General features: G+C 40.7%; 3 protein-coding genes, 1 non-coding gene and 1 pseudogene across 9 annotated transcripts; 2 read left to right on the plus strand and 3 right to left on the minus strand.

The window, feature by feature from the left end:
• Positions 1-6228: 6228 nt before the first annotated feature.
• LOC105044186 (probable inactive histone-lysine N-methyltransferase SUVR2) lies at positions 6229-18343 on the minus strand. 3 transcript variants are annotated; one of them, XM_010921997.4, is made up of 10 exons: positions 17967-18338; positions 15580-15803; positions 15433-15486; positions 14702-15332; positions 11761-12926; positions 11298-11563; positions 9995-10061; positions 9836-9886; positions 7085-7181; positions 6229-6696 (listed from the first exon to the last, which is right to left on the minus strand). In XM_010921997.4, the coding sequence occupies exons 2-10, from the start codon at positions 15760-15762 to the stop codon at positions 6665-6667; spliced, it is 2547 nt and encodes an 848-aa protein (XP_010920299.2). In that variant the 5' UTR covers positions 15763-15803; positions 17967-18338; the 3' UTR covers positions 6229-6664. The 3 variants fall into 3 exon arrangements, with proteins under 3 accessions (XP_010920299.2, XP_073111474.1, XP_029120106.2); XM_073255373.1 differs by lacking the exons at positions 6229-6696; positions 7085-7181; positions 9836-9886; positions 9995-10061 and adding an exon at positions 11044-11095 and having other exon boundaries at positions 17967-18340; XM_029264273.2 differs by lacking the exons at positions 6229-6696; positions 7085-7181; positions 9836-9886; positions 9995-10061 and having other exon boundaries at positions 11426-11563; positions 11675-12926; positions 17967-18343.
• Positions 18344-28614: 10271 nt separating this feature from the next.
• On the minus strand, positions 28615-34999 carry LOC105044185 (uncharacterized). Of its 4 annotated transcripts, none has more exons than XM_073255376.1 (4): positions 32571-33042; positions 30554-32371; positions 29035-29197; positions 28615-28788 (listed from the first exon to the last, which is right to left on the minus strand). In XM_073255376.1, exons 1-3 carry the CDS (start codon positions 32631-32633, stop codon positions 29042-29044), a joined length of 2037 nt encoding a protein of 678 aa, XP_073111477.1. In that variant the 5' UTR covers positions 32634-33042; the 3' UTR covers positions 28615-28788; positions 29035-29041. The 4 variants fall into 4 exon arrangements, with proteins under 4 accessions (XP_073111477.1, XP_073111476.1, XP_029120103.2 ...); XM_073255375.1 differs by having other exon boundaries at positions 28615-28793; XM_029264270.2 differs by lacking the exons at positions 28615-28788; positions 32571-33042 and adding an exon at positions 33842-34999 and having other exon boundaries at positions 28864-29197.
• A 10882-nt stretch (positions 35000-45881) lies between these two features.
• Positions 45882-47515, plus strand: LOC114914094 (uncharacterized; annotated as a pseudogene).
• Positions 47516-58318: 10803 nt separating this feature from the next.
• On the minus strand, positions 58319-64286 carry LOC105044184 (uncharacterized). The gene is made up of 5 exons (XM_010921995.4): positions 64013-64286; positions 61484-62149; positions 59572-59760; positions 59336-59461; positions 58319-58447 (listed from the first exon to the last, which is right to left on the minus strand). The coding sequence occupies exons 1-5, from the start codon at positions 64055-64057 to the stop codon at positions 58343-58345; spliced, it is 1131 nt and encodes a 376-aa protein (XP_010920297.3). The 5' UTR covers positions 64058-64286; the 3' UTR covers positions 58319-58342.
• A 4799-nt stretch (positions 64287-69085) lies between these two features.
• On the plus strand, positions 69086-69159 carry TRNAI-AAU (transfer RNA isoleucine (anticodon AAU)). The gene has a single exon. It is a non-coding gene; the product is annotated as a tRNA-Ile (tRNA).
• The last annotated feature ends 2930 nt before the right edge of the window (positions 69160-72089 follow it).

Here is a 72089-nt window from a genome sequence, read left to right on the forward strand (position 1 = left end):
TGGGCCAGTAGTAACCCGACCGTAGGACCTTGTAGGCTAAGGATTTGCCCCCCAAGTATTTTCGTAGATCCCTTCATGCATCTCTCTGAGTGCGTAGTCCATGTCAGTCGGTCCCAGACACCTCAGTAAGGAAAGGAAGAAGACCTTTTATAGAGTCGGCCGTCCATCATCACATATTGGAGGCCGCCCATCGGAGTCGTTTGGCTTCCGCGGGGTCTTCAGGGCTGGTTCCATTGGTCAAATACTGAATGATCGGATCCATCCAGTTCGGCTTGATCGCCAGTTGCACACCTCCTCGGCCTGTCGATGCTCGGTTGCTCGAGACTTTCCACAATTGTCCGACCCAAAGTATCGTAGGCAGACGTCGCAAGCCTGGAGAGTGCATCAGTCCGAGCATTCTCCGACCTGAAAATGTGGGAGACCTCGAAATACTTAGATGTGCCACGAGATCTCTCACCTTCTGAAAATATTTTGCCATGGTCGGATCCCGTGCCTCAATTCACCTTTGACTTGTCCCATGATCAGCTGGGAGTCAGAGAAGACTCTGAGGCTGTCGATCCCGAGCTCCTTCACTACTTTCAAGCCAACGAGGAGCGCTTCATACTCGGCTAATTATTGGAGGCTTTGAAGTTGAATCGGAGGGCGTACTCGGTAACCACTCCCTCCGAGTTGGTGAGCAGGAACCCGGCCCTGCTCCCTCGAGCATTGGAAGGTCCGTCGATGTGCAATACCCAGATGGACCCGGGGTCACGTTCAGAGGTTGCAGCCTCTTTGGAGCTTCCGCCTTCCGATTCCTGGTCGGTTGTCAGGCACTCCGCAATAAAGTCGGCCAAAACCTGGGCTTTCAAAGTAGGTCACGGTCGGTATGAATGTCGAACTCACTCAGCTTCACTGCCCATTTCGTCAGTCATCCTGATGTATCGGGGCGACGCAAGATCGTCCTCAGGGGCTGGTCGGTGAGGACCACGATAGCGTGCACTTGAAAATACGGACGGAGTATTGTGCAGACACGATCAAGGCGAATATCATTTTCTTCGCCTTTGAATACCGAGCTTCAGCTTCATGGAGCACTTTGCTGGCGTAGTATATGGGCTGGTGAATTCGGCTCTCGTTCTCCTGGACAAGCACCGAGCTAACCACCTCTGGGAGGTTGCCAAGTAGAGGTATAGCGTTTCTCCACTTCTAGCTTTACAAGCAGTGGTGGGGAGGCCAGATATCTCTTCAGATCTCGAAGGCCTGCCGGCACTCGTTCGGCCAAGAGAAGTCCTTCGCCTGCCTCAGGGTTTTGAAGAACGGGAGGCATCTCTCAGCCGATCGAGAGATGAATCGGCTGAGCGCGATGATCCTTCCGTTAAGCTACTGTACCTCTTTTTTGATGTCCGGTGCCGCATGTCGATGATCGCCTTTATCTTTTCGGGGTTGGTCTCAATTCTCGTTGAGAAACGAGGAACCCGAGAACTTCTTCGAAGTCACCTCGAAGGCGCACTTAGTTGGATTCAGCCTCATCCGATGTTGTCGAAGAGTGCAAAAATTTTTTTCAAGATCTTGGACATGATCTGTAGTCTGTGCGCTCTTCACCAGCATGTCATCCACGTGTACCTCCATGTTGCACCCGATTTGATCTTTGAAAACCTTATTGACGAGTCACTGGTAGGTGGCTCCGATATTTTCAGTCTGAAGGGTATACTCTGTAGCAGTAAAGACCCTTGGCGGTCACGAAGGCTGTATGCTCCTCGTCTTCGGGTGCCATCCAGATCTAATTGTATCCGGCAAAGACATCCATGAAGCTGAGCATCGAAGGTCGGATCGTGTCTACCAACTGGTCGATTTTCAAAAGTGGAAAGCTATCCTTCGGGTAGGCACGATTCAGGTCGGTATAGTCAATGCAGATCCTTCACCTCCCGTTGGCTTTTTTCACCATGACAACATTGGCAAGCCAGTTGGGATACATGGTTTCTCTGATGAAGCCCGCCTCAAGTAGCTTGTCCACTTCCTCGTCGATGGCCTTCTGTCTTTCGGGAGCAAAAGACCGCTTCTTCTACCTCACCGACCTCATTCCAGGGTCAATGTTGAGTCGGTGAGTCATCGTCTCTTGGGGATGCCGGACATATCCACTGCCGACCAAGCGAATACGTCGGTATTGGCCTTCAACAGCTCTATTAGCTGTCATTGCTCAGGGTCGGATAATTGGGATCTGACCCAGATCACTCATTCGGGATTCTCCGCTATCGGACGGAAACTAGCTGTTCGATCGGTTCACCCCTTCTTCCTCTCCCCGTTGGTCCAACTTGTCGACCGTCAGAGAATCCTTCGCTTCATTGCTTCGAGCAGAGATTTGGAAGCATCGTCGAGTGAGCTGTTGATCCTCGCACATCTCCCGACTCCATTTTTAGTCAGGAATCGAACCAGCAGGTGGTAGGTCGAGACTATCGCTCTGAGGGCGTTTAGTCCGGATCTTCCAAGTATGGCGTTGTAGGCCGAAGGTACTTGGACGACTGTAAAGGTTAGGTGGACGGTGCTTTATCGTGGTTCGATTCCGGCTGTCATGGAAAGAATAATTTCTCCTTCCACCGTGACAGCATCTCCAGCGAAACCTACTAGAGGTGTAGAGACTCTCTCAAGCCGATCAGCCGACAGTCGCATTCGGAAGAAGGTCGAGTAAAACAAAATATTAGTCAAACTTCCATTATCAACAAGGATCCTTCTTACATCATAATTTGCTATTGTTGCCGAAACAAAAACAGCATCGTCATGGGGAGTTTGGATTCCCCGAGCATCTTCATCTGTAAAAGTAATTACATCATCTTGGCACAGCTTCTTCGTTGACTCCCCTCCAGCAGTCGTCCCCCGGTCCAGTCGTTTTGAGATCATGTTGATGACCCCGACGTGGGCTGATTATTTGCTGCTCTTCAGTCGGTTGGGGTCATCGGTCGGAGATGGATCGAGTCGGCGGGTTCCTTCAAAATTTTTTGAGATACCCTCGGTGTATGAGGGCCTCATTTCATCCTTGAGTTGGATGCACTGTTCAGTGTTGTGACCGTGGCCCCGATGAAATCGACAGTATTTTCGTCGGTCAGGCCCTTTGCCTTCAAAGGCAGAGGGCATCGCAGATATTCTCTCCTTCGATCTCCATCAAAATCTGCACACGAGGAGCAGAGAGAGGAGTATAGGAGTCATACCTGCGACGCATCTGTCTCGGACTCCACCGTCAGGGCGATCTCAGACTCTATCGTCAGGGTGAAACCTGTTTGTCAGTCGGGGGCCTGCTAGGCTCGCGGGAGCCCGACCTTTCCTTCGCTTCTCCTTCGGGCCCTTGTCTCAGTCAGGCGCCGGTCGGAAGCTCCTTCATCTGCGCGTATGTATTTGTACGCGTGCTCCAGCAGTTCGGCATATGTCCGGGGGAGGGTCTTGTCCAAGGAGTATGTAAATCGGGACCCCTTCAGCCCCCTCTTCATGGCTGAGATAGCCATGTCTTCGTTGAGATCCCGAACCTCAAGCGTGGCCGCATTGAATCGCGTCACGAAGTGTCGGAGCATCTCATTTTCTCCCTGCTTGAGGGAGAAAAGGCTGTCCGAGGTTTGTAGCGGCTTCTGGCTGGTGCTGAAACGGGCCACGAAAGCATGCTCGAGCTGCCCGAAGGAGTGGATGCTTCCTGAGCGGAGGTCGGAGTACCAGGCCCTGGCAGCTTTGCGAAGTGTGACGGAGAAGCCGATGCAGAGGAGGACATCGGTTGCCCCTTAGATCGTCCTAAGAGCCTTATAGCTCTCCAGATGGTCAACTGGATCGGTGGAGCCATCATACGGCTCCACATGAGGCATCTTGAACCGATTAGAAATTGGCTCGTCGAGGATGAGTCGGGAGAGAGGTTGGGCGGTCTGAAAATCGACGTCGTTCGAAGACTTCTGTCCGTCCACCTGGAGCTGGGCAAGTCGACAGTCGATTTCTTTGAACCTACGTTCATAGTCGTCGATCCATCGGTGTTGGAAGACCCCAGGGGTCGAGTCTCCGATGAATCTGAGAGGGAGGCAGACGGTGTCCTCGGTCGCTTCTCCTTCCTCGCTCGCTCCAGCTGGAAGGAGAGGGTCGCCGAGACCGGTGGGTGTCACGCCGTGGCCGCCTCTCCCTTTCTTGGTGGGAGTGCTGAGACGGCCGCTCCTGAGGAGGGGACGAAGACCGACGCAGGCGTCGGCGGCTGCTCCTGGACGGCATCGGGTGCGTCGCCGGTTGTCCCGCCAGTGAGTGCGGCAACCGGGTTGGTTGTTGTTGAAGGCTCTTGACTGCATCCGTCAGCACAGTCATCTGCCGCACGATCGCCGCGATCTGTGCCTCCGTGGTCACCACAGGATGCGGAGAGCTGGGTTCCGCCATGGAGGTTGGAGGAGAGGCCTCTTCCTGGTGGGAAGAGTGCCTCGTCGATCCAGTGGCTCTCGATCGCTGAGCCCTGATTCTTGTCATCTCGAAAGGATTTTTCAAGCTCTATGGAGGTCGTGAACCCCCCTACCTGGCGCGTCAAACCTATTGCGGCCAATCCCCTCGTCGCCTGGTCGTCGGGAACGAGCACCTGCAAGAGAAGTCCACACTGACCGGAGATGCCTCCGACGGAGACCCTCCGAAGGTCAAGTCAAAGAGGAGACTAGGCAACAGTAGAAAAGAATCAGGGGCTCAGCGGGAGAGAGCCAGAGCGAGAGAGAGAGAGCTCAGGGGCTTAGAAAAAATCTCCTCCAACACTGTTGCCTTTCCCGTTTTATAGTAGAGCGCGGCGTGGTCCCGCCATTAATGGCGCAGACAACTGAGGAGTTGTCAAATCGTCGGAGGCTGTCAGAGTCGCCGCGGACTGACAAGTCGTCGTGGGCTGTCAAATCACTGGGGCTGACCTATGTCCTTGGCAGGATGATGCCCCCAAGGCGGTCACGTCGCATGTCCTTGTCAGGACAGCAGCCCATAGCAGTTGTACGACGTTTGGGGGAGCTGACCGACCATACGTCGGCATTCGGCTGCGGGACGTCAGGTGAAGACCCGGAGACACCGTCGGCTGATCTGGCGCATTGCGGGAGTCGGACGTCGGCTACCACCCCCACCCGACAGTGAGTCGATAATCTGGGCTCCGTCGCTCGGCTAGTCGGAAATAGAATGGGTCTGCCCGACCGAAACACCTTCGGTCAGATAATGTCGGCGGCTATTGTCGGCAGTCGTCGGTCGGTGCGATCGGTAGAGTCGGACGTCAGTCGGACAGGCCCGAGGATGAGTCGGCGTAAAAAAATCGATCGGTATATCCCAATATTAGGTATACCAAAGAAGGGTGGAGGCATCGAGCACCGGGAGGAAGAAGAGCCATCTCAAAACACGCACATTTGATTTAATTAGTTTAAGAATCTGGCTGTGTACGCGCGTCCCATGCCGCATTGGGCCATCAAGTAGTCCAATGGATGAAGAAAAACGTAGTCCAATGAATAAAATGATCGTTGGACTCAACAGGAAACACATGATATTTATCGAGTCATTTCTTTTCTAACTTGAACATGGCACATATCATACACCTATTACTTTAAACAGATTAAACCGGCACAAACGATGCACATATGATACAGATTGTCTTTCGCACAAAAGAATGATTGATATATATATATATGAACCGTGCTTTACACTGCTTGCAAAGTAAGACATCTACTTTGTGATCTATACCAGCGGATGAAAGGGATACATTGGAGTATTTTCAAGCCGTGCAAAAATACAATCCACTTGTTCATGTCGTGAGAAAAGATCAACGCGAACCCAAACGCAGCTCCATATGCAGGATAACAATATTTTCATATAAAGATATTATTATTTTAAGAATAATACATATTAATTTATTTAGTCGATAATTTTCGTGCTCATAGAGGTTTAGTTCCAACGAATATAGAATTTTGGAAAAATGAAACCTCTGATTAAATAAGGTAAATTTTTATAGAGGCTATTTTAGTAGAATTCTTAAAAATATATAAATATGTATTTTTCCGGGTCAAAGTATGCAATCTTAAGATGCACCAAAGGATTCGAGCAGCAGCTTTCAGATTTCCACCCACACCTGTTTGGAGGCCAATCTAACAGCCATCACAGTTATCCAGTTTCAATCTGCCAGTTTGCATATGGAAGGACGTATGTTTAAAATCATAACATCGAACAAATCACAAGCTGATGATCAACATACACCAAAGCATCGACAAAGATTAATCATTCCACACAATCTGCCGCTTAACACTGACATATTGATTAACATTAAACAGTTCAAACAATCTTCTAACATACCACGATTCATGTCCACATAGAAGTGTCTTTCATTGTAAAAACTGGAGTCTGATGAAAGCTGATGTTGGTAATATAAATGGTTCTTTGAACTGTCATTGGTGACAACATCTGTCACCAAGAGCAAACGGTTGGCCACAAAAAAAAACTCCTCCAATAAACATTAACCCAAATATCTATGCAACCAAAATAACTACCACAATGAATGTTCCCCACATAGGTAATTCCAGCCACAAAGCAAAATTTACTCTTATATCCTGAAAGGCATGACAACTAAAACAAAACCAGCTTGTTTGCTCCACTTTACCTGTTCCCTTTTGACGATAAAACAGCGTCAGCAAACTCTACCTTGTGGATGCTTTGATGGATCTCCATTGGCTCATCGCAAAACTAATGCACTTGATCTGGTTTCTGAAACAGAAAAAGAATAGCTTAGCACGGCTTTCATTTTGAAATCCAGCAAAGTCCTTTTTTTTTTCAAAAAAAAAAAAGGAAATCCAATAAATTTCAAATGAGAGAAAACACATCATTAATTTCTAAAGTTTCCAATCATAATCATGATCATAACTATCAAGCCTCCTCCCACAAATTCAAGTTCAACGTTATGAATCCTGGTTCTCCGATTGTCCCTATTCTCCCAACTTCAGCTTAGATTTTCCTCCCCTTTTTCTAATCCTTCAACAAAAGATCATAACTATCAAGTACGATTTATGAACACTTTGACATACTTGGTTAGTACTATTTAACTGATATTTAAAACATTTTCCTTTCATATATTTAAAGCAAGAAGTGTACTTACTGAAAACATTTCTCATGTCTCGGCAAAATTTGCTTCCACAACGACATTTAAATGCCTTGACTGGGTGAGTGTGATCATCAAAATCAATTCCATAGTCCTGCAGTAAATATACTGTGTAAGAGAAAAAGCACATAGGGCAAGTGATTGTACATATTACTTTGAATATAGAAGGCAGAGAACTGCACAAAAACAAATTTAGAAACTGGCCAGAAGATGCATGCCTTCTGATACCAATCACCCGCTCAAAGCATTTATCTATATACCAAAAAAGTAAGACTAGTAAATTAATAGCTCAAATTGTAGGCTTGTAGCATCTGCCCCGAGATTCAAAGGTTGGGCTTGCTTATCGGAGTGGTTTAAAAAGGAGAGAATGATTCAAGGTTAAACTCAATTAGAAATTAAAATCAACACCCAACCCTGAAAATATTAAAGCTTAGAAGTTCTTCAGAATCAGGTGGTATAACAAGTAGAAAGAGTGATGCTTTATGAACTGCTGGATAGTGCAGCAGACCTTTTATTCCCAAATAAAAATTTGTAACAACTGTATGTAAGAGGAGTAGCCTACTTGACAAAGTATACCACTCCTTGCATGTTAAAATTTCGTAAGTTCCAAACCTTGCTTCTCCAGTTTCAGTACTTGTGCAGGCAAGTGATATGTTACATGCAAATCATAGGTAAGATATTTTGGGAGGGGCCATGATCTTAGAAGAATGAAGGCATTGGATATACAGTTGCATTTTGCTCAAGAAAAAAGAGCAGCTTTATCCTCAATGATAAAATGGAAAGGAAAAAGGTAAAGCAACAATGGAGGGAGTACTAATGAGAGTAAATGAAGATGAAATCGCATGGAAAAGCCAAACATAAATCAAGCACAAAGGGATGTGCCAGAAAAGTTAATCTTGAGCATGGCTGGCTCGAGGGACCTGGCTGACAAGCAAAACCCACTGCAATGTTGTCCCAGCTGTCCAAGTGACCAGCATGAACATTGGCAGTGGTACAGCACAGTCTAATGTAAATGATACTACTGCCCCAGTAAATCAGGAAGTTGCTTCCTCAAGAAATATCCTTCAAGTGAAAGGCAACAGCATTCACATATCCAACCTCATGGGCCATTTTCGTCATGAAAAACCCAAAAGATTCTGCTATAGTTTATCATAATAGGTCCCAATCAGCCAACACAGAGAGTCCGGCACACATCTAAAATTTGATTTCACCATCTCATACCAACTAGACCTTATCAACCACAAGGGTCCAGGAATGCAATATACTATCATAATCAAAAGGACCTTGGTGAGGACAATCTCTTGAGACCAGAGGAGTCTCCTTATCGCATATTGGTTAATTGGTTACCAAGTAGTTCCTCAACAAAATGCCCACACAAGAAACATGTCTCCATGAGATAAGATACTACAATAACTAACCGTCCATCCAACAAACCAGCCAATGGAGAAGCTTTCTCCAACCTATACAGGTTCAGCTTTATGAACAAAGGCAATTTCCATCAATGTATAAGATCATTTTTCCAATGGTTGTCCGTGGTCAGGGTGACATCAAATCTCAATTAGGCTGACAGACCAGCAGACATTCATAAGCAGCTTATATTTAGCTGGGAAAGGGCCAGATTTTTTAGATGAATTGAGTTTGAGAGTTGCTCAACTGGCTTGTGTTTGGCTTATGCAAGCTTGAATTATTAGTAAATAAATAGACGAAGAGCATATATTGTGTTAAAAAAAAAATTAAACAGTGTATTAAATACTAAAATATCTATAGTACATCATGAAAAGACAATTTTGAAACCCAAAAAATATTGACTCTTGATCCTGTTTGTCGACTATTCTGCTGAAAACGCCCTCTGAATTTTTTTTGTTTTGGTAGTAGTATTGACTCCACAATTTAAAAATACCCCATCCCCAATCTTGCCACGTTTCTATCCCAATTCAAATATGTATTAAAACAAGCAGTGGTCCAGATCCCCCCTCCCTTTGATATTTCCATACATTATCTCTAATTTGATAAACTTCCCTTTAAAAAATAGCTTTATAATTTGTATCCTTTCTCACATTTAAGTAAAAAGAAATAATAAAAAGGTCACATCAATTAAAAACAAGAGAGCTGATGCAAGATGAAAAAAGAAATTCATTTGGAAGGATGTTAGGTGTAAAAGGATATTTACATTAAGAGTGGGATATATTAGGACATATTAATCAATATTTTATCAAAATATCTGCTTTGATTTTTTAATATGCTTTTTACACCTAATATATTTACATAATATTGGTACCATACCGCCCCATACTGATACTACTGCATCGTACCAAACCGCGTATCGACACTCTAACAGGATTTTATCAATATGGGGTCCGGTACCAAAACGGCAAAACTTGATTAGGACTATTTATTAGTTTTGATCAATATGGTATGGATCAAGATTCAGGCTTTTGTTGGAACAATTACTGCTTGATACCAATGCACACCAATATCCCAGCTGGGATGAGCAACTTGCTAAATAATACTCATTTGAGTGTTCTGTCTTCCCTCAATACCATAATACAGCAGCTACACATTGTTCCCCTCGAATCACAATGATTATATTTATAATTATCCCTTCATGCCTTTAGCATAACTCAACCTAATATAATCCTTCCAAGATAGCTGATTCGTCCCAAACCAAATGAACCAGTTATACACATGGGATTATGACATTTCTGTACTCAAAAGCATAATATGTGACAAATATGTAATGCTACTTACCCAGGTTAATTCCTCAAGAACTTCTATTTTCCTGGTTGTGAAAAAAGCTAGCTGCAAAATATAATTGACAGATGAAATAAGTCCAACAAGTGCAAAATCAGGTGATATTGCAGAATCCATAAGCATCTTATCATGGCAAAAGTATTTCGCTATGCATACATGGTAATAATGGTGATCAGGAGTCTCCACTTCAACTGGTATTCCAATCAGGTTTGCATCAAAGCATCTACAATAAATACAAGAAAGCATCACAACAAGAACAAACAGATGAACACTGAGCATGGACCAAGCATGACTGAAAGTTGAAGACAATGGTAAAATGCTCTGGTTAGTCACTGAGAAGAAGAAGAAGAAGAAGAAACTATACTCTAGTTGCACAATGAAAGAGCAAAAAGCAACAGGTAAAGTAAACAACCATGACATAAAAAGACCTCTCAACATCCAAAAAATTTCAAAAATCAGCCCATGAAATAAAACTTGGACAAATGAAAAACTAACTTAGATCACTTTGTCTTACAAAATGAGAGCTAGATAGCAATGTACACTGACAAGGTCATATACTAGGCCTTGAACACCGCATACATCCCAACTTCAAAAGACAGAAGAGTAGCATAAAAAATGCTCTTCGAACTAATGAAAAGTTAACTGGCAAACAATTAGACCTTCCAAAGCCTTGTGCCTAAACTATCACACTTCGTCTAAGTGAGTACCATCCTCAGCCTACAAATTTTCTATCTTTAACCGCTTAGCTAGTACTTGATTTACATTCAACCCCAAGAATTTAAGAAAAAAATATTTTCCACATATGAAACCCAAATTATGATGGAAACAACCCTAATACCCTGAAAACCAAGCATATAAAAAAACATTCTCGTTCAGCTACAAACAAGCAGGCTTGAGATGAGCCCAAAATAAGGGTGAAAACAAAGAACCAGAGAAAGATACTTGACATCCTCAATCAAAATCATCATCTGCTATCACGTCCTATATTATGGCATAGTCAGTTTACTAGCAAACAGCATTATCCAAAATTATTTTCTCATGAACTACCCAAAATGCACCTCCAGCCAATAATTCCTATATCTCAAATCATGAAAGTTAATGTGCAATCAGTACATCAAGTTTAGTCACTAACTTGGGCCATTCTACATGAATTTCCATCAGCATGAGTAGTTATGCTGTGAAAAAGAAAAATAGATAGGTGGCTGACCTTAAAGGCATAGTCATTTCAAATCACTGAGATCTGCAGGTGACCAAAACCTAAAAAGCGCAAAACTTTCAGATCACATGCGCTTTTGAAAGGGCATTACACAATTAAAATTGTGAAGGTGGCATGCTGATCCATATAGAAGCAAATGAAGGAATTTATTGTACTCAAAGATTCAACAGAAAACTTGCACACAATATGTTTGCAAATAGCAGCACAGGGTATTAACAGAATTAGTTCTTTGACACAAGTTACCTGTGATTAATAAATCTTGCCACGTTTCCATAAAATGTGGCATCCAAACAAAGGGCTTCTTCATCCTTTAGAACTCCTTCAGTGCCCCAATCTGCATCCAGTAGCACTGGATATGTATGTTTCGCAGTACCAGTGGTCTGAATGGTTCGATCATACAACTCCATGTTTGTCAGTATTTCCCCAACATATTCACATACAAATGTGCCTCTAGGCAGTTCATCAAGTGTACGAAGTCCCCACCCCTTCCTTTGACCGGTAAAAAACACCTGAAGTAGGGGGAAATGTGTAGACTATAAGTAATAATGACTTGTAAGGTACATTATGCAGGCAACTTATGTTGTTAATCAAAAAAGCATATTGTCAAAATGGATTCAAACCTGGGATTGATGACACTTTACAGTGGCATCTCTAAAGAATGACAAAACCCAGCAACATGAAACTTCAACTGAGGGTGAAGACTAACCTGAAGATTGCATCTTATGCCTCGCTGAACTACTCGATTTCCACATTCTTTATTGCACCCACACTTACTCCAGCATTCCTTAATGAACTTTCTGAGTAAATGTCCCTTACATGGATCAGGACTGACCTCATTCTTTGACCTTTCTAGAGGGCAGTCTTTACAGTAAAAGTAATGATGTTTCTGGGGGGCACAATGCATTGCAATACATGCATCCAGAAAATCCTTTCTCAGTAGGCCATCCCTTGTATAGGCAAACTCACCTCCAGTTTCTCTTGCACACGGACAAGGGATTTTTGTTGCCAAACAATCACCAAAACAATCCGAACAACAATTTTCATCCCCAATTCGAGCAAGTGAAAGATTTATATATGCATTTTGATAAACAATATTATGTGGTATGTAGTAAAAAGATGGCGGATATTGCTCATTGTTGGCTTCATTCACTATGGAGATTCTAACTCTTTCTTCACCTTTGGTTACATCATTTACATCATGGGCTGGTCTTAAATCACCGAGTGCAATCTCTGGCTGTGGTACCAGGACCAAACTTCGTGAACTGATATTTGAGCACTCTCCAATTTTCTTCTTTGCCCATGCATTTTCATTATTCTCATGAACTTTCACATTTGATTGGTGACCATTTGAGCCCTCTGAAAAACATGCAGGCAGGCTCCCCAACATATGTCGGATACCAGATCTTTTTAGCGACTCAAGACTAGGAACTATGCGTATGATGTCTTCCTCTCCATCTTCTCTGGATTCAGAACCCAACTCCAGAAAACACTGGCACATTTCTTTCATGATATTCATAAGGGAGAAATTCAGATCAAGAATCTTGTAGGATCTTAAACATTTATCCTCTACCATCTTGCATAAAGCCTCTATGCTTGGCATATGGAAATCTGAGCGGCCAAGTGCGCCAGTGTCACATGTAAATGAAAGCTTGACTTCACCCATAACTGAGGAAGCTATCTCAACATTGGTGGAAGACTTCTCTTGAACACTTACAAGGTCGGAGGGGCTTATGCTGTTGCCTACAGCATCTGTGACAGCTCTCTTTCCCCTTCTATCTGCATGTTGTGTTGCGAGTGCCTTAGATGCCTTTGTTTGTGGAGCACAGCCATTTCGCTTTGAAGAACCATCCAAGCATAGATGCCCTCGATGATCTAAAGAAAACTAGGTTAATCCAACTACAATTGCAGACATCATAAAATCTCGATCAATATGGTAAACAGAGAGGCTTGTAAAACCTTACCATTTCTAATTTATAAGGTTGCGTTTGGTGCATCACCAAGCAATCTTAGAAGGTAATGTAGATTGTCTTCAGGATAGATTGCCATCATTAAATTACCAGTAATGTTCATTAATGTGTTTGGTACACACAGGTAATGTTGCAGTAAAATTACTGAAAATCTTGGTTGACATATTTGGTACAACAATCAGACTATCGATAATGTGAAATCAAATTTTTAAAATACTCCGAATAATTTTATCCCGGTGCTCTTCTTTTTCCAAAACGAGAAGTAACTGAAGTAATGTGGGTATGATGGTGGCATAGCGAAGTGGCGGGCTGAGGGGTGTGGGAAACCACAGGTACTGGGGGGTGGGGAGGGGGCAGATGCGTGTGGAGCCGTGGGGGTGGTGGGGATGAGCGTGGAGGAGCCACGGAGAGGTGGGGGGGATAAGGGCGAAGGAGCCGTGGGCAGGCAAAAGGAGATGGAGGAGCCACGGGCTGGGGGCACACGCAAAGGAGGTGAGGAAAGAGGGGAGGATTGGGCAACGGGTTTTGTATGATTTTTTTAAAGAATAATTTTATCCAAAACTTTTATTGCAACATTGCCAAAGAAGTGGTAATCTGGATAGCCATCCCTCCCCAAGGCAATACAGATTGCCTCCTATAAGGCAATCTGGATTACCATTTAAAAAACATACCAAACGCAGTAATCTAGATTACCACATTAAATTGCCAGCAATCTGGATAGATTGCCAGCTACCAAATGCAACCTAAGGTAAAAGGTTATAAACAATAAATGACCAAACAGGGCTGACATATTGCAGAACACACTGACAATCAGAGCTAAATTATTTTGAAAATGCACTTCTCGGTGATGCTATAAAGCTCAACCAGCAGCAAAAGAGTTGGAATCTGAAACTAGAGAACCCTCCCGAATCATAGGTGGAGGGTTCTATTACAATTTGTTTATTTTTTGCAACAGAACCAAATAAAAAAGGTAATATAAGATCACGAGGATTAAATGTCAGGATGTTGTCAAACTAATGTTGTGCATATCAAATAGCTATTAATCTGTCATTAGATACCACCCGACAAAAGTCATGGCATACAGTGGTTTGACATGTAAGGTAATGCCCATTCTGGTTTCCAAAACAGGCCTTGTGTGGCATCTCTAGGTTCAAAAAGAAACATGGTTCAGTTTGCAGGATTTAACAAACTACTGCATATCAAAAAATACACAATGAGTCTTGAATGGGCCCCACAAACCATGCCAGAATCACTCATATGCCAATGGGAATCACAAGGCATGAATGTGATTTGCAGGAGGGAAACTGGATCTCATCCACAGCATGATCATGGGGTCGTGCATTGTCTGGCAGATTACAAGGACCTGCAAGCTGAACTTCATCCTACATGGCCTGAAGATCCCCACACAATTCCGCATCTAATGTGGCAGCATGAAATGGGAAGTCCGCCCAGCAAAAGCCCAAAACTGCCTTGAACAACACGATATCCTCATGAATGTCAGGTGGGGGCTTAGTGGGGAACTGCATTGGGCTGCCTAGCAATATTCTCCAAGATTTGCATATGCAAGTACAGAGGGATAGTACCAGAGACAAGACTGGATATATATTGTATAGCATCATCCAAAATTTATAATTCAACTGCAAGCAAAAGAACATGTAAAGCCTAGGTAGATAAATTCACCTTTATCTATGGCAGGAACTGAGTCAGGAGGGCATATCATTGCAAGAGGAACCTCAAATTCCGCAGACTGACCACAAGTTGGCTCGCCTATCTGTCTAGCTGCGGCAGAATGATAGTCATGAGTTCCATGTGCTGGCAAGATCTCTGTGCCAGATTTGACCCTAGGTTCTTTATAACAGACCAAGTCTTCCATTCTCTTATTCACTGGGTGCTTATCTCTCTGATAGGTCAGAAGTGAACTGGACACTGCATTTCTCTGGCCAGGACTGTTATGTGCAAGCGTCAAAGCCCTTGACACTCCAGAGATTTCCTGAGATGATGCTTGCCCAGGCCTTTTGGATCTCATAGGATGTGGAGGTGGCGCAACGTCAGTCCTCTCTGCAGAAGAAGGCTCGGATGATGGAAGCTTGGTGGCTCTTTGATTTGTCCGATGTGAAACTGGCTTCACCTGTTGCTGAACAGTACGTAAATCAGGTGAAATATCTTCTCTTTTTTGCCTCTTGTAAGCATGTATTTCAGAATTATGGACTAAAGTTGAAGGGCCTTGCTCCTCCTGCATCGTTCTAAGCTTTTTCCTATAATTCTCAGGCTCATCACTTGATGTAGATACTTTTCTCTTACTGCCAACATCCTGACCAATTTGGCAAAAGGTTTAGCACAAATTAGCATAAAATTAAAAGGGCATGGGAACTAAAATAGCCAAATTGGGAAGAATAAATGGGTTTCCATACAATATCATTTTGCAACTCCGGTGGATCACTTTCCTTATTAACTGTATCATTATCCTGAAAATAATTTGACAAGCCAAATCAAAATGCTAATTTGAAAAAGAAAAGACAAAAACCAACTAAATAATGGCCGAGTAATTTAGGCTGTACCTTGGACTCCTGCAAGTCAAGAATAGCATCTGCAAGAACCCTGTAGTTCTCAGCTTCGATATACTCCCAATTGTTCTCATACACTTGCAAAAGCTTCTTCAACACTCGTTTCGTTGTATGCACAGGAATGCCAATGTCCTTCATCGCATCCAGAGCTTTAGTTATTTGTGGTTTCGGTGCCATTCTGAGCTTAATACTAGCAAAAGCCGTCTAAGCACACCAAGCTGGCACAGGTAGATGCATCAAAACATAGAAAAAAAATAAAAAATTCGACTAAAAAATGCAGAATAGTACTCTAGCATCAAGAGAGATAATCATCTATCAGTACCTCTATTTTATTTGATATAAGGCTCATGTCTTTCTTTCTGTGAAAGAATGGAATGTTAAGATACCACCACCGTTATTACATACATTCTTTTTTTTTAAAAAAAATCCTCTACATGGGCAAAGAATTTTTGTTCAATTTTTCTTTTACTCTATAAATAAGAACCGTCCACCCATGTTGACTAAATGTTTAAGTACTCAAAGCCTCTCATAAGTCTGGATGCAAAGTATCTTCAGTCCATTCCACAACTTTTAAATTGATTTCCTATCAGCCTATCTATTCAATCTAATTCTAGACAGGGTCAGTAGACACTATTTTAGTATTTAGTATAGGTAGTTAAGATAATTAGAAGTCTTGACAGTCTTTCGTATAGCAAAAATAGGCTCCTTTAGGAATCTTTGGATACTAAGAGTTCCAGGCTATTATCTTCTTAGGTCTAAATCTCATAATTGACTCTCACTACTTATTTGACTCAATTGATATTATAATCAAATAAATATCCGAAACAATCATTAATACATAAGCGTTACTTCATACTTATTGATACTAGCTTGGACGAGTAACCCAAACCCAGATATTGAGGGGAAAAAAATATTTTTTTTATAGAATTATGGATTCTAAAAGTCAAGTATTGCCTCTGCTTCTCACGGAGCAAGAATTCGTTGAGTTAGATTGGCAGAATTAGAATTTTCAAGTCTTTTGTTGATCAGGTAACACCCGGATTTGAACTAAGGATAAAGGATTGGCAATCCCCCATCTTACCACTTGGCCATGCTGCCAAATCTGATTCAAAATGGATAATATTTTTATCTATCCATATTTTATTACTTTTTTTTTTTACCTTGAATCCCATTGTACTTATCCCTTCTCAAAAAATAATCCTTTTTTTTATTAGATCCAGTTTAGGTTATTTTCTTTGGTTGATTGTACTCAAAGGACACATTGCCTAAAAACTTCCCTTCCCCTTCTAAAAATAGACTTCCAATCACAGAACAAAAAATTCAGGGCAAATTGGAATCATGAAGTATTTTTACTTTACAAATAGTGAATGGTTCTTAAATTTGTATCTCAAATTGTATTTCCTTAATGGTATAACACAATCAAATTTATTTATAACTGATCAATATCAATTATTTTCAATAATAAATCCTTTTCAATTTCAATTATAACAAAATATATTTGTATATGTAAATCCCATAATAGAAATTGTTACATCGATACCAAATTGTTATTTCTCTTATGTGCATATCCCTATAGAGTATTATCATGCTTAAATTTTTCACTGAATATTTGGAATAGAAAATAGAAATTATGAAATAGTGTGACCTATGTTGCCACAAGTAAAATTATGATAAAAGATGCAGTACGTGGATGGGCATAGTGGCACGTATTCAATAAATACTACTACTATTACTATCACAATTCGATCATATTCTATATATAAATTCTACCACCACCAAAAAAAAAAAAACCCGCGAAGTTTTTTTGAACATTAAAGTGTGCTAGAAAAAGGAAATTCTATACTGCTCCTGATTCAAGTTGAGATAGAAATCATGTTAAAGGAAAAAAAAATAAACAATCAACTGAATGCACTCTGGGGAAACTAAAACCTTCAACAAGTACATGATTAATCCTCATGAATACTTGCATCAGCACATGGGAAAAAAAAACTCCATGAAGGAATGGCAAACAGCACCATGATAGTTAAGACACAACCAAGTAATTAACACAAAATATTTAACTACATACATTTCTTAGATAGAGAGAGATCTTTACCTGAAACATTATCCAGTATCAGAGCGAAGTACATAGGAGAAAGTTCCTCCAGATTTTTTTTTTTTTTTCAAGAAGCTCTATAGATTCTTTTTTTGGAAAAAAAAAAAGGTTGTTAAGTTCTAATCGTATGAGAACTGGAGCGAGAAGAGATACAAGAAAAACAAAAGTGACATGACCATCATCAAAAGCAAAAACCTTTGATCGAAACAGATAAACAAGGGCTAAAATGAACAAAGAAACGGTCCAAAAAAGGAAAAAGGTTGCCCTAGAGAGGTAGAAAACATACCTTTGGAAACCGCGTCTTAGACAAACATCAAAACCCTAGTTTCCCTAGCTGTTTTCTACCACTCAGCAGCGACAACACGAACAAGAAGAAAGACGCCGATAGCTTGAAAGATCTCTCGCCGAAAACCCTAGGAAGAGCTGGCCGTCGCCTCCCCTACGTCGATCAAATGGCTACCTGCCTGCGTCAGGGATCGATTTCGCTAGAAACCCAAGGATTAGGGTTTTGGAGAGAGAGGTAAAGAAGCCCTTCCCCACGGTGAGCTCTTTATCCCTCCCTCTCTCTCTTCCTCTCTCACTCTCTCTCTCTCTGTAAATGTTTCCCAACTAGGAATGCAAGAACTGAGAAGAGAAGAAGAAGGGACGTGACATTGTGACGGGAAAACCGTCATTATCTGCTACTCCCGCGGACTGTATTTAACTAACTTGCTGCTCCAACCCTTACCTCCATGGGTAAAAATTTTATGGAAACTATATTTTATAAATAAATATTTTTTAGATATTATTGAGATAGAAAAATAATTTATTTATATCTTTATATATAAAAAAATAACTTCAAAATTTTTTATTATATTATTATTTTTAAATAAATTATTAAAATTTATTCATTTTTTTAAAATATTATTTTATATTTTTTATTATGTTTGAAAAAAAATGAATAATTGAGTTATTGAATATTGAATAATATAGATATTGAAAATAAAAATTAAATATATTAGAGATAAAATTAAATATTTATTTTAATGAAAAAATAATTTATAATTTTTTATTTAATAAATAAATATTATTTATGAGAAAATATTTTATTTATTAAAAAAAATATGACGATATAGATGAGTTTGACCAACTTCCTCGCGTACTTACCCATCAAAGAATGGGCTATGGCCACGATAAGGTAGTCTGTTCTGGCGGAGTATAGCAACGAATCGGCCGGGCAGGGAACAACGCGATTCTTTAAACCGTGCTCATAGAATTCTATGCGGAAACGGGGATGGATTTTGGGCGGATAGGATTTGCCCGAGTGGATAAAGCAGACGGCAGATACACCATCCGCATATAATCCACAGTGAGCAACCAAAGGATGTCGGAATTGTGCTAACTGGAGAGCACTGTGTGGTCAGCTCAACGGCAGGGGGTCCACCACATTAACGGTCGTTCTATGGTCAGACCTCGACCATACCGTCCGATCAAGATCGGATCATGATGAAGTCAAGATGTGGGCATGTCCGCAGCATAGAAAATGGATACTTTTAATTGGACGGTTCAGATCCCTAGTTACGGGGTATTCTGGGCGTTGGATCATCAAATAAGAGAACTTTCTATGTACTTTATATACCAGAGCCTCCACGTTGGCAGGCAAATAGCAGAGTTGGTAGGTGGACTTCTGTCAAACAGGTGGGAGGGCAAATCTTAGTGATTCGGTGTATCTACCGACGAACAAAAAAATCGGTACGAAGTTTGGGTGGATAAGAACAGATAAATACGGAATGAATGCAATCTTCTCCTCGATGTCAGATGCGAGAATGAGAAGAAGATCCGATGTCTTAAAATAAATAAAACTGTGTTATGAATTACTTAAGGAAAGATTAGCGTCAAAGAAGTCATTACCATCCAATATATATTTTAAATTATCATCCGATATTTTTCTGTTCCACAACAATTTTAAGCATGTCTTTATTTTATTTTGGAGTGAATTAAAAGATTTATTGATATTTAAGCTAACATACATTTGATATTTATAATATAACAAAATACATCTATTTATTTAAACTGCATGTTTTTTCTTAGTAAATTAAACTGCATGTTTTAAAGTGACAAAATTTGATATGATGGAAGCTAATGCTTGCATGGTTGAAACCATGGACGTGGAATTGTGGCAAGTTTTTTCCATAGTGCTGCAAGAGTCTCGCACCAACATGCCTAAGACCAAAACCAAAATACTTTTTCTCGCGTGAAACATGGAATTAAATGTGTGGGAGATCAAGTGATAGAAATGCGAGCACACAATGATCTTCTTATGCCTCTCAAGGATCATATCAAATGCTCTTGCATGCTTCAGCGATGGACATAGGAATTAGCAAATGCATTCCCATTTCATGAGATGCATGATATTATTTTTCTCTCTAACAAATACTGTCTTAAGAGTTAGTTAAATCGGCGCCATTTAAAATTAAAATTTTCTAATATTTTAATAAAAGACTTGTGTTGTATCTTTCATACGAAAAAATATTTGATCTCCATTCGCAATGTCAACTGTCGGATCATGCTTTACACATTTTTTTAAGCACGATATGAGTTTCATGATTTATACTATGAATGGATGGAAGAGGTTCCTCATATTTTGAAATATGTGCAAAATACGATCTAATGGTTAAGATAGCGAGAGAAAATCAATCATTCTTTTGCATGAACAATACAACTCAAATTTTTTGCCAGGGCATTACAATCACAATTGTCGAAGTTATAGCCTTTCCAGCTTTAGAGATGATAGATGCATTGTTCCTAATACTAATTCATTATAAATAAGGAAAAAAATGGAAACATTAAATTTCTTGACGTATTTAAGATCTCACAAACACAAATCTTATATTTAATTGTTTCAATCAAAGCATCACTAATGGACACAACATGATAGCTCAACAATGTAACTTTCGCTGAAAAATGACTAACTTATCTTTATCTTTATACAGTAGTCCTAAAATAAGTAGTCAGGTCATTACATTGAATTTACTAAAATATACTGGACTTATAAAATAAATGTTAAATTTATGATTTTTAATAGTCATGTATATCATCTTTTTTCCATGAATGATTATTGATTGTCAATGATGAAGATTAATTTAAAATTATAGTCGTTATTGAAAATTTGTAGTCATAATACTATTTTTAGTAGTATTTAATCCTCGTTTGAGCTTATTTGCTTTCGGATACCATCTTTTATCATTTTGTTCCTATCCATCAAACGTTGTATATGGAGTTCACCGGTTGTGACTACAAGTGGTTGGCATTGCCATATAAAATAAATCATGGAATTCTCTAGCTAAAAGCATATCTAATCTTGTTAGGTCATCCTACGGTGAAATATCCAAGTTGCATCCATACATCTTGACTAATAAATTTTCCATTGATCCATAAGTTATATTTTTCTTTCTTCCCTTAATTAGCAAGGATAATGAGTTAAACTTCTGCCATTATATCTCAGCTTTAATCAAAAGTAACATAATGATTTTTTTAATTTTTATTTACAAAGTCAACATCTTATTAACACTATTAAACTCAACTAAATTATAATGATAGAACTTTTAAGAAGCTTTTTTCCTGGAGAGCATGCATCACACTCCTTTTCTGGAGAATCTCAGCAATTAAATGCACATTTATTTGATCTAATTAACTTTGTACTAAATTGAACCACAATTAAATATGCATTTATTTATTTTCTTAAACTATTTTAACCTATCTCTATTTCTGTTTTATACATCTATTAAATGTATACTAAAAATATATATACTAAAACAGAGGCTATCTCTGGGAAGAGCTCTACCCATATTAATAATGTAATTAATAGAACTTTTCATTAGTACTATTAAATTTTGTGTATGAATTAATGACATCACTAATAACTATATTTGTTTGATATATACTAATATTAATGAAAATATTTTTCATTAACGCTTATCTGTCATTAGATATTAATATTAATGAAAAATATTAATAACCATATCTCTTGTCATTATATTACACTAATATGTTATTAATTTCTATTACATTTTTATGACCATAATGATACTTAAAAGTGAAAGTAGAACCAATGATGACTCCACTATATTGCATTTAAATATTTGCTAAATATAATATTTTTCTATTTCTTATTATATGCAAGTTGGATTATGATCTTATTATTTTATAACAATAAATTATTTTATTATTGATAGAGAGATATACATACTATTAGAATTTTATATAATGATAATATATCATGATATTAATATCAAAAATTTATTGTGAATAGCATGAAGCAAGATCTAAGTTGAATGTGCAACAATTTAATAATTTGAATATTGACATTATTGGTAAAAATATTTGTTAATATGAAAGAAAAAACCATATTAAATTATCATATTGTGTCTATATTAAGATATAGATTTTGTGTTATACTTGATGAGATTAATGCGCAATCAATATGAATACATCGATAACATTTAATATTCAATGAGGCTCAGTTTCTAAATAATAGGTAGGACTCTTATTTTTAACAATTCTTTATTTTTCAAAATAATATGTTTTTCTAATGGTCGTTACAATGTCGTAATATCATCATGGTGGTTTCGAGGGACTTACATAATATTTGAAATATAATTTGCTACACCACTATGTTGCATTTCAATAACAGTTTAAAAAGAAGATTTAAAAAAAAAAAATCAGGTGAATTGCATAGGCTATTATGCTACTTCTCTAGAATTTCTAGTCATTTCATTTCTTGATCTTGCCATCCCATGAGCCAACTTATGCCTTCTACCTTCATACTACATCTTCGATGCAACATGGTATTCATGTTGAGCTTTTTTTGGAGACAAATCAAATTTATTGAATCAAGATCTCTAACTTGTCTCAGATTATTCTTGACTAGGGTCGCTCATGACTTCTTACCCTCTCCCTTTCATATGAGCAAAGCCCCCTTTCAAGTTTTCACCATCCGACATTGATGACAAAATACAGGACTATAATAATTATCACAGAGTGTACTTCTACAAACTACTAGTCGAAGGCCCATGTGTTGTATAGGATCGATGTAGAAAAATAAAATATATTGATTATATTGTATTAAATAGTTGCACTGAAGAGGTATTCTTTCAACTCATTTGAGAAGCTAAGTTGGTAACACTTCAATACTCTAATTCATATCTAACTCATTTTCAACCCTATGGCCATACAACCCATAAGTACATCACAACCCCTTAAATGACAAATCAAATATATCTAAACACATCCCATAACTATGCGAGCTAACGTATTATTTTTTAAATTTTAAAAATAATAATATATTATTTAATTTTTTAAAATAATATTTTTATTACTTTTTTAAATAATATATTTCAAGATCTGAATCGATCCATCGGATCAAATTAAACTTGATAAATTATCCACAAATAGAGCATGGTACTCTATCGATTTGAAAGCCAAATCTCTTCATTTAATAGCCTTCAAGGGGGCGGGCTTGATTCTGCCTTCCTCCCATTGCTCACCCATGATGCCTCTGCCACAATCCTACCCTTCGGGCAGGAGGAGATAGAAAAATTCATGAATCCTCTGCTTACACATTATCCTTTTTATATATTATTATTAATAAAATAATAATATTTTATTATTATTATTAAAATAATTTTTTTATTAATAAATAATGATATTTTATTAATAATCAATAATAATATTTTATTATTAATAAAATAGTATTTATTATTATTAATAATTTATTATTATTCAAATTATTATTAATAATAAATTGATATTTTAAAATAATATTTTTATTATTATTTTAAAAATATTTTTTTAAGATAATATTTTATTATTAATTTTTTTAAATAAACTTTTTAAAAATAATATGTTATCATACAAATAGTATTTTAAATTAATAATAAAAATATTATTTTTTTAAAATAATATTTTAAAAAATAATATTTTTATTAATATTTTAAAATTAATATTATTTAAATAATATTTTTTTAAAAAAATATTATCTTATTAATTTTTTGAAATAATTTTTTTTAAAATAATATGTTATTATATAAAAATATTTTTAAATTAATAATAAAAATATTATTTTTTAAATTATATTTTTAAAAAATATTATTATTATTATTATTTTTAAATTAATAATATTTTAAAAATAATAATATTTAAATCATTAATAATAATAAAATAATAATATTTTTTTTCTCCCTCTCTCAATATTTTTTTTCTTTTTTTTCCCTTCCCATCCCTTCCTCCCGCCGCCTCCCCCCCACCCCCTGCCCCCCGCCACATGAGGCACAGGGTGGGCCGTCCGCACATGCCCCTGCTGTAGGCCTATCCCACCACCGTTGCTGCACCCACAATTCGAGCCGCACTCAGTTCCGTGCAACCACCAAACCCCCTCCCCTCCCCTCCCCTAGCTTCGACACCACTAACTCCCCTCACCTCACTTGGGAGCTTTCTAGCACTGACGTCTGCTTTGGTGATGATGGTCCCATCTCTTCCTCTCGCCATCTCACCCCCACCTCCACCCTCGTCGTGTGAGGCCCAGGCCGCAGCTGTCCACACCAACCCCGCTGCAGCCCTGCCCCACCACCATCCGCATCGCACCCGACTCCGCATGATCATCAAACCCCCTCCCTTGCCTCCAGCGCCACCAACCCTCCTCTCCTCTCCTGACTTCGTACTACTAACCCCCCTGGCCTCACTTGGGAGTTTTTCGGCATTGGCTCTGTGCGTGACCTGATGTAATTAATTTGTGTGAGAGTTCTTGGATCCCGAAGTAAAGAACCACCATCGAAGCCAGTGATGGATCAAGAGAAGACGGATGCTGGAGGGGAAGAAGGGAGGGCAGTCGTTGGAGATAACCGACGGTGGCATCGTCGCAGTCTTTATAGAGGATGTGGGGGAAGGAGGAAGAGCTTCTTAACCCAATCGGGTGGAAGGCTTGAGCAATCGAATAGAGAAGCTTAGACGATGCGTGGGTTTTGTAACTACACATGACTCGATCCTTCTTTAAAATCCTCCATGCAATCCATTCTTTTTAACGTATCCATGGCACAACCAAACTCATCTGAGAAGCCGAGTTGGCAACATCATAATATCCCTCTATAGAGTATCGTTACATATATATATATATATATATATATATATATATATATATATATATATATATATATATATATATATATATATATATATATATATATATATATATATATATATATATATGTATGTATGTATTTATCTATATATATATATGTATGTATGTATATATATCTATGTATGTATATGTACATATATGTATGTATAGATATGTACACACACACACACATATATATATATATATATATATATATATATATGTATGTATGTATGTATGTATGTATGTACACACACACACTCACACACACATATATATATATATATATATATATATATATATATATATATATATATATATATATTTATTTATTTATGTATGTATGTATGTTTACATACATACATACATACATACATACATATATATATATACATATATATATGTGTGTGTGCATATATATATATATATATATGTATGTATGTATGTATGTATGTATATATATATCTACACACACACATCTATATGTATGTATATATACACATACATACATACATACATACATATATATATATATATATATATATATATATATATATATATGTGTGTGTGTGTGTGTGTGTGTATACATACATACACACACACATATATATATATATATATATATATATATATATATATATATATATATATATATATGTATGTATGTATACATACATACACACACACAATATATATATATATATGTGTGTGTGTGTGTGCGCGCGCGCGCGCGCGTATATTTGTATATATATGTATCTATATATATATATATATATATATATATATATATATATATATATATATATGTATGTATGTATGTATGTATGTATGTATGTATGTATGTATGTATGTATGTATGTATGCATGCATATATATACGTACATATATATATATATGTATGTGTATATATATACATACATACATATACACACACATATATATATACATACATATTTTTATTTTTTTTAAATCAATTCTTTTCCCATTTTTGTTTTTTTTATGGTGTTTTTTTTACACCAATTTTTTTTTCCAGATATTTTTTTTAAAAAAAATAATTTGAAATGGGGATAGTAATTTGAAATGATATTTTTTATTTAAATTAAAGTTAAAAATTTTATTTTTAAAAAAATTTAATTTATAATTTTAATTTTTTTCATTTTTCCCTTTTTTTCATTTTTTTATGGCATTTTTTATTTGTTTTATTTTTTTAATTCAAATTAAAATTTTAATTTTTTTTATAATTTAAAATTTTAATTTTAATTTTTTTTCTATTTTTATCAATTTTTTTATTTTATGATATTTTTTAGGTATTTATTTCTTTTATTTAGAATATTTTTTAAAAAATTAATTTAAAATTTGGAAAGTAATTTGAAATGATGTTTTTTATTTGAATTAAAATTAAAAATTTTATTTTTTTAAATTTAAAATTATAATTTTTTTCTCATTTTTTTCCATTGTTTTTCTTTCTTATGGTATTTTTTATTTTATTAATTTTTTAAGATATTTTTTTTAAAAAAAATTAATTTGAAATGGGGAAGGTAATTTGAAATGATGTTTTTTATTTGAATTAAAATTAAAATTTTTATTTTTTTAAATTTAAAATTATAATTTTTATTTTTTTCATTTTTTTATGATATTTTTTATTTTTTTAATTTTTTAAGATTTTTTTTGGAATATTTTTAAAAAATTAATTTAAAATGAGAAAAATAATTTGAAATAATATTTTTTATTTGAATTAAAATTAGAATTTTTATTTTTTAAAATTCATTCAAAATTATAATTTTTATTTTTTTTTATTTTTTTATGATATTTTTTAAAAAAATTAATTTGAAAAGGGGATTGTAATTTGAACGGATGATTTTTATTTGAATTAAAATTAAAATTTTTATTTTTTAAAAAATTTTAAATTATAATTTTTATTTTTTTTTAATTTTTTTTATGGTATTTTTTTTACACCAATTTTTTCAGATATTTTTTAAAAAAATAATTGAAAATGGAGATACTAATTTGAAATGATGATTTTTATTTGAATCAAAATTTTAATTTTATTTTTTTTAAATTTAAAATTATAATATTTATTTTTTTATTTTTTTTAAAAAAATTAATAATTGAACTCGCCATTTAAAATGATGTTTTTGAAAACACTATTTTAAATGACATTTTCAAAAATATCATTTTAAATGATATTTTAAAAATACCCTTTGAAACGGTGATTTTAATTTTTTTTTTTAATTATCCACATGAAAAAAAGTGATGACGTGATTATCATAAAATATCATTTTGATTGATCTTTTATGTGGTTTGCATTATTTTTATAAATAAATTAAAAATTAAATTATTTTTATAAATAAATTTTTTTAAAAAAAATTATTTAGATAAAGTACTCTTTGACTTACCTTCTGTTTTTGTGTTGCAGGCAACGTCTGCAACCAAATTGTTCAGTATTTTGGGTGAACGCGGTTACTTCTTGTACCAAATAAAAAAAAAAAAAGCCCTCGTTTGACACGAAGTGCCACATGAGCAGGCGTCTAACATATTTTGGGCCGTCGAGAACGAACTAGAAATTAAATATTTTGTATCTCATCCATCTACGACAATCTTTTCTCCCGAATCTTTTCAAAATTGTATTCTTCTTTTTTTTTTTTTTGATTCATTATTTTTCCAATTGAAAGAGGTACCAATTAACCATCTAATCTACCTATTGAAATATTGGTTTTCTATATTCTAATTTGTTGAATGAAGATTACTTTGTAGTGGAAAGTGTTGTTCTGTAGCTATGCATGATATCTATAAGTCAAAGCTAGCCTAAAGTAGGGGAATAATTGAGATGGAAAGCTGTGAAGCAATGCGTAAAGCAGCTTGACATTCTTATAAACATTGAACTGTTAGTTCTCTTGATAGATCACGTACAAGAGGTAAACAAACTTTATTAGCCTTTGCTTCTGAAATATTAAATTAAAAAAAAAAAAAAAAAAAAAAAAAAAAAAAAAAACATAAATGTTCAAACTGAGAGGAGATCTAAACGAGGAGGGAGAGTAGTTGGCTGAAGGGATCACAATAAAGAGGGAAGGTGGCTGATAGAGGGCAATCCCAGCTAAGGACCTGATTGGAGTATAAATTCTATAAGAACCAGGTCTGTTGGCCCATCTACCTTGCATTTGCTAAGAGCATGTTCAAATCCAGCCCAATTTCGAGCATTTGGGTTGCAGGGAGAATAAAAAGACTCCCATAGGATTCGGACTGGGTGGATTTGATTGATACAGAGTCAAAGTTAAATAGGCAGCCCAGTCCATCAACCCTACAGGATTTGCAGTCCAATCTTGTAGGAATATCCAAATAGGTTCTGAGTGGGAGACTAGTTGGTGGAGGGTGATCCTAACTGAATGGAAGGCAAGCTGGTGAAGAGTAATCGAGTGGGAGACCTACTGTCAAAGGGTGGTCCAGGTCAAGGGTGATTCGAGCGACATAAAGGCTGGGAGATGGGAAGAGCCATACTGAAAGCTAGAGAAGATAATGGTGGCAGGTAGAACCATTTAGAATAGGAAATGGGATGGTTTTGTCTCCTATGTTTAAGGGTCTAATCAAATGGTTATGAAAACAGCCATCCACTAATCTATTAGGGTAACTCCAACCATAGATGTTTGTTTTTACCGAAAAAAATGGTATTATCTCAGTTGATTTGTAAATATGGATAAGGCAAGGTTTTACATATAATTTTGATAAAATGATGCACGTGAACAGTGATAGTTGTGGAACATTGGATTAGATTAATGGGATAAGATCACTCTCTAATCTCAAAGTATTTCAGTCCCTGTTTACAAAAGCTGCTCCATTGTTAGCAGGAACTTATCCATTATGTCAGTGTCTTCGATGCTGAGCTGCAGAGGAGGCACAGAATTCTTACTCAGGATCAAACACTACTGAAGAAGGTTTACCAGATGATCCAAGCATCAGCCTATTCTGCAAAAGATTTATTGGAGTCCACACTCTTGTTATTGAATTAAACTGATGTTTAAAATTGCACAGGATAAACAAGCAAATGACAATAGATGAATCCTTTTTGTACATTAATTTATACAGCATTAAGTAGAAAATTACAAGTGGGTAAAAACTACTGGACATCTATTTCACTGTATAGTTATTCTATACTTTTCCGCTCCTTTAAAAGAACGGTTGATGGTTACAGTTGCTGAAAACCCACCTCGGTTCTACAGCTTTGGATAGAGATCTGGTGTTTGACTATGGATGATTGCCACCGCTATGGAGAACGACTGCAGAGCTGAGAGAGTTGACTGGAAGTAAATAACGTAGAGGTTTTCACTCGAATTCACCAGCTTGAGCGTTGGTTCACCATGCTTTGCACCCTGAGAATTACGAGCATATTCAAAGTTGCATCAATGCTCCTTTAGAGACATGGAGAACAAGAACAGCAGTAAAGCCACATCCTCTCCTTCCCCCAACCCAAACAAAAAAAAAAAAAAGGGAAAATACCTTTACAAACAATTAAAACAGTTCTATATTTTTTTTGATGATATAAAATTCCAAACATCAATAATACACTAGAAATTGAATGATGATGTATATATTTATTATATACATCAGTTTCCACTTCTCAGATATGATAAGAACCATGCCTTTTGGAAGTTGTAAATTGAGATCCAAGGGTTCTTTCAGACTGACAAGATACACCTTTTAGTTGTTTCATTAGGATGTAACTCTTTATTTTACTCAAAGCACCAAAAAGTTTGTCTAGACCCAGACATCACGTAATGGTACTTTGGTGATACTATGGCAGGATTAGAGACACGAATAAACCTAAAAGAAAATGCAAATGTGAATAAGAAGACATCTTATGCAATGATCTCCAGGAAGAGTGAGACAATCAAGAATCAGGGAAGGCATATAGTTAGCAAGGTAATCAATAATCAGAAACCACCTGTTACTGAGTCAGAGACCAAATGATAAAATAGGTAAGGAAAAAGGTGTATTGTGTAACAAAAAAGACATATGAGTCAAGATAAGTGTCCACCCCAAGAGTCAGCAATGTTATGATGTTTTCAGAGATGAGTATGAAACGAAGTAGAAAATATCGATGCAACTCAAAAAATTTAGACCATATAAATAAATTTAGAGATGAGTATGCAATTCTACATAAAGTAGTACAACCATGTAAAATGAGTTGATCATCCATAAACAAGACACCGATACATGCAACCGCCAGCATATGCAATAAGATAGGACACCAGACGTCAAATTCAAAGGCTCAAAAGAGGAGGCAGAAACAGAATCACTGAGGAGGAATGGTGAGTCTCAGAAAAATAATTCTTAAGCACTTGTACACATTCAACAAGATTAACCATGAAAGGTGCAATCAACAACACAAATACAGTCATGATCAACTGGCTAGGTTCTAGTTGAAGATTGGGAAGACAACAACGAATTAAAATTGCAGTCAAAACAGTAGCTTCTCGTAACAAGGGAAAATCCAGAGTTGGCAGTCAACAGAATCCACACTTCTGAGTTACCCAGAGACATACAGAATCACAAGCATGGTGCCTAAGAAAAATTAGAAATTTCTTAGGCATCTATCATGTCCTACAAGCAGATGAATCCAGACCACGAAATTTTCAAAAAAAAGCACCAATGAATACATAAGATGTTAAGTGCAGGGGCCAAAAGGAAACAACATAATAAGAAAAAAGAAACAATTTCTTACACACCTCCATAAACAAGTCAACTGAGTTGCAGTCTTCTTGTGATTCCTCCGGCAGCAAATTTTTTGAATGAATACAGTTGTTGTTCAGTACTGTCAGAGGACACCCAACATCCCACCCACCACAGTCACAATGTCCACCAGACCTCCATCTCTCAATAAGACCGGATGGGCCACCAGTTCTGGTAATTGGACCACCATGGAAACCAGCTGGAACTAAAACATTCATGCTCCTGCCAGATTTCCTTGAATTTCTCATAAGATTTTCTTCTCTGTTTTCTGAAGCGGATGAAGGCTCTCGACAATTATCAACATGACCAGCTCTGTTGAGAAAGCTAAGACCCCAACCACCACTTACTGCCAGGTTATTGCTATCATGCTGATGGTCTTCCACAACTATTGCGGCCAACTCGAAATTGGGTGGGAAATCATCTGCCAGCTGATTCAAAGCAAATGATTCATCAATACTGCTCACCTTACCTATAAACTCTTCCTCCAAACCCCCAGATTGAGAGCTTGCTTCACCAACTTTGTGAGTAGATACATGCTTGGATGAATGACTTGGTCTAAATATTCCTGCCACCTTTTTAGAAAATCCCTTGCTCTTCATAAGAGGAGAGGAGGAACTTTGCATTTCTTTGAAATTCTCTTTATTAGCACCAAACAAGACAAATTCGGTTTCCACGAATTTAGATCTATTTGATTTCAGAACTATAGTACTTGATACCTTCATCTTACCAACAACATTTGAGGCACCATTGACATGGTTTCTTGGATCCTTTTGGCCATCAGTTTTAGAATGAAACAAGTACATGTAGTCCATGGTCCTGTTCACTGAGGACTTGATCTTCAGAGGATTTGCCAAATACAGTTCCCTCGGATCATCATTCAGAGAGAACACAAATTGAGGAGTCCCACTCTTCCACACACAGCGAACAAGCCCTGTTGAAGGAAAGTGGTGTGCAGGTGAAGAGGACTGATATGAACATGGCAAGTTTGTAGTTGAGCAAGACAGAATCAACTCTTCAGAGAAGTTAGACATGGTTTTTCGCTTCCCGAAAGGAATTACTGCCATCACTGGCTTTTGTGATGAGGTGTTAAAAAGCCCAGAAGGAGCACTTGTCAACTCTGAGGATTCTATTTGTCTGGTACTGGTCGATCTTGATCTAATGTGTGCCATGGTATCATCTGGATTGCCTAGCTCGAAGAAAAGCGACCTTTTTATCAGGGTCCTTTCCTCGACATATGCCTCTATAGAATCAAAAACCCATCGCCCTGAAGGACTCACAATTACATTCACTGAACGAGCTGCTGGAGAGCATTCAACAATGAAATCACCCAGATCATTAATATTCCTTGTTCTTCTTCGCAATTTTAAGCTTTTGAACATATATCTAGCATTCACTGGGATGTTTAACAGGGATTCTGTTCTCCAGAAGATTTGAATAGAATCAGAACTAGGTTCTGCCGATCCAATGCAATGCTGTGCAAACTTCCTATTGGGACGGACATAATTGATATAATTTGCAAAGATGAGCTCATCGCCGCATGGACATGATTTCTGGTTACATGAACAATTTTTTGATTGCCCAACAGCCAAGATCAAAGGTAGTTTCCTGCCGACCTTATCAAACATCCCTAATTTAAGTTCCGGTACAGCAAAATACAAGCAATTGTCTTCTCCCAACCTTCTGATGCTGTCTGAACTACAAGGTATGGCATCTTCATCTTGGAATACTTCCGGCTCAACCAAATATACACACTTTGTCTCCATGATTGACAGGGCACATCTAGTTACTGACCATGTAAATGAACCCCGACTCATCTGCATTTCATAACATAACATCAAGTTAAAGCATTAACGAGATGCAGCTACATAATCTTAAAAATGCATTCAACAAGTGCAAAGAATTTCTTCTTTTCAAATTGCAACCATTACCAAAACATTTCAGTAGCATAACAGTCATATAAAACTCCCTAAATTTTGAACGTACAACCTTTTGAGGATTCAGATTTCATTTAACCTTAATAGCACAGCGCGCGCACAAAATATTTGGTTTGTCCAGAGGATGCAGCATAAGTTTCATAGTTCGCAGGCATATATTTCTACAGAAGAAACCTTCATGAATACACAAGATAGATGTCGCCGCCCATGCCAGAGGCCTTAATCCTCATCTCTATTTTTCACTTTGAGGACCGCATGGCAGACTGGTGGACCCAGACGGAAAATCTCCTTTTCCCAAACAATTATTTGGAATAACATTTCGTTCCATGATTCCTCCACGCGCCACATACTTCTGGTATTGGTAATAGACAAAATGGATCGGTCCCCCACAAATACCGGAACGAATTAAGACTCATACGCATTCATGGTTTACTTCTATAGAATTACTGCTTCACTGATTTAGTGGACCTGCTCGCCATCCTTTGTCATGGAATCTACTCTGATCATCAAAACATACACAAAAAAGCAAGAAACTTTGTTTTGTCTCTTTGGAGTTTATTCCAGTGGCTCAAAAACATAAAAGTCATGGACAAACAGTCATTATTGCTGTGATACGAATAAACGGGCTATCTTTTGGATTGAAAATGGAGGTGGTGCTAATTAATTTGGGAAGTTCAATTGCAAAATTCTATCCACTTGGCAGATTACAAATGTTTACGTATACATGTATGTTTACATGGACATTAGGTCATTTAGTGAATAATAATATAATTTTTTTTAAAAAAAAAACAATGCCTCTTTCTTCTAAAGAAGTAGAAATAGAGTATAAAGCCACAAACTGCTCTACCATCAAAACTAAAAGAATTCACAAATGCTACGTCTGTTCTACCAAGCTAGGATTTAAAAATTCTGCAAAACTATGTTCAGTCCCAATATGGGTCTCTAGATTTAGTTTTAAAGGACAGCTCTGGATAACAGCAAATACAATTACATTTCCTTAGCCTTCAAATGACACCTTTCAGTGTCCACATAAAATAGAAAGATCTTATCCTTCCTACCCTTCTAGATAAAAGAGTTATAACACAATATTGCACATACCAAAATACATACGTACACTAAAAATAGACGATACACAAAGAAAAAGTGGAATATTACGTTTTTTCGGGGAAATTATGGCTAATCTCAAAAGTTCAGTGGTTACTTTTAGTTTTCAAAAGAGAGAGAGGATGTTGGGAAAGTTTTCCAGCTAATCTCGAGCAGAGGACTAAAGCACCCACACCCTTTACTCAATGCTAAAAGGGAATAAAGACGATGCTGAAGTAAAGAGAAGAACAAGAACAGATTCCTCACCTCAGGTATGATAGAATCCAAAGCTCGCCGAAGCTCCCCAGAAGCTGCGACACCCGCTCTTCTTTTATTCAGAGAATGGAGAAATGAGACGTAGGTTTTTCCAGAAAGGAACTTCCTTGTGTCCTTATAAGGTCCAAATCTTATCAACCAGAAGAACGAAGACAAAAAAATAAAAAAGGAGACGGGGTAAAATAAACACTTTGTGGAGAAAAAAAAGGGTTCCTGACTAAGACAAGACAGAGAAAATATTAGACAAGGAAAATTGCTAAATGAATACGAAAAAAGAAGATAGAAGCAGATGAAAGACGAGTGTTTTACCCTGTTTGTATGCTAAAGAGAGAAGAGAACATGAGGAAGGTAAAAAAAAAAAAGAGTCCTTTTTGTTTTGACGCAGAACAGAGGATTTTCTCCTACAACAACAGAAAGTAAGAAGAAAACAGAGAAGAAGAAACTGGTATATATCGTTAACAAAAATATAACAAAACTGGTAGAGGTAAGACTACGACTTTTTCCCTGTTTCTGCTCTTCATGTAGAAAAGATGTTCAGAAAAGCAAGCCAAGAAAACGACTTATTTCTGATAAAAGCACAATGGATTTTCCTTATAGGTAAACAAGAGAAGGGAAGAAGACAACAGAAAATAGGATATGCAATAGAGGAACAAGATACTCCTTTCCCCTGTTTCTCAACTATAATATACAGAAGAGAATACAAAGAGGAAGGCCGAAAGGGACTCTTTTGGTGAAGAAGATGGAGTTTTCCTCTCAAAAAACTGACAACAGAGAAGAAACAACAGGGTGGAGTCGGCTTCTATCCTCAGCTTTCTCGACTTTTCCTTCCTCTCTTCCTTCCCTGCGTAACGGGTGCCACCACGACCAAACGATCCAATCACCACGAGCAACTGCAATCCTCTAAACCACCATCACTCCCACCATTCCATTAATAGCAGTAAACAGGGAGAGAATAAGAGAGAGAAAGAAAGCAACCGTTAGGAAAAAAAAAAAAAAAAACGTCGTTTTAGCGTGGAAGTGCCATCTAAACCTCACCCATGTGATGGAGCGCGGACTGACGCATCCCACTCCCCAAAAACAAGGAATTTTTGATAAAAAATCATCAAGATAATCTTTTTGTTTCTTTCTTCTGCTTCACTCCGGCGCCGATTCCAGTCAACAGGGAATCCATGGCCTAACTTGACGGGCGAAAAGTAAATAAATAAAAATAAAAAAAAAGGAAAAAATTAAGTGAGAGAAAAAAGAAAAAGAAAAAATTTCCAGGCTGGCTTCGGAATCGGAGGTGAAGTCACTGACACGAACGTGTGTCGCTTTCTGTTCCCACTTAACCCGCCCTTATATATTCCTTCTACGCCGCCCCTATATATTCCCCCGGGAATTACAACCCGGGGAATGGTGACCGGGGTCTCAGGTCCTAGGGGAATATATGGGTGGCCAACAAGTATTCTGATTCTGTTTTGTTTTGGTTTGTCGTCGCGAACTTTGGGACGACCGGGGTGTGTCGGAAGATTCAAACATGGACGGCGAGAGAGAGCCGATCACGGTCGTCCTTTCTGTTCCGAGCGTGATTTGATATCGTTGGTCATGGGTGGCTACATGTCATGTCATGTGGTGTTAGTTATGTCGGATGTGGGCGGTGAGGAGGAGCGCAAAGTACGCCGCTAGCCCCATCCACCCACTTGTGTAGCTGTGTTGCTCCAGGGTTGATAGCCATTAGGGACATTGTGCATTAAAAATGTGATAAGAGGCAAACGCAACGGAAACTACCATTAAAGTTCGAATATGACTTGATCAAAAAATTAATTTTTCTATTTGCATTGATTAAAATTAAATGTAACCCATTGGTGAATATATACAATCACGAAACTGCGTGCATTACGTAGAGAGATATTGAAAATATAAATATAAATTTTTATAATAGAAAAATAAATAATTTTTTAAAAAAGAAAATATAAATTAAGTATATTTAATACTTAATGATCATTCAATCATATCGACTAGAATGTAAGTTTTTTTTAAAATTTATTTTTATATTAAATTTAAATGAGACTTGGTAAAAAAATAATTAAGAAGAGTTTCTTGTAGTTCTTAAAATAATTAATAAGAGTTCTTATATTTTCTGATGTAATTAAGCAATTTTTACCTGATAGGCATATATATTTTCTTTGAGAATTCTTTTGTATGTCAATACGACTCGATGAAAAATAGTTAAGAAGAGTTCTATGTTTCCTAAAATAATTAATAAGATATTATATATTTTTTAAATTAATTAAGAAATTTTTAGGTGGAAAAACATATTTTCTAAATAATTAAGAAGCAAGCTTCTTAAAATATTTCTTTCCTCTAAGAATTTTCTTAAATGGATGGCTTCAAATAATTTTTTTACAAATTTTTTATAAAATAATTAAGAAGAATTCAATACTTGGTGATGTTTTCAATGGCTATCGCTGCGTGGGAACTCTAAAAAAATAGATTCAAATATTTTTCAGTGTGCATTCCCAGAATATCACTCAACGAAAATTAAATAAAAAGATGAGCACTCTACGTGGGAAATCAAAATGGATGGCTTCAATTATTTCCTAAAATTTTTGTGCTTTCTTAAAATAATTTATGCATGGGGAGAAGTATTTTTTCCAAAATAATTTCTATATAGGGACTATAAAGGGAAGTCTTTTTATTAATGCATTTTTTAAATAATTTTAGATATTTTTAAATAGATTTCTAAAATATTTAGATAAGCTTAACATATATAAATACATTTAACAAAGTCAAATAATTTTAACTTATGTACTTGACTTTTTTTAAAAAAAATTCTAGATATTTTAGACAATCTTTCAATAATTTTTCTTCTGATTTTCTTGAATTTAGGAAGGAAGTTAAAGTTTCGTTGCCTGGTGATATTTTTAATGGCTTCCAATGCATGAGAACTCTAATAGATGGATTTTGCATCCCTAAAATAATTTGGATATTTTCTAAATAGGGCTCAAAATTAAATAGTAAAAGGTTCAGTATTTTCTAAAATAATTAAGAAGAGTTTCTATATTTCGTTAAATAATTAAGAATTTTCTATATGGAGAAAAAATATTTCTGAAATAATATAGAAGCAAGCTTCCTAAAATATTTTTTTTATTTAATAAATTTCTAAATTGATATCTTCAAATATTTTTTTATCATATTTTTTTTTAAATAATCATGAAGGTTTTAGCACACAATGATATTTCTAATGGCTTCCAATGCACTGGAACTCTCATGGGAGCTTTAAATGGATGGCTTCAAATATTAACTAAAATTTTTGCACCTCCCTAAAATAATTTATACATGGGAACAAATATTTTTTTGAAAAAATAATCTCTATGCGGGGATTATAAATGGACATCTTTCTATCATTTCATTTTTTGCTAGAATAATTTTAGATATTTCTAAACATATTTATAATATATTTAAATAACTATAATATCTTAAATAATTTTAGCATATCCAGTTAACTATTTTTAAAGTTTTTCTAAAAAGTTTGGATAATTTATCTATGATTTTCCTTCTAAATTTTGGTGAGAGTTTTTCTTTCTCCTTTCTCTTTAATAGCTAGGTAGGGGCCGTGGGGGTATAGATAGATAGATAGGTACATTATATATATAATTTGCTATGATCACTCAACGTACATCTTGTATTTTCTGAAATAATTAAGAAGAATTTTTATATTTTGTTAAATAATTAAAAAATTTTGATATAGAGAAAAACTGTTTTTAAAATAATACAGAAGCAAATTTCCTAAAGTAATTCTTTTTATCTCATAAATTTCTAAATTGACGTCTTCAAATAATGCTTTTCTCACATTTTTTTTAAATAATCAAGAAGTTTTTAGTACATGGTGATATTTCTAATGGCTTCCAATGCACTGGAACTCTTATGGGAGCTTTAAATACATGACTTCAAATATTATCTAAAATTTTTGCATTTCCTTAAAATAATTTATGTATGGGAACAAATATTTTTTTTAAAATATAATCTCTTTGTGGGGGTTATAAGTAGACATCTTTCTATTATTTTATATTTTTAAAAAATAATTTTAGATATTTCTAAATATGTTTATAATATATTTAGATAACTATAATGTCTTAGCTAATTTTAGCATATATAGTTAACTATTTTTAAAATTTTTTTAAAAGTTTTGGATAATTTATCTATGATTTTCCTTCTAAAGTTTGGTGAGGGTTTGAGTTTTCTCTCTCTTTTCTTTTTTTTCTTTTTTTTGAAAACACCTCTCCTTTCTATTTAATAGCTTGGTAGCGGCCATATGTGCATAGATAGGTAAGCAGGTACATTGTATATATAATTTGCTATAATCACTCAGGTTGTATTTGGTAACTAGCAATCTATCCAAATTGCTAGCAATTTAAAGTAGGCTTATCAAATTACTGTATTTGGTATGTCTTTGGATGGCAATCCAGATTGCCTTAGAGAGGAATGGTTATCCAAATTACCATATCTTTGGTAATCTTGCAACAAAATTTTTGAATAAAATTACCATCATCAAAAAATCCAATAAAACCTCTCTTTCTTCTTGTGAAGCAGCTCTTTGGCTCCCTCTCTGTCCAACTCTTCATTTGCACTGCCGTTGTTGCCGACCTCCTCACCACTGCGACCCCGCCTACTCTTTCTGTCGTCTAAGTCCATAGTATCGTCCATCTCCTTTGTCTCCAACAATACCAGCAACAACATCTCCATCCTCCACATCACCATGGAGAAGCCGTAAATTACTGGGGGAAGGTGGGGAACTGCAGAGAAGCCATGGGCTACCGGGGGTGCATGGGGGAGCCATGGCATCGGGGGGGCGACGCTAAAGGAGCCGCGGCATCCAGGAGAGGGGCAATGCGCAAGGAGATGGGGGTGCGTAGAGGAGCCATGGCGTCGGGTGGGCGGGTGAGGGAACGGGAGCCACAGGCAGTGGGGGTAGAGGTTTATGGGGGATAGAGAGCGAAAGAGATATAGGCCCTAGAGTGAGCGAGAGCCACGGGTAGCAGGTGTTGGGGGGGCGGTGCGGAGGAGCCGCGGGTGGCCTGGAGAGGGGGTGCGAAGGGAGATGGAGGAGGGACCTAGGGAGTGGGGTACGGAGGAGCCATGGATGGCACCGCCCAAGAAGGGTGGTGGGTGCGGAGAAGCCACAAACAGAAAAAAAAAAAAGATATAACAATAGAATATTTTTTTTAAATAATAAAATATATAAAAATAGTGGTGGTGTTGCGGTGGTGATGAAGAAGATAAATAAAAGGTGCAGACGAGATAAAAATCGAGATGTTTTCATCCTTTCATCAAAAAGGAGAGAAGCAATCAAATTGAGCATCCTATTATCCTCTTGAAAAACATGTTTTATAATATATGGAGTTAAATTAATTGATATTTTTTTATGAATATATTTTAATTAAAAAAGATAAAAATTATAGTCACCCACCGGTGGCGGTGGCAACAAGGGATGGCGATTTGTGGTGACGGTGGGGGTAGTGGCCAGCAGCCAAGCACGTTGCAGTCTGGCAGCCATAATGTTAGAATGATATTGAGTGTAAATTATAGTATATAGATTTTTAATAAATTTAACTTGAGATTTTTTAAAAATTTGATTTCATATTACCGATAATCTGATTATCATACCAAATATATCAATTAAGATTCTCAATAATTTTACTGCAACATTATCCGTGTGTACTTAACACAGTAATCAACGTCACTTGCAATTTAATAATGACAATCTTTTTTGAAGGTAATCCAAATTATCTTTCAAAATTGTCTGGTGATGCACCAAATGCAACCTTAATGTATATATATTGCTAGTTGATATGCATACAGTTACAGGTAAACAGACTAGCAAAATTCTTCTAAGTGGTTCCCATATACCAGAGGATGAAGGTCCATTGAATTTTGTATCTGCTGATTCTTTTGGCATTGATTTGAATCAAATTTGAAGACATCCTCCTTATGACCCAAAAAAAAAAAAAAATCCAATAAAGGCAAAAAATAAACCTCTTGGGGAGAAAGGATTTTTTTTTGAAAATATGAAAATAAAGTAGATTTTTGTCATAAAATGTCATGGGAAGATGCCATTGGTGAAGGCAGTGTGGATTATCATAATCCGACCCATTTGAAATTCTTCATTGGTTGGGCATTGTTTGGCGGATCAGGTCAAGGATTACATGGTGTCTGGATTTGATCTCTATCCCACTTAAAGCCACCATTCCCCATAGCGTTTAACTTCTCATGCGCCCAGCTATGATAATCTCTTTTAAATGGCTTTCTGGTTAATTGGGAGTGAGTGACTAATCAAAGCATCCGGCCATACATCATATTTCACCAACCAAATCACCCATTTAGTTGATGCGAAGACTTTGTGTGTACTGCAAGGGTGTGCATTTGCAAACACCTCGACAATGTTTGAACTTTGAAGGTACTTTTAAGTGACTTAAAATTACAGTATTCTTGTTTCAGGATTTGGTTTGTATCTTTCGCAATGACCAATCTTTTTTTTTGCAACATCAATGATTGGATCACACCTCATGGAAATCTCAAAGCATCCCAAAGTCTTTCAATCATCTATCTGCATATATCCGAAAGCAATCATTGGACGATCCAACGGTTGATTCATGCGGAAAAAACATAAATCCTTCTTTTGCATGAAAGACGCAACCCCTGCCCCTTATTCCATGGTATGAATCTTTAACCAAAATTTACCATTACGTGACGCGTACTAAAAAGATATGAAGTTGGTGTTAGCTTAGTTTCAAATACAAACGCATGTGAAGATACCCGTGAATGGAAGGACAATGCTCTTTGAAAGTGCCGTTGGTACATTTTAGTGCAAGTAATTTATCACCCGTCTTGCTCACCAGCCATGCCCTCATCGCTCCACTTGTGGCGGGTTTTTATGATTATTATCTCCTCGAGCATGGCAGCACATGCACGCGATCGGAATGCTGGACAAAGGTAATTAAGTTCAAAATAACACTGACATTTGCATGGTAGCCTCTCTATACAATCAAAACCGCTGCTCCACAACATATTGTATATTCTTGAATGGCCATCATCAAAAGATGGACCATCATCAAATAACATACATCATATATGACACGATGTACGTACGCTCATGAATTGCCTTGTTTGATGATGCCCATCCATCTCTTGACAGGGACTATCTATGGTTGCACAGTATTCTACTATATACTATGTGTGTATGGTAGAGCTTCCATGTGCTCCTCTATATCAAGGCTGGGGAAAATTGAAGCCACTGCATATAGTCCATATTCTCTTGACAAAATCAATCCAGGAGACTGGAAATTTGTCCGTAACTGAAATGAAATGAACAAGGAATTGAAAAAACTTCCCATCGGGATGTCACCATCACATTACCTACCTTTTTCAATTAGGATGGTGGTCATGCAAGAGCCGGTGCTCAATCCTTCAAGCTGATAGTGGCGAGCAAGAAGTGGCTAACAGTTGGCTTCACAAGAGCTGGTGGTGATGCTGGTGGCGTCCCACATTATTGACCTTCGGGCTATATCGCAAGCTGATGATAAGCCAAGGCACCAGAAAGTGGCAGGGGTAATGGGATTTGAACTTCGGAAAATAGTGGGCTTGTAGCCCACTTTGCCAGTGTCCCACGGAGTCTACCTGTCCTTCCTCTTCTCAAAATCTTGATTTTTGAGACCCCAATTTGTCTCAAATAAAAAATCCCTCAGTTTCGGAAACCGGATCGGACCAACTGAATCCGAGAAACAAATACTATTAGCCGCACTAAATTATTGATCGATGATCGCTCTAAAACTCTTTGCTGCCTTGTTGGTCAAAGTTGGAGCAATCGAAACCGGCAATGGGAGGGTGATGAACCGGACAAGACAACGTTCCGGTTCGCTCGGCACCAGACATCCACCTTGGAAAAGGTAATATATTAGGGCACTGCTGTGCCACTCCACCATGGCTCTTTTTAAGAATTGATGATTGCTTGTGATTGAATCAAAGTTAGTGGATCTCTCTGACTTTAGCACACCCATCCACATGGTGTTATATGTATACTTTTTAAAGGTTCATTACGTCTTACCAAAAAAAAAAAAGGTTCATTACGGCCTAAGTATTGTTTATGCTCGAATTGTGACGCAAAAGGATGGCTGGGAGAACTCGAGAAGGATTTGACCTTTTTGTGCTGTGATAGCTAGGGTTCTACTTTCAACTTTAGTAATGGAAGAAAAAACAATAACCAATCCATCCAGATCGGATCTCTGGCGGCGAGAATGATCTTCTTTCATTACATTCACTATTTAGGTTTTAAAGCATTTTGAACTCCTTTATTTATCATTTATCTGATTGGGTAAATCTTGAAGGACTCAGTTTACGAGAAATTGAGGAAAGAAATATGATCAATGAAAAATTAAAAATTTTAGATTATAAAAAAAATTATTTTTTTTTACAATATCAATAATTGAATTACGCAATGATCACTTCAAAATTTATACAAATAGATAGAAGAAAGGAATTTAGATATCTTAAAACTTATGCAATATAGGATCGGAAATTTGATGTCGTGAAAAAATATCAATCATTTTTTTGCGCCAAAGATACGATCTGAACCTGTGTGGCGTGGGCTAGATGTGGAACTGCAGGCCTTTTACTCTGCCAGCTGCCAAGTCATTTGTCTGAGTTGATGAGGCAAGACTGGTGTCTGTACCTGGTGACCTGGTTGGCCTAATGCCTTTCAAGCTTTTATGCTCATGTTAAGCCAAGGGTTTCTTGTTTCCATGAATTTTTAGGTGTGACACTGTTTTGGCTTCACGTTAGCAAGCTTCAGTCAGCCACATCTCTCAAAAGAGTAGGTCCCAACTACTCGAGCTACGGCCCTTTTTGGAATTAATAGGCCACCAATATTTTGTAATTATACCTTGTCCCGGTCTCTATGTCTTGGTACGTGAGGAAAAGCATTCATTTTTGTGATCTTTCTGCAATGAAATTTTTTTGTGCATGAATATCTAAAATGAAAACTTAAACAACTAGCATACATGTTTCTTTTTTTTGATGAATACATGGGATGGTGAGACGACAGAGACCTTATTCGAGTCGGATGAGATCAAATCTAGCTCCTCTCCGGCTACATCGAAGGTTAGAATAGTCTAGCCCCTGCCTCTATAAAGTCATCCTCTACTCTCATGGTACACCACCGTTGAATTCTCTCTTTCCTCTCTCCCAATTTTTCATTGCCACACAACCTTGCCCTGATGATGGCTAAATCTTACAGGAAATGAGAGGTGCAATCATCCAAACAAGAAAAAAGCGCTCAGAAGGAGATTTTATATTCTAATCCTTACATTTAGGTTAGATCCTATGACAAGACATATCAATAGAGGGAAAAATTTGGATGCAAAATTTGAATGCAGATATGGGACAAGGACCGTCAGAGTTTTGGAGGAAAAAAACTCAAAATTTTTCTCTCTCAATTTTCTTCGCTCCAAAATCCTTAGGAGATTTCGTTTAGGTAGTATTTGATAGCCAAAATAATATTTTTGAAATAAAAATATCAATTTTTTGAAATACCTATTCACCATCCCTATTCGAATTTTATGTTAGATTGAAAATCTGCGGGGTCCATCGGGAATAAGGTGATGTTATTTATTTCCTAATTTAAAATAAGATATTTTTTTCTTATGATGGACCTAGAATAAGTTATTCTATAGTCCAACATGCAATAGCTTAAACCAAGTAGAAGGGAATAAGATGCAATTAATGTACCTTTGACTAAAATTGCTAAACTCATGGACCCTACCGTCATTTTATAGTATGTCTAGGAGAATAAGGTGAAATAAGTTCTTATTTCATTTTATTCCCGACAATCAAATACTACTTTAGATTTTAGTCTCACATTGGAAAAGGACAAATTTATCGTTGTATTTGTAAACCATTCCCCTCTTTCCCTCTATCTTTATTTGAGGGGTATTGGGGAATGTAGATTTTATATTTTACATGTAAGTAATTTAGAAAATATATATATTTTTAAAATAATTTTTGGTTCGATAAAACTCTCTTTTCAAAAAAATTTTTCCTAACAGGTAACATTGAGGAATTAAAGAAGGATCAAGACTACTGTTATCCGATTGTAATCCAATCGGTTCAGCTGCGTCTCTAAGTAGCGGTGAGTGACCAATTTTATCATGAGCTCCACTCTAACCAACTTGTGCCGGATCCAAACACCTGCATGCTACTAGTTAGGCATATATAGCAAGATCAGAGAAAATAATCTCACCAATATGATGCTTCAAGGGGCCACATAATTACCCTAGCATTTTGTTGCACTGGGCTTCAATCCTTCAACCAGAAAATATTAAGTTTTTCGAATTTCCTTTCCTCGAAGCTAAACTCCATATGATTTTATGTATTGTTTTGGGGTGGTTGTGCTGTACCGTTTGGGCTGCAGTGCATCATGAAAAGAAGTCCAAGGTTTGAGAGATTGTCTATTGGAGAGGCCACCATCTGTTGATGGGGGGATATCCTGGGAAACTGATCCAAAATATCATCTAATCGAACCAAAGATCATATCAATTAATGCAGAGAGGGAGAGATGTAGGATGCTGAGAATTCCGAACCTACTTGCAGTTGGTTCATACCGAGAGCTGTGACTTGCAACCAGGTCTTCTGGAGGTAGAAGATTGTTTAGCGGTAGCTGCTCATCATCCGTTCCTTTCCAACAAGTACTCGTTGGTGCTCAACCAGAATTGCTGGGAACCGTATTTCATACCCCCGCCATCGGACACGGGAGAAACATATTCCAGAGTTTGAATATATGGAACAGCATATCAACCCCTTTTGTTATGTTTTTCTTTTCTAGCTTTGTCATTTTATTTATCTTTCTCCGATCATGGATTCATTAAACTGTTCCAGATCGATCATAATTATAAATTTATTTTTTATGTTAAGATTATTTAATTAAAATATTTTATGCAACCAAGATAATTTTTTTCTTGTTTGTTAACCCATCTTTCATCATAAAAAATCTTGTTCAAATATATTATATGTTACAATTTATTTTTTATATTCATATTCTTTCCCCGAGCAGTAAGTGTACATGTTTCTTGCCAATGATACCAGAGATCTATATAACTCAACTTAATTAAGCCTTGATCTTAAAGTAGTTGGATTGGTTATGTGAATTCTTTTTCTTCATTCCATACATTCCAGACTCATGCTTACTCACAGATATTGAGATTATAAATTTTTTCTTTATCACTTTATTTTGTATGGTTTTCAATTATTAAATTATCTTTTTGTACTAATATATATCTTTGTTCATGTCATACATATTCAAACTATTTGATAATTCTTCCCTCAATTTATTCTGGACTGGTATTATCTCACTCTGAAAAACTTTATTTTTTTATTATATATTTTCTGTAGTATCATGTATCTATATCAATTAATATTTTTGTTATTTCGATCATATCCATCTTATGCATACATTATTTTCTAATAGTCTAATAATTTGTACCATGAAGTTTAACCGGCTATATTATTATTTTATAATTTTTTTAGCTTAATAAATATTTTATAATTACTTAATATCTTAATTATACTTCATTTTATCCATTTTTTTTAATTTTATGCACAACATTTTTTTCCTATCCCATCTCTTTTATATATAATAAGATATTAAATATCAAAAATAACCACTCATACAAACTTTATCTATGATCATCAATTCTTACTCCATATTCATCTCTATTTTTTATTTTTATTAAAACTACATTAGCAAATTTTTATGTAATTAAAATTTTTGTATATTTCATTCAATTTGATACCCTCACGTAAACGGTAGGGGTGACTTATTTCAAGTTATTTAAGCAAAAAAAGAAAAGAAAAAAAAAAGCTTTCAAATTTTTCTTGTTAACAGTAAATTACTATTTCTATATTGTTAAGAAATAAGTCAAAATAAGTATTATAAAAAAAAAAAAAAAAAAAACTCCCGAGGGTTGGGTAAGGTTGTCACCTCCCCATGCGATCCGATTAATCAAGCTCCTCTCCACCTCGATCAGGGTCGCCGACGGTCGACGGCGCCATCAGGGTCGGCAAGGATCTCCAGAATCCCCACTCTCCTTCCCCCAAAGTGATCCTCATCGCCTCCATGGCCTTGATCAAGGGCTACACAGCTTCGAAGCGCGACATTCCAACGGGAATCAACCCCGGGATCCCGCCCCCACCACCAAGATGCCCAGAGCTTATCTGGGCGCCGTGAATTTGTTCGGATAACCGATAGCATGGCTTTTCTCCGATGGATTTCTAGGGTTGGGGCTTCTGAAGGACGGCTACAAGTATTCCAAGAATTTCTTGAAAGTTCTTGAAGGGTTTGCCGGCTTGCTGCAAGTGGATTCGGCTCTCAAGAATGGCATCGATGCCTTGGGTTTGCCGGTCAGGAATGTGTTTGTTGTAAGAGAGCTCAACCAATGGATTGTGATCGGATGGCCGGGTAGGAGGCGCAATGCGTGGGGCTTTGCAAGGAGCATCGATATGAGGTATGGGGCTTTTTTGTGTTATAAAAGAACAAAATTTGATAGTGATGGTAGATATGTGAGAGATTTCCTGTGTAGAATCTTGCTAAATTAGAGAGAGCTGTGATTTTTGGAATGCCTTCGGAGTTGTGTCTTTTCAAATTGCTACGCTTGTCTATTCCTGTACATGAGGTGATTCCAATGACTTCGCTGTAGTTACTGTAACAATCCCTAGTTGTTTGCATGCATAGAAGCACAGAAATTGTCGGTGTTCGAAATCAGTCCAGTTTCTCAATTGATTGGTGTACGTAATAAGGAAATTGACACTGTCAACTTTCTTGTTTGGGTGCTTTGAGCCTTTGACTCTCCATTACCTACCACGAGTCATGCAACTTCTTTAAATATGTTATTGGGCTCAACAGAGGATGAAATCTATTAGTTCATTGAGATAATTATTTAGGTTCCCACAGTTTACTGGATCTTTGTTACAGTCCAAATCGCTCTAGCGTGTACTTAATCATATCCACGACAGATTGCTTGTGACACACTTGCTGAATTTTCCAGCATATATTTTGCTGAAATTTCAGAATCTTTCATCACTCAGGATTACGTGATCCATAATAAAGGATTTGGTTCTATAGCTTTCTCTTCCTGTCGACGATACTACTGGCACTGTCGGTCATGTCCATGAGCATACAGGCAATAAGATGATGCTTTATACCTCCTAAGCAGACCCTTGATCTGAGGTGGATAACGGGACATCTGTTTAGAATAAGAAGGGGAACAACTTGAGCAGAACAACTGCATGAGTTTATGAAAAATTCCAACGAGCAAAAGTTATTTGTATTTTATGAAAAATAGTGCAAATCATAGGTGTCATTTCCTCCTGCATAAGAATGACCAAAGAGGTCAACTTTATTGCTTGCAATTTAATCATTTGTCAAGGTAACTTTTGAAACTTGCTGTCTCCAAGAATCATCCAAATATCTTTCACAGAATGGGGAGCATTCATGGCTTGTGCACCAAGTATCTGCTCGTATTTCCATTGATGAAATATATTACTTTGCTGTTCCTTTTCATAAATGTCGTGCCATCAAAACAAATCCGAGTCTAGAACTGGTTCTTCACCAAATTAATCGACGCCGAAATTGCCAGGGCCGAGGCGGAGTTGGCGAAGGAGGAGCTGGCCCACGTTGAGGACGAGGCACGGTCGGCGAGGGAGTCGACCGATCGTGCGGTTAAGGACTTCCGGGCCTCCGACCGGTTCAAGGAGGAGATGCTCGAATCGGGCTTCGCCTCCTACCGGGTCGGGTTGCCAGACGGTCGGGCCCTCCGACAGACGGTCGGTCGGTCGGTGGGTATCCCCCAACAGTTGCCCCCTTCCACTCCCAAGTCGGGTGGAGAGCTGGTCGATGCCTTCATTCGGGTAGCAAGGCCGGACGACTGGGAGTGGATTTGTCGCATGTGCATATCCGACCGTACCGCCGGCTGATCCGTTGTCAGACATCTCACGAATCCCTGTGATCCGAACGTCTAGTCGATGCCGGAAGTCGCGCCGGCGTCAGGTGTCAGACGCCACGTCTTGTCGTTGTCAGCCATCACGTCGGTGCCAGAAGATCGGGTGCCGGACGATACAGCATCAGTCGATCGGATATTCGGCGCCGATCGTGGATGAGGCGTCCCATCGGGAACGCGGACCGGCGCGGGCGGCCGACGGCGGAGCCAACCCCTGCGCGCCGCGTGTCAAGGTGGTTGGCCGGCGCCCGCTCCGGCATTTAATGCAGGCGGTGCGGGCGTCCCGGGGCGAAGCGCGCCGAATCCTTAGCCAACCGGCGGGCGCCACGCGTCGCGCATCTGGGGGACCTTGGTCGGCGCGGGAGCATCTCGGCCGTCGGTCGGCCCTATATATATAGGACCTCCCGGACCCTGACCCACATTTGCCATTTGCTGGGGAAACTCTGTCCGGGCGATTTTTCGGTCGTCGCGGGCAGAGCTCTTCTCTACTTCCGGAGGGTCCATCGGGTTCGTGGTCCTCCTTCCCCTTCTTGCTTTCTTCCCTTCTTTCCTTTCTTTCGGTTCCTGCACAATGACCAGGAAACCGACTCAGGGAGCTCGGTCGGGGAACCCGACCGACGACACCCGATCGGCTCCGGAAGATGAGGCCTCCTCGCTTTCGGGGCCGAACGTCGATCAGCTTCGGGAGCACTATCGCATCCCGGAGCAGTTTCGGCTCTATGCTCCAGGGGCCGGCGGTCGGGTCAACAACCCTCCGCCCGGCGACCTGGGGCTGTACGTTGAGGACCTTCGTGCGGGTCTTCGACTTCCGATTCCGGAGTTCGTCCGGAATCTGCTTGATTACTACGGACTCTGTCCGGCGCAACTGGCGCCGAACTCTGTCCGGCTAATCATTTCTTTCGCGCTGTTGTGTCAGCTCTTGCCGACCAACCCCCGCGTTTCCCTCTTCCGGGCCTTCTTCGTGCTCCGACCCCACCCTAAGGCCCGAGGGTGGTGGCTCTTCAACCCCCGGAAGGGTCTTGCCTTCATAACCGGTCTTCCACCGTCCATTCATGGATGGAAGAACCAGTTTTTCTTTGTTTCCTCTTCCTCCTCTTGGGGCTTTCCTTCTCGCTGGGGTGTACCCCGAACTGAGGCCAACGACAACAGTCGGGTCGACGTGGACGACCGGGAGGACTTCCACCGACTCAAAGACATGTTGGTCCCGAAGCAGAGGGAGCTTGTTACCGAGCAAGCTCTCTATGATGCCGGCCTGAGTCTGGTCCCCCGAATAGGTATCGCCCAATTCCTCAGCTTTTCTTTTTGTTCGGCTTTAGGGAAGTTCCGGTCCGGCCTTTAACAGTGGTCGGTTTTGCAGGGACACCGCCGAGGATGAGGCCGACCGACGCCGAAATTCGTCAGTTTGCCGCCGCGAGGAAGAGGCCAGCGTCGGGGGCAGGCCCTTCGCGCCCTTCCAAGAGACCAGCCCCAGTCCCGCCAACCGTGGAAGCGTCGGCGACCGAGAGGTCGGAGCCGATTATAGCCCTCGCGGCTCCGACCGTCCGAGTCGAGGAGAGGCCGACCGAGGAAGTGGCCGAAGGAGTGTCGGCGGTTTCGCCGCCGCGGGTGGAGCCGGATGTCGTTCGGGAAGCCGAACATCGTCCGGAGGCGTCCGCTGGCGCAACGGGGGGCGCCGGGTCGAACTCCAGCGTCCCATCGCTGCCAGCCCCGTCGGTCGGGGCAGCTGATCGGGGGAAAGCCCCGATGGAGCCCTCGGAGGAGGAGAGATCAATGCCCCAAAGCGCATACTACCCCGAGGGTGCATCGGCCTTGGCCGATCACAACCTCGCGAGGAGGTTGTGCCAGGGGATCCTCCTCCCTACCGACGTTCAGTCGTTGCGATCTCGGCAGGTGACCGAGATGCTGTCGCGGTTCTACCCGTCGATGGTGGAGGTAAGCTTCGCGTCCCCTTTTCCCTTAAAAGTTTTTGCTCGCCACATAATTCTGACAGAGCTTTTTTCCGTCGGCAGCTGATCTTCACCATGTCCGAGTTGGAGGCCGGATACCGAAGGTTCGGCGACGTTCGGGCAGCCTTCAAGGAAAGGTCGGCGGCGGCCGAGGCCGAAAGAACGATGCTAGTCGATCAGCTACAGGAGTCGGTCGACCGGGAGGCCAAGTTGACGGACGAGGTCTCCCGGCTTATGGCCGAACTGAAGTCGGCCAAGAAGGAGGCCAAGCACAAAGGCCGGGTCGTGCGTCGTCTTCGACGCGAACGGGACAGTGCCACCTCCGAACTCCAAGGGGAACGCGAGCAACTTCGGGTCAGCCTGGGGAAGCTCGCGGAAACCGAAGAGGACTTGTCCATCGCCCAAATCGACGCCGAAATTGCCAGGGCCGAGGCGGAGTTGGCGAAGGAGGAGCTGGCCCACGTTGAGGACGAGGCACGGTCGGCGAGGGAGTCGGCCGATCGTGCGGTTAAGGACTTCCGGGCCTCCGACCGGTTCAAGGAGGAGATGCTCGAATCGGGCTTCGCCTCCTACCGGGTCGGGTTCGAAGATGGTCGGGATGCCGTCCATGCCTTGTACCCGGAGGTGGACGTCAGCCGAGTCGCGCCGCCACTCGCCGAAGAGGACGGAACCGAAGAGGAGGCCGACCATCAGTCGGGAGACATCATCCCAACGGAGGAAGCCGTCCCGGAGCAGGAGCCGACCGGAGGTCCCTTGCCGACTGAAGGACATCCTTCCGCCGCCGACCCAGCGCCGCTTATGGTCGAGACGCCGGTTCTTCCCGATCCTCCGTCGGTCGAAGAGATTATCCAGGACGAATGATCGGTCCAGCCGACTGTCTTCCTTTTGTTTCTTTTTGAAAACACATGTAATCGGCTTCGGCCCGACTTTGTAATTTCTTTTAATCAATGAATGAAATTGTATTCTCTTTTGCTTCTCGTTTGTAATGTTTCTTATCGCTGTAACGTCGAACCCTAGTCGCCAACTTAGAGAAGTCGCCAACTCGGGTAAGTCGGTAGGACTCAACCGGCTTGCACAGCTCCGATGTAGTCGCTATTCGGGCGCATCTGTTAAGTCGGGATCCGATCGAACCTGGTAAGGTTCGGTAGTCGGACTTCCGTAGATGCGTTTACTCGAACATCGACCGGCGCAGTGTCGGGGGAGCGATAGCAAGTCGGATCCCCAAGCACTTGCGTCGGGTTCTCATGTCCTTCGACAGACGGTGGCGAACCGAGTGTCGTTCAGCCGGCCGCAGGTCGTGTCATGTGATAGACGGTGGTAAGCCGAATATCCCTCGACCGACCGTAGCCTGGTCGGAATGTCGCGGCAACAGCCGCGTGGGCTTTTAGCCTTTCTTCGGTCGGGGCCCGATCGATCAGTCGGCCGATGGATTCTGCCCGAAAATTCGACCGTAGAAGGAGTACAAACTCCCGTCATCGTAGATGCATCGGTCCGAGTAAGGGGCCGATGTGTCGTCGGTTCCAAGTCCGTGTCGATGCGTCGGGGCTGAGCGCCGATCAGTAGTCGAAGAGTTAGAACTCCGATTTTTTCAAACTGAACTTGTATTCCGATGATCGAATTACAGAATTCACTGGTAATACAGCTTCAAGTTGTCGGCGTTCCAAGTCCGGGGAATGGTTTTTCCCTCAAGGGTTTCCAGCCGATAGGCTCTCGGCCCGAAGGTGTCAGCAACCTTGTAGGGTCCTTCCCAGTTGGGAGCCATTTTCCCTTGGTCCAAGGGCTTCGACACCTCCGCCTTCCTCAAGACTAGGTCGCCAGGTTTAAAGAGCTTTGGCCTGACCTTGGCGTTGTAGTACCGGGCGACCCTCTGTCGGTATGAGGCCATTCGGATTTGAGCCTCATCTCGCAGTTCGGGGAGGAGGTCTAGGTCGGCCCTCCGGCTTTCGGAGTTGTCCGGCTCGCGGTACCGCTCGACCCTTGAAGATGGCAGGCCAATCTCGAGCGGGATCATAGCTTCTGTCCCGTAGGCCAAACTGAACGGCGACTCCCCGGTCGGGATACGGGGGGTCGTTCGGTAAGCCCATAGGACAGAGCCCAGCTCGTCGACCCAGAGACCTTTGGCTTCGTTCAGTCGGGTCTTGAGTCCATGGAGCAAGGTTCGGTTCGTCACCTCGACCTCCCCATTGGACTGTGGGTGCCCGACTGAAGTTAGTCGATGACGGATGTGGAACCTGGCGCAGAAGTCCTTGAAGTCTTGGTTGTCGAATTGCCGCCCGTTGTCGGTGATGACGGTGTGCGGCAATCCGAACCTGAAGATGATGGACTTTTGGACGAAGTCCTCCATCTTCCGCTCGGTGATCTGCGCCAAGGGCTCAGCCTCGACCCACTTCGTGAAGTAGTCGATGGCGACAACGATGAACTTCCTTTGGCCCGACGCCGGTGGGAAGGGGCCGAGAATATCGACTCCCCACTGAGCGAAAGGCCACGGAGCGACAATGGGGGTGATTCGGCTGGCCGGTTGGCGCTGAATATTGGCATACTTCTGACATGGCTCGCACCTTCGGACCAACTCTGCCGCATCCTTCCTCATGGTCGGCCAGTAGTAGCCCTGTCGTAGGACCTTGAAGGCTAAGGACTTGCCCCCCAAGTGATTCCCACAAATTCCTTCGTGAACCTCTCGGAGGGCGTAGTCAGCGTCGGTCGGACCCAAGCACCTGAGCAGAGGGAGGGAGAACGACCTCTTGTAGAGTCGGCCGTCCATGATCACATATTGTGACGCCGACCATCGGAGTCGCTTGGCCTCCGCGGGGTCTTTGGGACTGGTCCCGTCGGACAAGTACCGGACGATCGGGTCCATCCAACTTGGTTCGGACGTTAGCTGCTGCACTTCTTCGACCCGATCAATGCTCGGCTGTTGGAGGTTTTCGACAAACGTCCGACCCAAAGAATCATAGGCCGACGTTGCCAATCTGGAGAGAGCATCGGCACGAGCGTTCTCCGTCTTGGGGATGTGGGAGATCTCGAAATACTCGAGGCGGGCCACGAGACCCTTTACCTTCTGAAGATACTGGATCATGGTCGGATCTCGCGCCTCGAAGTCGCCCTTGACCTGCCCCACGATCAGCTGAGAGTCGGAGAATGCCCGGAGGCTGTCGACGCCCAATTCCTTCGCCATCCTCAAGCCCGCGAGGAGTGCCTCGTATTCGGCCTGATTGTTGGAGGCCTTGAAGTCGAACCGGAGGGCGTATTCGGTGACTACCCCATCCGAGTTCGTGAGCAAAAGCCCGGCCCCGCTTCCCTGAGCGTTGGAGGCTCCGTCGATGTGAAGTACCCAGGTGGAGATCGGGTCCCGTCCAGAGACCGAATCTCGTCCCGGGCCTTCAGCTCCCGACCCTTTGTCGGTCGTCGGGCATTCGGCGATGAAGTCGGCCAAGACCTGAGCCTTCAAGGCAGGCCTTGGTCGGTACTGAATGTCGAACTCGCTAAGCTTCATTGCCCACTTAGCGAGACGTCCGGATGTGTCGGGTCGGCGCAGTACGGTCCTCAGGGGCTGGTTGGTGAGTACCACGATGGCGTGGGCCTGGAAGTATGGGCGGAGCCGTTGCGCGGAGACGGTCAGGGCGAAGACCATCTTTTCCGTCTCCGAGTATCTGGCTTCGGCGCCGTGGAGCACTTTGCTGATGTAGTAGATGGGCTGATGGGCTCGGCATTCGTTTTCCCGAACGAGCACCGAACTGATCGCCTCAGAAGATGTAGCCAAGTAGAGATACAAGGTCTCCCCGATCTGCGGCTTTACGAGCAGCGACGGGGAAGCCAGGTACTTTTTCAGGTCTTCGAAGGCCTGTTCGCACTCATCCGACCAAGAGAAACCGTTCGCCTGGCGCAGGGTCTTGAAGAACGGAAGGCACCTTTCAGCTGATCGGGAAATGAATCGGCTAAGAGCGACGATTCTCCCGTTCAGCCGCTGGACCTCCTTCTTGGTGTTCGGATGACGCATGTCGAGGATCGCCTTTATCTTCTCAGGGTTGGCCTCGATCCCTCTCTGAGAAACGAGGAATCCGAGGAACTTCCCCGAGGTCACCCCGAAGGCACATTTGGTCGGGTTGAGCTTCATTCGGTGTCGTCGAAGGGTGCGGAAGGTCTCCTCGAGATCCTGAACATGGTCCGGGATCTGCGTGCTCTTTACCAGCATGTCGTCCACATACACTTCCATGTTGCGGCCGATCTGGTCTTTGAAGACCTTATTGACGAGTCGCTGGTAGGTGGCACCGGCGTTCTTCAATCCGAAGGGCATCACCCTGTAACAGTAGAGGCCCTTGGGGGTCACGAACGCGGTGTGCTCCTCGTCTTCAGGCGCCATCCGGATCTGATTGTACCCGGCGAAGGCGTCCATGAAGCTGAGCAGTCGAAATCCGGACGTCGCATCCACCAGCTGGTCGATCTTTGGGAGTGGAAAGCTATCCTTCGGGCATGCTCGGTTGAGGTCGGTGTAATCGATACAGATCCTCCACTTCCCGTTGGCTTTCTTGACCATGACGACATTGGCGAGCCAATCGGGATACGTGGATTCGCGAATGAAGCCCGCTTCGAGCAGCTTGTCCACTTCTTCGTCAATGGCCTTCTGCCTTTCTGGGGCGAAGGACCTTTTCTTCTGCCTCACCGGTTTCATCGTCGGATCGATGTTGAGTCGGTGAGTCATTGTTTCCGGAGGGATGCCCGACATATCAGCTGCCGACCATGCGAATATGTCGGCGTTGGCCGTCAGGAGCTCCGCCAGTCGGTGGCGTTCGGCGTCGGGCAATTGAGACCCGACCCAAACTTTTCTGTCGGGATTTTCTCCTATCGGGATCGCCTCGAGCTGCTCGGCCGGCGAACCCCGCTCTTCCTCCTCCCGTTGATCCAGTTTGTCGATTGTCAGGGGATCCTTTGTCTCGTTGCTTTGGGCGGAGATTTGAAAGCATCGTCGGGCGAGCTGTTGATCTCCGCGCATCTCCCCGACTCTGTTTCTGGTCGGGAATCGAACAAGGAGATGGTACGTCGAGACGATCGCCCTGAGAGCGTTCAGTCCGGGTCGCCCGAGTATGGCATTGTAGGCCGAAGGGACTTGGACGACCGCGAAGATGAGGGAGACCGTGTTTTGCCGTGGTTCGGTACCGACCGTCACGGGCAGGGTGATTTCTCCTTCTGTCGCGACGGTGTCTCCGGCAAAGCCGATCAAGGGCGTGGAGACCCCACTAAGTCGATCCGTCGGTAGTCGCATTCGGGAGAAGGTCGAGTAAAACAAAACATTCGTCGAACTTCCATTATCAACAAAGATTCGTTTTACATCATAATTGGCTATTGTCGCCGACACAACAACAGCGTCGTCGTGGGGAGTCTGGATGCCCCGAACGTCGTCTTCCGAGAAGGTAATCACGTCGTCCGGGCGCGGCCTTTTCGTCGGCTCCCCCCTGTAGATGTCCCCGATCCCAGCCGCTTGGAGATCATATTGATGACTCCAGCCGTCGGCTGGTTAGTCGGCGCCTCTTCAGTCGGCTGGGGGCGTCGATCGGCAGTCGGTTGGGCCGGTGGTCCCTTTCGAAACTTGCCGAGATACCCCCGGCGGATGAGATTTTCGATCTCATCCTTCAACTGGATGCATCGCTCGGTGTCGTGGCCGTGGCTCCGATGGAACCGGCAGTACTTCCGATGGTCGAGGCCCTTTGCCTTCAGAGGCGGAGGCCGTCGCAGGTATTCTTTCCCTTCGATCTCCATCAAGATCTGCGCACGAGGAGCGGAGAGAGGAGTGTAGGAGTCATACCTGGGACGCACCGACCTCGGAGTCTGTTGGCCGGGTGATTTTTGGGTCTGTCGAGGTGGAGAAAGCCGACTACCGGCCGGGGGCCTGCTTGGTTCGGCGGGCTCCCGACCTTTTCTTCGTTTCTCCTTCGGACCCCTGGGCTCGACCAGGCGTCGGTCGGACGCTCCTTCGTCCGCGCGCATATACTTGTATGCGCGCTCCAATAGCTCGGCGTATGTTCGGGGGAGGGTCTTGTCCAGAGAATAGGTAAATCGGGACGACCTCAGACCCTCTTCATGGCTGAAACCGCCATGTCTTCGTTGAGGTCCCGGACCTCGAGCGTGGCAGCGTTGAATCGCGCCACGAAGTGTCGGAGCGTCTCGTTTTCCCCCTGCTTGAGGGAGAAAAGGCTATCCGACGTTCGCGGCGGCTTTCGGCTGGTGCTGAAATGGGCCACGAACGAGTGCTCGAGCTGCGCGAAGGAATGGATACTGCCCGATCGAAGACCGGAGTACCAAGCCCTGGCAGCCTTGCGAAGTGTGGCGGGGAAACCGATGCAAAAAAGAGCGTCGGTTGCCCCTTGAATTGTCATGAGAGCTTTATAGCTCTCGAGGTGGTCGACCGGGTCGGTGGAGCCATCGTATGGCTCCACGTTCGGCATTTTGAACCGACTGGGAATCGGCTCATCGAGGACCAGTCGAGAGAGAGGCTGGGCGGTCTGGAAGTCGACGTCGTTCGAAGACTTCTGGCCGTCCATCTGCAGTTGGGCGAGTCGGCGGTCGATCTCCTCGAACCGTCGCTCGTAGTCGTCCGCTCGTCGATGCTGGGAGACCCCGGGAGTGGAGCCTCCGGAAGACTCTGAAGGAGAGGCCGACGGTGTGCGCGGCCGCTTTTCCTTCCTCGCCCGTTCCAACGGGGAAGGAGAGGGCCGCTGGGACCGTCGGTCGTCGCGCCGAGGTCGACCCTCCTCCTCCCCGTGGGAGCGCTGTTGGGAGTGCTCGCCTGGAGGCGGCAGGGGTCGGCGCGACCGTCGGCGGCTGCTCCTGGAAGGCTTAGGTCGGGCCGCCGGTTGTTGCTGGAGGCTTTTGACTGCGTCGGTCAGCACGGTCATCTGCCGCACGATGGCCGCAATCTGGGCCTCCGTGGTTACTACGGGGTGCGGAGAGCTAGGCTCCGCCGCCGGTGGGGGCGGGGAGGCTTCTTCCCGGCGGGAAGAACGCCTTGCCGACCCAGTGATTCTCGATCGTTGAGCTCTTGTCCTTGTCATGCTGTCCCCTACCTGGCGCGCCAATCTGTTGCGGCCAATCGCCTCGTCGCCCGATCGCCGGGAAGCGTGCACCTGCAAAAGGAAGTCCGCACTGACCGGAGGCGGCTCCGGTGGGGACCCTCCGACGGTCAAGTCAGAGAGGTGACTGGGCAACAGTGAAATGCAGACAGAGAGCTCTGAGAGGGAGAGAGAGAGAGAGAGGGGCGAGCCTGCGTATGTGGGAGAGACGGGCGGATCGATCCCTTGCACTGTTGCCTTCCCCGGTATATATAGTGGAGCACGGTATGGCGCCATCATTAATGGCGCGGACAAGTGAGGAACTGTCAACTCACTGTAGGCTGTCAGAGCCGCCGTGAAAATGTCACGTCGCCGTGTAGCCGTCTAATCACCAGGGTTGACCCGGTTCTCGGCGGGACAATGCCCCTAGGTAACTGTGCCGCATGTCCGTGTCAGAGCTGACAACGTCTGGCGGCCGTACGGCGGTTGGTGGAGTCGGCCGACCCAGGGTCGGTGGCCAGCAGAGTGGGGTCGGACTCCTCCGTCGGTCGGCGAGCTTCATGTGGGTCGGCTAACGGACCTCTGGGTTTAGTCGGTCGGGAATGGACCGTGGAATGGCCGCAGTTAGCCGCTGATGGCGTCCGTCGGCCTGTCGCCCGACTTATGATCGGCCAGGCAGAGTCGTCCGTCGGGTCGTCGGTTAGTCGGCCGGGCTGCCAGGTCGGGCCCTCCGATAGTCGGTCGGTCGGGTTGCCAGACGGTCGGGCCCTCCGACAGACGGTCGGTCGGTCGGTGGGTATCCCCCAACACTTTTCAATGCTTCAAGTAGCACTCTTTCTATAATTTAAGTGAAGTAGGAACCCTTGGCTTGGATGATCATGGCGATTCATGCTTTACTACGTACAGTTTTTTCCTTGACCTTTTTTTTTTGTCCAAAATTGCATTTAGAAGTCCGAACAAACCATCTGAATGTGGCTTTCACAACACTTTCTGGAACTTAGTAGCAACTTAAATTTTATTAAAACAAATGCAAATTGGGATGTGCCTTGTCATTTTGACAGTATTTGAACTGCTTGCTTGTATTCGATATTATCAGCTCTTAGATATTAATGCTGACATTTCATAAACAGGACCTCTCTCTCTCTCTCTCTCTCTCTCTCTCTCTCTCTCTGTGTGTGTGTGTTTGTGTGTCCCTCTGATTTTGGCCATTCTTTTTGACCGTTGTTGAGGACTTAGATTCCTGCTTTATTTAGTGTGAAGTATGTATTATGGGTCTTTCATATTGAGACAAGATAACAAGAAAATGGAAAGAAAATGTCTTGCTATTTCTGCAATCATGGAAATTGTGATATACAGCACTACTGGGGACCATGATTCACATGTCATTCTATTTATTTGAAAGGGATGATGATTGCACCTACCGGGGAATGGCCATACATAGCAATAAAACCAACACCAGCATCTGTTGGGTCATATGACTCATATCCAGGACTCCAGAGTGTAGTTGTATTTAAGGGAATTCACACCACTGATGTGAGCGAGTATATCCGAGGAGTCAAATATATCTTCTTCCTTTACCACCACCTGCAAATTGCACTAACAATAATGTCATTAAAAAAAAAAAGAAAGATATGCTTAATTTGAGGTAAACTAAAGCTGTCTTCTTTCTTATTGAAGTTAAGATACCGAGACCTGTTGTACTAAAGCTTGTAGCTTTTGTTGAGATCTGACTGGTAGCTCAGTTGTGTTTGGTAGTAAGACTATTAAATTGAGTTAAAAAATGATTAAAATAAGTAGGAAAGTATATGACTTCTACTAGTTTATGGTCAAGCTTAAAACTTGAAGCTTGGAATTTTGGCCTATAGAAGCTTTTACAGAATTGTTTTTTTTAAGATTTTTGTGCTCAACAGATTTATATTCTAGGGGCCTTTGAACTTCATGTTAATGTTAGTTTCATTGTAGATATATTGAATTGCTATCAATCAAATGAGGGAGGGCAGACCATTTCTGGCAACCGTGTTCTGATACTGATAAGGACTGAATGCAAGCCAGAGTTCAGAAATTGGATCAGTTTAAATTTGGAAATCCAGCCTATAGATGCTTTTACAGTGATTTTTTTTATAAAAAAAAAAAGATAATGCTCCGTAGAGTTATGTTTTGGAGGCCTCCAAGATTTCATACTAAAATTAGTTCACGTTTTTATATATTTTGAACTGCCAACAATCAAATGAGGAAGGGCGGACCATTTCTGCAACCACGTTCATACATATCATATGAAGCAATTTTTGAATAATCTAAGGCTATGATAGTTTATGTTGCTCATAATCACCATTTCTTTTATATGCTTGCTAGTTTTTTCTTTTCCAATTTATATGTTGCTCTTAAGGGTTGGTTTCTGCATTGCAAACCGAGTATTCCTGGACAATCAGCATATATGATGCATTGAAGAAATGAGATTATTATAAAGCTTACTTCCTCTTCATCATCAAACTCATGTTGATTTGAGGTGGGTCTTGCTGCCTCTCCAAACTCATCATTCTTTGCAAATCGCCCTCGGATACGAGGCCGGCTGTCTGCTAGAGTTTTCCTACAAGCATACTGCATCTTTTCCTCATTAGGACTGCTAGTGAGTAATATGCAAGAACAAAAATCTCAAAAATAAAAGATCATTTTCTTAGAGGGTCATGAGGTGTAATTCTTTTGTGTACCTTGATCTTTTTGCTGAAGTTTCTTTCATTCCTCTTCTTCATGTATCTGTGGATCTTCTCCTTCCTCTCTTCCATGGAGAGCCGACCAACTTTGAAGGTGGACTCTTCTAATCCTGAGATGTCTGATGCTGGCAATTGTGTTGAGCTGCCAACGCACCAATCCATGAGATGCTGATTTCCTCCAATCACCTTATGGGAGGAACACAATGGATGGTAAGTATCAGTGCACCATGACATTGATTTCAACTGCTGGTTGTGGAATGGTTAATAAAGCCTGTCAACCATTCCAAAGAGATTCTGGCCGGTCGAGAGTTTTAACATAATCATGCTGATGATGTTTTCATGCTTTTGATGTTTGATGCTCATATTTATATAACAATGGGACTGCACATCTCTCCATTCTTAAATTGGGTTTAGTAATTTTTTTGGCCATTGATGTGCATTAGGAGTCGTATACATGCTTGCTTTTAGAGCATAGCACCATCAATATGGAAGGATGCTGTCTTGTGGGTGCATAATTGTAAATTCACATGAGTCAAAAGATTGTTAACCATATATGTTACGATCAGAATTGAAAATGTGTTGGTCATCCATATTGTAGAGAGCAATTTGAGAAACTCCGCAGTTTGTGAGCAATGGATCAACAATTCCAGATGTCTGGTAGCACTTCTCATGGAAGGAGCACTAGGGTTTTTTACATAGTGGTGGAGTTAAAGAGGGTCGAAATTATTCGTCTGGCTTGCATGCAAAAGATGAAACCCTCTAATCCATAACAAAGGCAAGGGACAATTCTATCATATGCGGTGGTCTATTGATTAGTGGGTGGATCTATATTGAACCAGATGCTATCTGGTTGGCTTCTTATTGGGCTCAGTCAATTCAAAATCAGAACATATAACTTAGGTCTGATTTGCTTCTGATAAGATTCGACCTTGATACGACTATATGCCCTGCTAATCAGCCTAAAAGTTGTTTCAAAATACTGCGATCTGACTTCTAGAATTCAGGCAAGACCTAGCCAGTTCTGATAAGTAGATTGGAGTGAGTGAATCTGGCATGGGTCCATATCTCAGACCAGCATGAGCCTACAATTATACCCAACCTTCTGTACAATCATAAATCTAGTCATCATGTAAAAAAATTGCGAACAGGGAGACTTGGGATGTCAAAATCTATGCGTGAGCACCCAATACTTTTGCTCTTATGCCTGCATAGAATGCATCGCTGGTGCAACCGTTAGATGTACAGACAAGGCTTTCCTAGTTATCATATGTGACTCCAACTATCAAAATCCTTATCGAATGAAGCTGACCTGAGCCAATCCAGTTGACCCTTGTTTAGATTCAGCATGACATATTTCAATAAAATGACCATGCTTAATTGTTGGTCAAGCTTCAGTGTGAATGTTCAGACTTGGTTCATGGGCCATCGTGATTCAGTTAAGTCTCAAGCTGAAAACTTGGTTACCTATTTGACAAGGCGACCATGGTTCAAGTTTATCCCATTTGCCACCCTAGCCTTCAAAAAGGGTTCAAGCTCCATCCTATTTTAACATAACAAACATGAACGAGCCAAGGCCAAGTTGTTTATAAATAACTTAGTTAATCTTTTATTCTGTAAAAAGCTTTATAGGCAATAAGTTGCATGATATCTTTCTCAAATACTCGTAACCCACCAACCTTTTGGAAGCAGGATTTATTCACATCACTTGGTCCGATTGTATAATATATCAGCTTAAATAATCTGCTTAATTTACAAATCTACTACTTATTATTATTAATAAGTAATAATAAGAATAACCTTAATCATCAAAAAAAAAAAAAAAAAAAAGTAATAACAACCTAAGACACACAAAAGAAAAAAATAATTTAAAGAGAGAGAGAGAATGCCAGCATTCTTTTTGGGCTAGTACCTGCTGCATGTTATCGGAGCTGTAGACTCGTTGTAGGGAATCCGGGCCGTAGATGCCAACATGTCCCGCTCCCTCCACCATCCGTTGGTACTCCACCACCTCCCGCCTGGAACCCATCATCATCATTCCTGCGCTAAAGAACCCCGCCTGTCCTTCTCCTCCCATCCCCGCCTGATGGTACAATGCCCCGATCCCTCCCCCATCCAGAAACGCGCACGACGGTGACTGCACCGCCGATTCCAATCCCACGAACATCGCCGCCTGTTGCTGCTGCCCTATCTGGATTGGCACCACGGACTCCGACGAGTCGCCTGGGTATCCGCCAATCGGGATTGGATCCGTTAACACGATGTGGTCGAAGGGGTCCACCACCTGGTGTTGGTCGACGTACTGCGGTGGGGTCGGGAACATCGAGGAGGGGTCCAATGGGGATGTGTAATCGACGGTGGGAAGGAAGTCGCGCTCGGGGTCGGGAGTCAGTGGATCGTCGAGGAGGGCGGAGAGGGCGACAGTGTCGATGGAGGGGAGGGGGGAGAAGGCTGCGGCGGCGGAGGTGGCAGCAGCGTCGTCAAATGAAAGGAGGGATTGGGGGTCCGGAGGGAAGAGGTCGCCGCCGTTGCCGCAGAACTCCAGGATCCGGTCCAGGATGGGACTCGAGATGCCCTCCTGCACCCGCTTACAATTAATGTTTCAAACCAAAATGTAACCAATAATAATAATATAATATATATGCACATATGGGACATGCAATTATAAAGTGCGCACCGGTAACTTTTCTTTTCTTTTTATCTCAATCAACGTAGCTGGTTCTCTAGGATTGGCGCGTGGTGCCCAGCGTCATCTGGATAACGACGGAAGGAGGTGACAGCGACGCTGCTGTCCTCGCTTAGTTGACACCCCAACGTGGAATTAAAAAATCAAGGCTTAATGGGGCTGACCTTGTTGGCCACTAGACGGAGAGTCAAAGCCGGAGACTCTGTATGTTTTATAAAATAGTATTGTATTGTATTGTATTTCATATATTCTTCATGCCTTTCAAAAATTGCATTGCGTTTTATACTTGACCACCGTCACGTCTTTCTCTTTGTTCGGTTGATCGTTTGTGGGCCTTCGCTAACTGCGTCTCTTACATCACCAATAAGTACAGGCACTCGTAGGCGCTAAAGTGATTGAGTGAATTAGGTGTAGCCATTATAGTCCACGTAGGTGGTAAACTCGTCACCAAGAAAAACCATACTTGGGCTGACTCGACAATCAACACATATGGAACGCACTTGGGCTGATCCTAGTTTGGGTTTACAAATTGCTGTCCCGGGATAAATATAAATTGAATATTAAACTCAGACTAATTGATCGACCTACCTCATAGTTTGAAAAATGTAATATAATGGAAGTGTCCAAAACTATTTAAATCTATACACTGATGGAGTATGAAAGATGAGGACAAAAGGGGTAGGAATCTCTAAAAAGAGGAAAAAGAAAACATCAAACCATCGTTGTCGATAGGCAACTTGGTCTTGGATGGGAAAGGAAATCCAAACAGAGCACCAATACTTTGGTACTTGAACCAAAGCCAAAGTGCACCGATTCTCCACGCTAGTGTGGTGTTGTAGTCTTGTCGGAATGATATGGCTTTGGGTCCGAACGATATGGCTTTGGGTCGCTTTACCGTACGGGACGGAGCTTCTATTGCTCATCATGTGAAGAGGGAGCTTCAGAATAATGCTTAAGCTTATACTATACTACTAAGAATTGAAGTTTTTGACCACCACCCTGTCATGTTGCACCAACTGTGGTGTGACAAGCAACAAGAAATATTGGCAGGTTATTTGTAGAATAACAAGAAATAAGAAGGTGGTAATTGCACGCGTTGTTTGAGATACAAACATGCAGGAAATGAAGATCATGCATGGAAAGTGGAAATAGAATTTACAGACTTAGGAGACATGTATTTATATTTGTGTGGACACAACAAACACCAAGAGCTGAAGATGCGAAAGTATTCTAAATTTGGAGAAAAACGGAACGTTTTTTATGAGTTAGGTTCCATGTTCACTCTTAATGATACATCTGTAGTTCTTTTCTGAAACTCCAAAAAATGCTTCCATATTTCCATCAAAGTAGGTCATATACTAGATTAAACAAAAGGCATTTTTCTACCAAAAAAAAAAAAAAAACAAAAGGCATTTTAAATCTTTAATTTTTTTTTTTTTTTAAATGTAGGTTCTCTGTTTACTCAATTTTAATGAATAGACCGTACGTTTCCTCCCCTACTATTTTGAAAGATAGGACCAGCAGTTTCAACCAAAATTCCGAGAAAAATAATGAAGGTACTATAGCACAACATGCAGCAAAAAGAAAAAGAACCGGAAGAACACTCCATCTTTTGTGTTAATAAATAATATATAATTGTTTAATAAGCATAGGATTATCTGCAAATGATGACATGCAAACCTTTCAATTACCCTTTTTTTTTTTTTTAAGACAAAAAGAAAGATAAAAAAAGGAGCAGTAGGATGAGAGGATTACAATGGAAAGCGGCTCTGGCTGGGTATGCATGAGGTCCTGCGACATCTCTCCTTGACGAGCTCTCCTAATCTTCCAAATACCAAAATAATAAAATAGAAAAGCAATGGTAGAAACAGAAGCCCTCACTCGCTGCAAAAACTCTTATTCTCGTCTCCTTCTCTTCTCTTCTCCTACTCCTAACCTAAAACACAGACGTTCCAAACAAAGAGGAAAAAAAAAGGATAAAAGAAGAAAACAGAAGAAGTGGAACAGAATTTCCTATATAAGCCAACCCAGAGACCCCCTTCCAATATATAGGATGAAATGTGGAGAGAGAAAAAGAAACAGAGAGAGAGAGAGAGAGAGAGAGAGAGCTGGAAGATCCCGAGGATAGAGAAGTGGGACGCGGGTGGGGTTCCTATATATGGCCAATAGAAAGACTACAAGGTCGGAAGCCTGTCAATATAGGAGGACGGGTGGAACAAGTAACGGCCGTTTTATGGTACGGTGAGTCGCCGTCGGCGGTTAGGGCCCGACGTTTACGCGGGGCCGCGAGGGCCCGGCCTGCGGGTCCAACGGCGGCGGGGAGGCGTCTGCCACGTAGGACGGAGCAAACGTGGCAGTGATGAGCTGGCACGCCAAATGTAGGGGGCATCCGGTTTATTTCCGGTAGCACCGGTTTTTTTGAACCACCTGGTTTGCTCGACACGACTTGGGTTTGTAACAGTATCATACTGCTACCAGATCCCCGATTAATCTCAATTCCTTACGGTGTTCAAGAGATTTGTTCTTAATCTCTCTCCTAAATATAAAAGGGCGTTTGGGCCATTAGCAGTGGGAGATGCAAAAAAATTTGATGACTGAGATTTATGATGGATTTTTATTGGCTGTGAACGCAGTTCTAGATCTCATCTGATTTTAATGGAATAATGCGTCTCCATAGAAATAATTTATCAAAATTGTTTGAGTCCGCCAAAGTGCACTAGATATCCTTACTAAAAGATCTACTAAAGCTAGAAGGATAACTTCTCAGAGACAGAGGCATAAAGATTTCAATTTTTTATCCAGTCTGCGGGTTGGAGGAGGAGTTGACGGAGGATGCTCTCCTTCACTGTCTGAGGGTGAGTTTGATTTTGAAAATGGTGAATAGCCAGTAGTGGGAGGAACTCGATGGCCCTTGCCTTCCTTCATTCCTGGATGCGATATGCTGCAGTATGATTGAGAGTTCGACTGAAAGCAGTAGGATGGTGTATGTCACCTATCAGACTTGACTGTCTAGAAATAGCTTTGTGTTCAATGTTGAGATTGTGTCTATGCGGCGTATGCTAGAGAGAGCCTGCTACTTAGCTTTGAAATACTATCATTTTGATACTGTTAGCTCGAACCTTATCATTCTGAGTTCTTTGGACTCTTTTGCTGTGCCTACAATGATTCGGAGGGTTGTTTTCATTTTCTGGAAGCTCCCATCCATGGGGTTTGTCAAAGTCAATTTTGATGACAGTATCAGAGATGGTAAGAGTGGTTCAGACTTTGTCATTCGGGATCCGAATGCAAAGTCTTGGATGGCGGAGGAGTCTCAACTCGATCTTTAACCTGACCATCCCCGATGTTGAGCTTCGTGCCACTTGGACGGGTATTATCTGTGCGTGGTAGAAGTTGCAGATTGAGAGAATTTTCATCGAGGGTGATTCTGCCACTGTCATTATCTAGATTCAGGATAATGCAAAATATCTAGATATTTACTCGCTTCTCTACAATATCTGGACATCCCTTCGTCTTTCTATCGAGATGACTATTCGACATGTTTATCGGGATATCTATATTGCTGCGGATTGGATGGCTTCCTTTGCTACCGTGTATTCTGGAGATTGGACTTGACGCTAAGGTGACATTTGCTCTCGAGCTTTGAAAGATATTTTGTATTCTGATTCTTTGAGCTACTCTCACACTAGAATGGTGTGATTACCCATTTGTATCAAAAAAAAAAAAAGAGCTAGAAGGATAACTAATTGCAAATCAGGTTAGGCTATCAAATTTGGAGACCTCTTGACTTTAAGTTTATACCGAACTTGGGAAGTTAAGTTGCAGTAAATAGATTTCAGCAACTAATTTGTTGATGAAAGTACTTTGCATATCGTTCATATGGCTGACGCTTTGATTAACAAGTAGCTTAGTTGTATCTAACCTAAAGAGAAGATAATCGTAGGTTAATATGATATGACTTCTCATATTAGTTGGATCTTGTTTGTTTCCAAGTTAAGTGCTGTGTGATTGGCTCATTGATGCCTTATGGCTTTAGCCATCTAAATCGAAATTATTATTGACAAAATTGCCTTTTAGATATAATAGTTGTCTGTTGATTGCGAGATTTATGTACAATCTTTGATTTAAATGTACAAAAATCAAGTCCAAATGGCATGTTTAGAATGTTTACTCATTAAAGTAGAATTATTCAGTATATCATGTCCACCTTAACTAAACCTTATTATGTGTCCCTCGCTAATCCCAATTTACTTGAGAGAATTACTATTTATGGGCAGCTTGTCATCTTGCCACTCGCTCTTCACCTCTAACTGAGATTAGCTATGCATTAAATTAGTTTCATAGCTTGGTTTAGTTTGGTTTCCTTTTTGGCGGTCATACTAAATTATTAATGTTATACTCATCTTATTTATCCCTATAACAGACTTTGTGGTAGGGAATGTTTCTCTATATAGCAATAAATCTAACTAGCTTTTAATGGCCCTTTCTTTGGCTATGCAGTGTCATTGAAAATTATATCATACACTACATATACCATATGGCCAATCACTTAGTCTCTGAGCCCAATTTATTATACGCTTTCTTATCTCGGATATCATTATTGCAGTCAATAGCTTATGGCTCAGTATGTGAAGTATTATCAGTTTTGAGCATGAGTTTCGTGATTTTATCAGAATCCAAAAGGTATTTTATGTGAGATAGATGATTTCTTTCTATATAAAACAAATTCTTTTTGACTCACGATCAATATAGGATTAATAATGACCTTCCTCTTATGCCACAACAAATATAATTTGATCCTTTGTCATTGTATGTGATGAAAAAAAAAAAAAAACAACAACAAAAAAGAAGCAGAATCTCATGAAAGCATCTTTAGAAAACAAGCCTGAATTATCTCGGTGCAATGTACTAAGAGTGTAAATACTCTGGAGAAAGGGAGGCTTTTGGATGCTTGTGTTTATGTGTTATCTTTTGCTGCAGCGTGGCATGTTAATATCGACAAAGGGACAACTAGTGACCAAGGCAACCAAATCAAAGGAAAGATGACAGACCATTGAGGCATATCTTTATAGCGAAATAGTAGACTAGTAACAAATCATACAATTCAATATATATATATATATATATATATATGTGTGTGTGTGTGTGTGTGTGGTTGACAGTGGCTGCCTTAAATGAATCGGGTAGGTGCATTAAGCCATTGAGTTTGGATTTAGTTCCAAACGCCCAAATGGGTGCATCAATTGGGTTCGCAAATCAGAGTGGTGACATGAGATGTCGTCGCTTCTCATTCCACAAATATGGAGGAACTCGTGGCAATAACGCATATGCCCTTATTGGTGCTGACCAAGGCAACTGGGATGTTCTTATGCACTTCCAATGTCGGCTTTGGCATTATGGAGCTATGGTAATATCAACATCAATTGGTAAGTAAGGAGCTCAAAGACTTGGGCAAGTAAAGAGAACAAAGGAAATTAAACAAAAGATGAACACCTGATCTTGAGAAAATATGTTCCAGACCATGACCTTTGAGTCCTTCAATGCCTACCCTATAAAGTACAGGAAGACAAGGGCGGTCCACATCTGAACCCATAGGCAACCCCACCAAAATGGAACTAATGCCCATCAATCCCTTAAAAGGCCTGCCACTGTCTCCAAGCTTTTGCAGCAAGGCCACAATCATGTGTTGCGAGAATCTATAGTTCATCAAGACCAATCCATTTGCGCTAGGATGACTGGTGAGCTTCCAAAGCCTGCAAGGGAAAGAAGAAAAAGAAAGGAGAGAACATCACAGAAATTTCCCTAAAGTGGTCACTGCCACCCCTTTGGACCTACATTGGAATCTCATGCCCTTCCTCTTTGGACACAATATCAATGAATATCAGCTCCATCACCCCTCCACTTGCATGATTTGAGTTACTTCTTGACCAAAACTGCCATAATTCCCCCTTCCACAGCCCGGTACCTTCACATATTTGGGAAAGCTCGCCAACATGAGCCATGCATGGTGTTGGATCTCTTTGGGACACCAAATCAACCAGCTTTGAACCTTGGATATATTCCGATCATCTGACAAGACCTAAGATCCCAACAAAATTGCTTGGCTTTGCTGGCCAATTGTTGATCCATGATTGGGTACTTACGCCGTGCTAAGATTCCAAGGATTTTCCGAAAGTTCCTTGATGGGTGAACTTGCATCAGGCATGCGTGAGCTAGTTAGCATAAGTGGATGAAACTTGGTTATGGTTATTAAAAACATCATCGACGTATGGAAGCTAAAAGATCTACATTTGGAATTACTTCTCTATGTACTCAAAAAGTTGCAATTATATTTTTATTGTTAGATTGTCTCTCATTGACTACGATGAGACAGTCTAACCCGATATATCTCCGTATGCCCTAGCGTCGAGCATTGGGTTTAGGTGAGCACCCACAAACTTTGACATCATTGATCCGTGAACTATGTTGGGCCACATAAGAAAATCAAAATCCCAACCTTCTCAAGGGCCTTGTGCTGAAGTCACTCACAGTTTGCATTACTTTAATTATATTGCACTGCATGATAGGAGAGGGTTAAAGAAATTGGAAAGAATCTCATCAAAAAAGAAAGAAACTGAAAAGAGAATCAAGTGAATATATATAATCACCAAATATGCATGGGCTTGCAGTAACAAAGCTAATGTAAAGTTCTCGAATTACTTTAACATGATAAAATTATGCAGTTGTAAAGCTGATCTATCATAAACCGCCATGGTCTTGGGCATTTTGACCAAGTTTACGTTTTGAATAGTCGCAGAAGTATCTATGGGACTGGCCCCGGTGACAACGCCCGGCCTATTAGCTCAGTTGGTTAGAGCGTCGTGCTAATAACGCGAAGGTCGCAGGTTCGAGACCTGCATGGGCCATTAATCGCTTTATTTTTTAAAAAAAATTATTTTTTAATTTATTAATCAACAAAAGCAACCTAAATTTTTATGAGATCACTTCACTGATTCATCTGGAAGCCAGTATTTCCACCCCAAGCAACGCAGAATGGAAAAATATCTAATTTTTTCAGGAGTTTAGAGTAAGCCACAAGTTTGTGGGACAGGGCAACTCCCCATGTGCAAGAGGAAAATAACAGTTCAACCATCTATTAAACAAAAATATAGATTATTATTATATTAAAAATAAATAAGTTTTGTTACAACGCTCCAAAAGATATTTTAATTTTTTTATTATTTATCTAATTTTAATCATTGAATTAAATATGAATCATCCGAATTTCAATCGATTGTAGTGCCCATATGCATAGGGGGTGTGGTGAACCATGGAGAAGCCGCAAGCTCCGAAGGTGATGGAGGGGGGCCGTAGAGGATAATGCAGAGGAGCCCGACGCTCGAGAAGAGGTGCGTAGAGGAGCCATAGTGTCCATGGAGAAGCCGCAGGCTACACAAAGGCGAGGCGATGCATAGAGGAGTCACGATGCCGTCGGGGGGAGGGGGGATGTAGTATGCAGAGGAGCCACAGCACCTGTGGTTAGGGGAGAGCTGCGAAGAAACCAAAGGGTGATGTCGCAGAGGAGCCGCGACACTAGAGGAAGGGGTGGGGATCGAGAGCAAGGAGGCGCAAACTGCCGATGTGGTGGGGGGGTGGCGGAGGAGCCGCCGAGGGGGCTGTGAAGAAGCTACGAGTAGCACCACTCCAAGAGGTTGAGTGCGGAAAAGCCATAAGCAACAGAAGAAACGAAAAAATATAATAATAAAATATTATTTTTTAAAAAAATAAAATATATAAAAATTAATATATAATATCTTAAAAATCATTATATTATAATGGAGTACCTTAGCAAATTCCAAAACAATATAAGTTATATATAACCCATTAGATGTCACAATCCTTGTGCACATGTTACAAAATGTTGGATGGTATTTTTGAAACTTAGAAACTAAAAAACAGTTGGTTGTCGTATCTACAAAGAACACGATCCAAATACTCTCCAAGCTTATCTGCCCTTGCTTTAGACTGCTTAATTAGTAGCATGTGCAGCTCTTATTCATCCATTTTGCATTTCTTCATCAAACAAAATTTGAGCTCTAGTATTATATCAACTAATCAATCTATCTTATAAAATTAAAGTTGATAGAGACAATTAGCAATGTACATCGAACTCATTGTGGGTACAGTTGGTCTCAACTAAGTGTTGGTTTTCTAGCAATTGGGTATCTTATAAAACCCCAAAAAATTATTCTCCAAATTGGAGGAAAATATGCCTTCAAGGGAAGAGAATTCAGCACCATTTTATTTAGCTTATTGGAAATGGCTGTTCAATTAATGTTTGTCTGATCCTTAGATCAGCAACATTCCTTTCAACCAATGACCTTCTTCTGTGGCAACTCACATGATCTTACTCAATATAAAGTTGATGATTTCATTGCACCTGGTTCCCCGATGGAATTATGATATTTTATCTGGATTTTTCATTGTTGAATGATGACCTTGATATCTACTTAGCCCCTCGCGCGAGGACAATCATCAAATCAACTCGATTGGGGTTTCACTTGCTCCTCTTTAATTTCAATGAAGGATGCCCTTCATACCCATCAGATTCCTACTTCTCCTATGGTTTCTACCAACTTCTGTTGAATGTGGAGCTTATTGGTGCCCATAAGAATTAAATTTTTCAGTTGAAAATTACAATGGTCAAGGCTTCCTTGCAAGAAATTATTGAACTCCCGAGGTATTCTTTATCAATCATCCCCTATGTGTGACCTTTGTCCTATTTATCTTGAGGATCGTTAGCATTAGTCTTTGTACCTTTGCTGATGCGTGCTAGACCTGACTTGCTGCTAACATCACTAGATTCAACCTCACTTTTGGTCTAACCTACAAAATTTCTTAGCTAATACCAAGGCTATTAAAGAGGCTTGGGCTTTTACTGCCTATATGGCTGCTTAAATCTGGGACTCCCGGAACATGCGCATCTTTAGATATGAGCAAAGATCTCCCAATGATCTGCTCAGGCAATGTATTATCTTTCATCAAGATAACTTTACTCAAATACCATCTAATTCTTTTGTCCACCATGACACTCAGTCGAGGAACTGAGATACTTTCCTGCTGAGTCATCAGCTCTCTTCATCTCCAAAAATTATTAGCATATTATTATTCTTTGTACCTTTGCTGATGCATGCTGGACCCGACTAGCTGCTAACATCATTAGATTCAAGCCTCGCTCTTTGTCTGAGCTACAAATTTTTTTAGCTGATACCAAGGCTATTAAAGAGGCTAGGGCTCTTACTGCCTATATGGCTGCTCAAATCTGAAACTCCCAGAGTATGCGCATCTTTAGATGTCAGCAAAGATCTCCCAATGATCTGCTCAGGCAATGTATATGCTTTCATCAAGATAAATTCACTCAAATTTCATATAATTCTTTTGTCCACCATGACACTCAATTAAGGATCAGGGATACTTCCCTGCCGAGTCATCAGCTCCCTGCATCTCCAAAACTTACCTCTTGGGTACCTCCTCCTTTTGGAGTGTTATGTTTGAATTTTGATGGAATAGTTAAATCCAACTCTGCTGCAGCCATGACGGAGATTTATTGTTTGCTGGTGGCAAGCGCTTATCCTACTGTGTCGTCCCACATGCAGAACTTATTGGTGCTTGACTCATCCTTCTAACTATTGCTTCCTTATCTACACCTAGCCATATTTTGTTGTAAGATGATTCAGCTACTGTCGTTTCTTGGTTAACTAACATATCTGATGCTAGGACCCAGCTCTCGTCTTGGCTCAAGGACATCAAAATATGGGCCCATTCTTACCTTAATTTTCAAGTTCGGCATATTTGT

Source organism: Elaeis guineensis, chromosome 4, assembly GCF_000442705.2.
Source record: "Elaeis guineensis isolate ETL-2024a chromosome 4, EG11, whole genome shotgun sequence".
Taxonomy (NCBI): Eukaryota; Viridiplantae; Streptophyta; class Magnoliopsida; order Arecales; family Arecaceae; genus Elaeis; species Elaeis guineensis.

Bases quoted from the DNA above. Each gene is read 5' to 3' on its own strand.
- LOC105044186 (XM_010921997.4), bottom strand. From the start codon at position 15,762: ATGGCACCGAAACCACAAATAACTAAAGCTCTGGATGCGATGAAGGAC. The intron at 10,062-11,297 runs GTAACTTGTGTC...TATTTATTGTAG, and splicing joins GCAAGATTTATTAATCACAG to ATGCTTTGATGCAAACCTGA. The intron at 9,887-9,994 runs GTATGCATAGCG...TATATTTTGCAG, and splicing joins CTGATCACCATTATTACCAT to CTAGCTTTTTTCACAACCAG.
- LOC105044185 (XM_073255376.1), bottom strand. From the start codon at position 32,633: ATGAAACTTATGCTGCATCCTCTGGACAAACCAAATATTTTGTGCGCG. The intron at 32,372-32,570 runs GTTAAATGAAAT...TATGAAATGCAG, and splicing joins GCGCGCGCTGTGCTATTAAG to ATGAGTCGGGGTTCATTTAC. The intron at 29,198-30,553 runs GTGTGTAAGAAA...CGTAATTCTCAG, and splicing joins CAGTTGACTTGTTTATGGAG to GGTGCAAAGCATGGTGAACC.
- LOC105044184 (XM_010921995.4), bottom strand. From the start codon at position 64,057: ATGTCGCAGGACCTCATGCATACCCAGCCAGAGCCGCTTTCCATT. The intron at 62,150-64,012 runs GTAATCCTCTCA...AAGCGGGTGCAG, and splicing joins AGCCAGAGCCGCTTTCCATT to GAGGGCATCTCGAGTCCCAT. The intron at 58,448-59,335 runs GTAAGCTTTATA...TGCAATTTGCAG, and splicing joins AGTTTGATGATGAAGAGGAA to GTGGTGGTAAAGGAAGAAGA.